Source organism: Heteronotia binoei, chromosome 2 (assembly GCF_032191835.1).
Source record: "Heteronotia binoei isolate CCM8104 ecotype False Entrance Well chromosome 2, APGP_CSIRO_Hbin_v1, whole genome shotgun sequence".
Taxonomy (NCBI): Eukaryota; Metazoa; Chordata; class Lepidosauria; order Squamata; family Gekkonidae; genus Heteronotia; species Heteronotia binoei.
The window spans coordinates 188,126,737-188,196,920 of NC_083224.1; the positions used below are offsets into that span (position 1 = coordinate 188,126,737).

At 47.0% G+C, this 70,184-nt stretch overlaps 4 protein-coding genes across 5 annotated transcripts; 2 read left to right on the plus strand and 2 right to left on the minus strand.

The window, feature by feature from the left end:
- The first annotated feature begins 3,618 nt into the window (after nt 1–3,618).
- On the plus strand, nt 3,619–14,175 carry TMEM221 (transmembrane protein 221). The gene is given in 5 exon segments (XM_060233089.1): nt 3,619–3,678; nt 3,680–3,824; nt 3,827–3,902; nt 12,561–12,646; nt 13,595–14,175. Coding segments are annotated over 5 exon segments (888 nt in total). The 3' UTR covers nt 14,116–14,175.
- Nucleotides 14,176–20,270: 6,095 nt separating this feature from the next.
- Nucleotides 20,271–27,487, minus strand: BORCS8 (BLOC-1 related complex subunit 8). Its single transcript, XM_060232689.1, has 4 exons — nt 27,359–27,487; nt 25,680–25,792; nt 22,656–22,720; nt 20,271–20,526 (listed from the first exon to the last, which is right to left on the minus strand). The coding sequence occupies exons 1-4, from the start codon at nt 27,393–27,395 to the stop codon at nt 20,421–20,423; spliced, it is 321 nt and encodes a 106-aa protein (XP_060088672.1). The 5' UTR covers nt 27,396–27,487; the 3' UTR covers nt 20,271–20,420.
- RFXANK (regulatory factor X associated ankyrin containing protein) lies at nt 27,383–39,821 on the plus strand. 2 transcript variants are annotated; one of them, XM_060232688.1, is made up of 9 exons: nt 27,383–27,521; nt 29,944–30,201; nt 31,623–31,706; nt 33,058–33,123; nt 34,386–34,486; nt 34,834–34,959; nt 35,336–35,402; nt 38,550–38,630; nt 39,023–39,821. In XM_060232688.1, exons 2-9 carry the CDS (start codon nt 29,985–29,987, stop codon nt 39,079–39,081), a joined length of 801 nt encoding a protein of 266 aa, XP_060088671.1. In that variant the 5' UTR covers nt 27,383–27,521; nt 29,944–29,984; the 3' UTR covers nt 39,082–39,821. The 2 variants fall into 2 exon arrangements, with proteins under 2 accessions (XP_060088671.1, XP_060088669.1); XM_060232686.1 differs by lacking the exon at nt 27,383–27,521 and adding an exon at nt 28,417–28,586.
- An 806-nt stretch (nt 39,822–40,627) lies between these two features.
- Nucleotides 40,628–53,845, minus strand: NR2C2AP (nuclear receptor 2C2 associated protein). The gene is made up of 5 exons (XM_060233407.1): nt 53,729–53,845; nt 47,250–47,340; nt 46,570–46,675; nt 43,596–43,663; nt 40,628–40,752 (listed from the first exon to the last, which is right to left on the minus strand). The coding sequence occupies exons 1-5, from the start codon at nt 53,767–53,769 to the stop codon at nt 40,636–40,638; spliced, it is 423 nt and encodes a 140-aa protein (XP_060089390.1). The 5' UTR covers nt 53,770–53,845; the 3' UTR covers nt 40,628–40,635.
- Between the last annotated feature and the right edge of the window lie 16,339 nt (nt 53,846–70,184).

Here is a 70,184-nt window from a genome sequence, read left to right on the forward strand (position 1 = left end):
TCCATCCACAGTGGCTGCAGGGAAAAGTCTGATTTGGGGTTGGTGCTGTAGCAGTGCGATTCTTCCTCAATCTCCTTTTGTCCTCAAGACCAGCTATGCGTGCGTTCTCAAAGGAAGAGACAGCCTGGTGGATGGTGTGCCTCCATGCTTTGCGATCTGAGGCTAGATCAGACCACTGGTGATGGTTGATGCGACAGGTGCCAAGGGATTTCTTCAAGGAGTCCTTGTACCTCTTCTTTGGTGCCCCTCTATTTCGATGGCCGGTGGAAAGTTCGCCATACAGAGCAATCTTGGGAAGGCGGTGGTTTTCCATCCTAGAAATATGCCCTGCCCAGCGCAGCTGCGTCTTCAACAGCAGTGCTTCGATGCTTGTAACCTCCGCCCGCTTGAGGACTTGAGTGTTGGTCACAAAGTCACTCCAGTGGATGCTGAGGATGGTGCGAAGGCAGCGCTGATGAAAACGCTCAAGGAGTCGCAGGTGATGACGGTATAAAACCCACAATTCGGAGCCGTAGATGAGGGTTGTCATCACAACCGCTTTGTAAACATTGATCTTTGTGCCTTTTTTCAGATGCTTGTTGCTCCACACTCTTTTGTGCAGTCGGCCAAATGCACGATTTGCCTTTGCCAGCCTGTTGTCAATCTCCTTGTCAATCTTGGCATCTGAGGAGATGATGCACCCCAGGTAGCTGAACTGCTGGACTGTCTTCAGAACTGATTCACCCACAGTGATGCAGGGAGGGTGATAATCTTCCTGGGGTGCAGGCTGGTGGAGAACTTCTGTCTTCTTCAGACTAACTTCTAGGCCGAATAGCTTGGCAGCCTCTGCAAAGCAGGACATCATATGCTGCAGAACTGATACCGAGTGGGAGACGAGTGCAGCATCATCAGCAACAGTAACCCTATAAGGACTCAAATTTAGATCTTGCCATATCCCAGCAGATTGGGGGTGGTGGTGGTGCAGTCCCATCCCCCAGGCCCTTTTAGGGTTGCCAAGTCCAATTCAAGAAATATCTGGGGACTTTGGGGGTAGAGTCGGGAGACACTGGGGGTGGAGCCAGGAGCAAGGGTGTGACAAGTATAATTGAACTCTGAAGGGAATTCTGGCCATCACATTTAAAGGGACCACACACCTTTGAAATGCCTTCCCTCCATTGGAAATAATGAAGGATAGGGTCACATTCTTTTGGGGCTCATAGAATTGGACCCCCTGATTCAGTCCTTTTGAAACTTGGAGCGAGGGTGGCCAGACTGTGGTTCAAGAGCCCCATGTGGCTCTCTCACACATATTGTGTGGCTCTCAAAGCCCACCCGCCCCCTTGGTCAGGCAGCTTGCAGAAGGCAGCTGTCTCTTTAAATCATTTCTCCAAGCCAAGTCAGCCAGCAGCTTAGAGAAGGCATTTAAAGTTAAAGTTGCTTTCTTTCTACCTTCCTCTCCCCCATCTATTTGCCTGCCTTCCTTTGTCTTGTGCCTCTCAAACATCTGGCATTCTTGTCTTGTGGCTTTCAAACATCTGACATTTATTCTATGTAGCTCTTACCTTAAGCAAGTTTGGCCAGCCCTGACTTGGAGGGTGTTTGCTATGCTGCAAATGTGGTGTCTCTGCCTCCAAAAACAGCCTTCCCAGAGCTCCAGATAACTGTGGAGCAATTCTCCATTGTCCCCTATGGGAATCGTTCTCCATAGGAAATAACGGAGTGCCCAGCAGACATTTCCCTTCCCCCCTTCTGTTGACCCTGAAGCGGGGGGAGGGGGCTCCACACACCCCACCTGGAGATTAGCAACCCTGGGAGGGGGCTCAGTCCAGTGGCGGACTGAGTCTAAAAATATTGGTTGCCCACCCACAACTATAAGGCTATCATTTAATTTTTACAAGAAAGAAATAAAATTTTCAAAAAATGCATAAGTGGAAAAGGTACAATTAAAACTTTTGCAAAATAAATGTATACATATGTTTAGTAATTACAGTGTACACATATTGTACATATTACTGGCAGTATGCAGTAGATACTACTAAATGTAAATACAGATTGCATTTCCTCCAGGGGAGCTGAACTCTGCCAGCTGGAGATCCGTTGTGAAAGCAGGAGATCCCCAGGCGCCACCTGGAGGCTGGCAACCCTAAATACAATGTAAATTTTAGTTGCATTATAGTAATAATATTGGAACTTCTATTATATTTTCAAGCTACTAAAAGGACATTAACATTTTTAACATATTGCCTAATCACCCTGCCAACAAAAGTCCGTATAGTCAAAGCGATGGTATTCCCAGTAGTAATGAATGGCTTTGAGAGTTGGACCATAAGGAAGGCCGAGCGCAGAAGAACAGATGCTTTAGAGATGTGGTGCTGGAGAAGACTCTTGAGAGTTTTAGACTGCAAGAAGATCAAATCAGTCAGTCCTAAGGGAAATCAATCCTGACTGTTCCCTGGAAGGTCAGATGCTGAAGCTGAAGCTCAAATACTTTGGCCACCAAATGAGAAGGGAGCACTCCCTGGAGAAGACCCTGATGCTGGGAAAGACTCCCTAGGTGAACCTAGGTAGTATAATAAAAAGTAGAGACATCACCCTGCCAACAGAAGTCCATATAGTCAAAGCTATGGTATTCCCAGTAGTAATGAATGGCTGTGAGAGTTGGACCATAAGGAAGGCCGAGCGCAGAAGAACAGATGCTTTAGAGATGTGGTGCTGGAGAAGACTCTTGAGAGTTTTGGACTGCAAGATCAAATCAGTCAGTCCTAAGGGAAATCAACCCTGACTGTTCCCTGGAAGGTCAGATGCTGAAGCTGAAGCTCAAATACTTCGGCCACCAAATGAGAAGGGAGCACTCCCTGGAGAAGACCCTGATGCTGGGAAAGACTCCCTAGGTGAACCTAGGTAGTATATTAAAAAGTAGAGACATCACCCTGCCACTTAAGTCCGTATAGTCAAAGCTATGGTATTCCCAGTAGTAATGTATGGCTGTGAAAGTTGGACCACAAGGAAGGACGAGCGCAGAAGATAGATGCCTTTGAGCTGTGGTGCTGGAGAAGAATTTTGAGAGTCCCTTGGACTTGAAGAGATCAGATCAGTCAGTCCTAAGGGAAATCAACCTGACTGTTCCTTGGAAGGTGCTGAAGCTCAGATACTTGGCTACCAAATGAGAAGGAGAAGACCCGGATGCTGGCGAAGCCAGAAGGCAAAAGAAGAAGGGGATGGCAACAGATGAGATGGCTGGACAGCATTACTGATTGTAACCAACACGAATTTGAGCAGCCTTCGGTGCAAGACAGGAGGGGCTGGGCGTGACTCGGTCCAGGGGGTCGCAAAGGCTCGGACTCGACTGTGCGACTGAACAACAACCACGAAGGTTTAAGGGGGCCGATGGGAGCAAGCTGACACCCTGGCCAGACCCCTCCCCAGCCACGCCCTTTGGTCAAAGCCAGGCTTGAGACTAGCCTCGCAAACACCGCCCCCCCCTCCCCGGGCGTGTTGCCTGGAGGGGGAGGAGGGGCCGGGGGGCGAGCGAGGGCGGAGCGGCTGCAGGGCCGGCCCGCAGAGCTCGGCGCAGCTCTCCCCTCCCCTCCTTCGGGAGAAAACTTTGCGTGGAGTTTCCCGCCGGCCCCGATCCCCGCCATGCCCTCCTCTTACGGCCAGCGCGCCCTGGGCGCCCTGCTGCTCTTGGGCACGGTGGCGGGGCTTGATGGCGGTGCTGGCCTCTATGCTCATCTTCCAGATCGAGTCCGGGAGCCACTGGGGCGGCCTGCCGAGTTGGGCCAACCGGGCGCTGCTGCGTGCCTCGGCCGTGCTGGCTTCTCTCTGCTTGGTGCTCAGCCTCAGCTGCTCCTGCTCAGTCTCCTGCACGGCTACTGCGGCGCGGAGCGAGGCGCTTCGCCAGGGGGCGCCCTGGAGCCGGGCAAGTGCGTACTTGGGGGGGGGGCGGTTGCCAGGTCTGGGCTGGAAAAGACCGGAGACTTTGGGGGTGGGTCTGGGAGAGGGTGGGATTTGGGGAGGGGAGGGGTCTCCGCATAGTGCAATGCCCTCGAGTCCACCTTTCAAAGCAGCCGTTTTCTCCAGGGGAGCTGATCTCTGCCAGCTGGGAGTCAGCTCTAAAAGCAGGAGATCTCCAGGTCCACCTGGAGGCTGGCAACCCTAGTACTTGGGAGCAGCAAGGCACAAAGCGGGGAGACCCCCCCCCCCCGCAAAGCCTCTTGTCTAAGGCTGGGAGGGAGGGGGGAAGGAAAATCTTATTTGTTGCCATTTTGCCCTTAAATTTGTCTTAATTTGGTTTGTAGCCCACCCTTCCCTTTGCTGCAAAGCTCCTGGTGGATTGCAACAGCATGATAAACTATATAATAGATCCAGGTGGGCAGCCAGGTTGGTCAGAAGCAGGGGTGCCAAACTGCAGCTCGGGAGCCACATGTGGCTCTCCCCGCTCTGCTGCCCCCGTCAGCTGACTTGGAAAAGGCATTTCTCTCTTTAAATCAGCTTGGAGAATGCATTTAAAATTGCTTTCTTTCCACCTCTCCCTCCCTTCCTCTCCCATCTGTTTTCCTCTCTCCCTTCTCTCAAACATGTGATGTTCACGTCTCGCAGTTCTCAAACAGCCGAGGATTATTTTATGTGGCTCTTACATTAAGCAAGTTTGGCCACCCCCACACTATAGGGGAGCTTCGTGTCATGTAGGTGTCATGCAGATGTGCAACCAGGCCGCGGTCACACTCACCATTAACTCCATCCCTAACCCGTCGCTATTATACCCCGCAGCTTTTTTACAACGAATTTCCTGATCAGACATCCCTCCATCCTTCAGTTCTAAGCAGTGTTGGTCCAGTTGTTGGTTGATCAGCCGGACCTCATTTTTGAGATGGCATTCCACACTCGTGCATTCCACACAATGGCATTCCACACAATGGCATTCCACACTCACGCAAGCGCAGTACGTGGGATATTGTGCTTGGCTTTTTTTTTTTTAAAGGTGCCATAAAAGGTGGGTAATCTGCTCCCCCCCATTTCAACACCCGGAAAGGAAGGGGAAGCCCAGGAGTTCTCTTTGCTGTCTCTCCGCCTGGCGGGGAAACAGCAAAGGTGGGGGATCTTCCTCCCCCCCCATTTAAACACCCCGCCGTGGTGTTTAAATGGGGGGGGCACGGCAACTCTCTTTGCTGTCTCTCCGCCTGGCGGGGAGACGGCAAAGGTGGGTCATCCTCCTCCCCTGGCAGGGAGACAGCAAAGGTGGGCGATCTGCCTCCCCCCCCCCCCCATTTAGGAAAGGTCCCCTGTGCAAGCACCAGTCGTTTTCGACTCTGGGGTGACGCTGCTTTCACGGCAGACCTTTTACGGGGTGGTTTGCCATTGCCTTCCCCGGTCATTACACTTTCCCCCCCAGCAAGCTTCTCGCAGGGAAGCGGATGTGCGTTCAATGGAGCATTCAAACATAGAAAGTACGCACGGGAGTCGTCGGAAGCATTCTTATTCCGGATTTAATGTACTATCAAAAAAGTCCGCGCCTCAGTCGTAGCAGTTCGGGACACGAACGAGCCAACGACCGTTGCCAGATGCTGATGTTTGGACAACCGCATAAAACCCGACATGTATCTGGCTTTCATCCATGCCCATCTCGTCAGTTTATGTGCGTCTGACCAGTTGACTTGTCTGTGTGCCAACATGTGCCAGGGTGTCATCCGAAGTACAGCAGGTTCTGACCTCCCAGGAACGTGGCGGGGAGGGCAGCTTGGTACGCAAGCTTCGGCTTAGCACTGCTCTCTGCCTTTATTGTGCAATGCATTCTATTTTATTCCTTCTCCCCTGGACTTCACTGAGTATTTCTATTGGCCAAGGACACTTAGAGTACAGATTTGTGTTACAACATCCTTGAGAGGTTGGTTGGGCTGAGGGAAGAAGATGATATTGGATTTATATCCCGCCCTCCACTCTGAATCTCAGAGTGGCTCACAATCTCCTTTACCTTCCTCCCCCACGACCTGTGAGGCAGGTGGGGCTGAGGGAGCTCTCCCAGAAGCTGCCCTTTCAAGGACAACTCTGTGAGAGCTATGGCTGACCCAAGGCCATCCCAGCAGCTGCAAGTGGAGGAGTGGGGAATCAAACCCGGTTCTCCCAGATAAGAGTCCGCGCACTTAACCCCTACACCAAACTGGCTCTGAGGGAGACTGGCCTAAGAGCTGCCTTGTAAGGAAGTGTCAATGTGAACCCTGCTCTCCCTCTCAAGTTCTAACCCTTTGTTCCCTAAACCCTATTGGGCATCTCCAGAAGAAGAAGAGTTGGTGTTTATGCCCCACTTTTCACTACCTGAAGGCATCTCAGAGAGGCTTACAGTTGTCTTCCCTTCCTCTCCCCACAACAGGTATCCTGTGAGATAATTGGGGCGGAGAGAGCTGTGACTGACCCAAGGTCACCTGGTTGGCTGCATGTGGAGGAACAAGGAATCAAATCTGGTTCTCCAGATTAGACTCCGCTGCTTTTAACTACTGTGCCATGCTGCTTTGAGTTGTGTGTAACAGGTGGACTAGCAAACTCCAGAAGTTACATTGTTGTCTTAACAATGCTAATACTACTATTGTCTGCTCATTCGGATAGCCCAGGCTAGCCAGATCTTGTCAGCTCTTGGAAGCTAAGCTGGGTTGTCTCTGGTTCGTGTTTGGACTGGGAGACCACCAAGGAAGTGTCCAGGGTTGCTGCACTGCGCAGAGGCAGGCAATCACAAATCACCTCTGAATGTCTCTTCCCTTGAAATCCCCATGCCGTAAGCTGGCTGCAGCTTGGTTCTGCAGACTTGATAGCTGTGAGGGATCCCCTGGGCTTGTGGAAAAATACAATTTTGTCCATTAACCCAAGGAATGTTTTTAAAAAAACTCAAGGGGAATGGTCTGATGAGGACTGAGCAGACTCCAGAAGGCACAGCCTGTTAAAAGCAGCTGAGAATCAATACAGGGGTGGGGGGGGAAATGAGAGAGAAATCAGTTAGCACATGTCACTGAGATAATACGGAATTGGGTCTGGGGTCTCCAACTCGTTGCCTCCGCCAATTTTTTTCTGTGCTTCTAGCTTTTAATTGCAGTAATAACAATATGAATGTCTGCTGGCCAGTTTGACTTTCCCACTTGTGACCTAGAAGAGAACCACTCGCCTCTGGTGAGCAAAATTACCTCCAGGTAACCAGCCAGGGAAACTTTATATAACCTCTGCTGTTTTTTGCTTCTGAGCCTTGTCTGGAGATAAGCAGGTGGGCTGTTGACATTTCTGTGGACTTGCACAAAACCAGCAGTTGTCCTTTTTGTCCTTGTTTCGTTTCAGATGCTCTCCAGGTTGGGTGTCCAGCAATGACTTTGACAAATCATTAACAAAAGCGCATTTGTCCCTAACAGAAAAGACACCCATTACATGCAGAGACACGACCTGAGAATGCTACATTTGCACACCAAGGTCAGGGTTAACATGTTTGAGGAATGGATGGTTAAGGCCACAATCCTGTGTAGACTTACCCAGGAATAAGGGGAACAAAGTAGAACTCACTTCCTAGTAGATTTGCATAGAAAGCCAGTGAGGTATAGTGGATAACGTAGGTCTGAGACCTGGGTTCAGATCCCTCTCTCAGCAAAGAAGTTCACTGGCTGATCTTGGGCTTCTCTCTTTTGCTCAGCTTAACCCACCTCAAAGGATTCTTGTGAGGATAACTTGAAGGAGAAGAGAATCCTGTGTGCTTCCCTTTGCTCCTTAGAGCAGGGGTATCAAACATGTGGCCTGGGAGCCAAATCAGGCCCCCAGAAGGCTCCTGTCAGCCCCCTGAGCAACTGGCTGTCATCTGCTTCCTTCTTCCTCTCTCTTGTTTCCTTCTGCATAACAGCTTGTTTGCAAGGCTTGCTCAATCGCACAGGAGCTACAGAGCAAGGTCCCTATTTTCTCCATTAGCTGAGGCTCCTCCATTGGGGAGAAAGGGAGGAGGAATAGCTTGCTTTGCCATGCTCTCTCAATCGCACAGCAGAACTACTGAGCCAACCCTTCTATTGGCTGAGGCTCCTCCCCTTCCTGGTCCCCCGAGGAAGGAAGGAAAGAAAGAACCAGGGCTTCCTTTCCGCAGTTCCCTGGATCGCATGGGAAAGATACATAGAAAACACCTTTAAGACCAACGAGTGCTAATGTTTTAAGCATGTTTTATTTTAAGCTTTTAAAAAATCTTTGTGTTTGTGTCTTTTATAAAGTTTACATCTCAGCTACCTGATATTACATTTTATGGCACACCTGGCCTGGCCCGACAAGGTCTCATTTATGTCAGATCTGGTCCCCATAACAAGTGAGTTTGACACCCCTGCCTTAGAGAAAGGGTGGAGTGAAAATGTAACCAAAATTCCCCTATAAGTGTCTTTGGATCGTCTAAAAAAGAACATGTTGTGGTCATCTATACTTATGATGCTTCCTTCTTTTCAGTTCAATATGTCTGAAATAGGAACCACCTCAATTATAAAATAAAGAGGATTTTTTTAAAAAAAATACAAAAAACCCCCCAAACCACAATAAAAAGAGGCCACAGCAACTTTAGAAGTGAGATGCAAACCGGTCCAGAGAGCAGGACAAAGCAAAATCAATCACTAAATCTATGAGGAATAAAAACATCCCAAGAGCCAGTTTGGTGAAGTGGTTAAGTGTGCAGACTCTTATCTGGGAAAACAGAGTTTGATTCCCCACTCCTCCACTTGTACCTGTTAGAATGGCCTTGGGTCAGTAATCGCTCTCTCAGAGCTGTCCTTGAAAGGGCAGCTTCTGGGAGGGCTCTCTCAGCCCCACCTACCTCACTGGGTGTCTCACTGTGTCTGTTGTGGGGAAGGAAGGTAAAGGAGATTGCAAGCCACTCTTGAGATTCAGAGGGAAGGGTGGGGTATAAATCCAATATCTCCTTCAGTCGGGGCACCTAAAAGACAGTAACATGGTAGTAAAGTCGTGGGACATCACCACAGAAAAGACCCTGTCTCTAGTTTTGATGCTTCACTAGATCCACTTTGCACAGAGAAGCCTTTCAACAACTATCAACCGTGACATTTAACAGAACCTCCCATTTTCGGTAACAGGATGCCTCTGAACAAAAAACTGTGGATTGCAGACAACACAAGGGCTTCCTACCTAATTTGCCTTCCTACCTGGACTAGACCAGAGAAATCCAGGTCCAGTCCTACAAAGAGTGAAGTCTGTAGTGGAATGATTATTCATCCATGCACTCTCAACGGTTTGCCAGCTAATTCTTTATGGGATTGATTTCCTGGGATTAAAAATGGACTCTTGAATATTTTGAATACTTTGGACTGTGACCCTTCAAGGAACTGCTATTTGGAATGGTGACTGTTCACTTATCTGGTATTGTGAGATTCATTTGGAATCCTCTGGTTTTCACCCAGTGATTTTTCTGTTTTTGTTACCATTTGCTACAATACAGCAATTATAGTTGTTATAATTAGGGCAGGAGTTCACAGGAGCAGAGCTCTGGAACCTCTAAATTTTATTGTGCTCTTTCTTACCCCCCCCCCCCCCCTAAATTCTTGCTTCTGGGCTCCATTGTTCAACCGTCCCTGTGAGAATTCTGCTGAACTCTTTAAGATTGGACACCTTTCCAATATTTACCCTCACAAAAAAATGGGGAAACAACCGAAACATATCAAGCAGGCAGATGGAAATCTTCCTCATGCCGCTGTGGCCACAGAGGAGAAAGTCATTTAAAAAGTATGATGGGAGTAAGGTTTTGTGATGACAGTTACAATTCAAGAAGCATTTGAAGGTAGCTGCTGAGCTGATCTAATTTAGTCCACCTTCCGGTGATGTCAGGGGTATGTGGCATATGCAAATGAGTTGTGCTGATGAGCTCCAACACCTTTATCCACCAAAGGACCCCTGGTTCTAATATAGGAATTATTTTTATGTACACAGTAGATTGTTTTGTCTGTGCCTTATACTGTGTTTCTGTCGTTGTTTTGGATTTCCAGCTTGTTTTGGCATCCCTGCCACACTCCCCAAAGGTGACTTTTTAGCATTATGAATACTTTAGCATTATGAGTACTTGAATCAAAAATGTTTGTACAGTGACGACTACTGGACTCCATCTTATTGGGGGGCTGAGACAAGCAAGGGCTCATTAAGGCCTCCGCTCACGTTCGGCATCTTTCCCACACTGCTGTTGTTATAGCAAATTACGACTTCAAATTTTCTACCCCTCTCTCTCCCCGGCCACTAGACACTTGGGACTTTTGCGAACAAAGTCTGTGCTCACCCACTTTAATCCCCCTCCCCCTTTATGCAACTGCCCAAACAAAGTCCCTTCTATTCTCGGAGAGAATGAATTGTGTGTGTGTGTGGGGGGGGGGATCAGGCAGCGTCGCCAAATTTTTCTGTATGGCTCCCTGAAAAGATGAAATTTCAAAACATGGTTAAGCCAGAAACCAGCTGCTTCCCCTCCACTCCCTCCCCGCAAGGCCTCGTACCCCCAGCTGGCCACTTTCCGACTGAGATGCAGCATTAGCTTGTTTGTTTGAAATGTCAAAGCGGAGGGGATCTATTTTCGGAGGAGGGGATTACAGTTGTGTAACAATGCTGTTAGTTTAACAACAAACTGACAGGATCTATCAGTCCCCTTTTAACAGCCTGCAGTTTGTAAGTATAATGCTTTATGGAGTTAACTTTCTTTCACAGCAACTACTTCTGCATCATGTAGAATACATAAAGAAATGGAGGGAAATAGAAAATGTCTATTTTACTATGGGGGACATTTGGCATGAAGAAATGGGAAATGGGGCCACTGCAAGGAGGGCTTTCAGAGAATAGTCGTGTAGGTCTGCGGTAGAGCTAGATTCAAGTCCAGAAGCACCTTAGACACCAAGAAGATTTTTTTTTGGGGGGGGGGGGATAAGTTTTCAAGAGGCAAAGCTCCGTTCATCAGTTACAAGTCATAGACCATACACTGAACATGAGTCAGAAGTGTGATGCAGCAGCTAAAAAAGCAAATGTGATTTTGGGCAATATCAACAGAAGTATAGTGTCCAGATCATGTGAAGTGATGGTATCACTTTTCTCAGACTGACAGCAGCTCTCTAGGGTCTCAGGCCAAGGTCTTTCACATCACCTCCTACCTGATCCTTTTAATTGGAAATGCCAGGGATTTAACCTGGGACCTTCTGCACGCAAAACAGTTCTACTGTTAAGCCCCACCAGCTCCTGTTCAAATCCACAACTCTGCCATGGAAGCTGTTGGGTGTCTTTGAGTCAGTTGCTCTCAGCCTAACCTACCTCACAGGGACGTTGTGGCGATAAAAAGGAGGTGAGGAGAACAATGTAAGCTTTGGGCCGCCGACGGAGAGAAGCGCAGGGGATAAATGAAGTAAATTATAAGGAATAATAATATCCGCCTATCAGGTTCTCAGAATCCTAAAAAAAAAAAAAAAGTCTGTAGCTCTTTTCGTTGCTGAGATATAAGGGGAATTGGCAGAGCTCTTTTTTGAGCAGGAATGCCGTTCCAGCTGACTTGGCATCAGGGTGTGTGGCCTAATATGCAAATGAGTTCCTGCTGGGCTTTTTCTACAAAAAAAAAGCCCCGGGGAAAGGAATATCTGCAAAGAAAGAGGCTAGCAATGTAGGATTTTTTTTAAAAAAATTAAATGACGCTGGGATATATAGCAATGTGTTGGTTGCCAGTTTTTTAAAAAAGTGGTCCTGGGTGTGTGTGTGTGTGTGTTTGTGTGTTGCTGCAGTGGGCACTAGGGCATGGAATATGGCACTGGTGCGGACAGGCTCCCCCACCCGCAGCAGGAATAGGATGATCCAGACTTTCTCATCCAGTCAGGATTTCTGCAGTCACTTCCAAAGTATTGCAGCAAAGCAGGCTTAGGGAAGATTGCCGGGTGGAGGTGAGGGGAATAGGGTTGCCAATCCCCAGGTGGGGGCAGGGGATCCCCCGGGTTGGAGGCCCTCCCCCCGCTTCAGGGTCGTCAGAAAGCGGGGGGAGGGGAGGGAAATGTCTGCTGGGAACTCTGTTATTCCCTATGGAGATTTATTCCCATAGAAAATCATGGAGAATTGATCCGCGGGTATCTGGGGCTCTGGGGGGGGGGCTGTTTTTTTAGGTAGAGGCACCAAATTTTCAGAAAGCATCTAGTGCCTCTCCCCAAAATATCCACCATGTTTCAAAACGATTGGACCAGGGGGTCCAATTCTATGAGCCCCCAAAGAAGGTGCCCCTATCCTTCATTATTTCCTATGGAAGGGAGGCATTGAAAAGGTGTGCTGTCCCTTTAAATGTGATGGCCAGAACTCCCTTTGGAGTTCAGTTATGCTTGCCACAGCCTTGATCTTGGCTCCACCCCTAATGTCTCCTGGCTCCACCCCCAAAGTCCCCAGATATTTCTTAAATTGGACTTGGCAACCCTAGAGGGGAACCCAGGAAAGTACACTGAAGCGCCCCTGCCATTTCTCAAAAACATTCATGCCAGGGCACGCTCATGAGTAAGTGGCCACAGCCAACCAAATTCAGCAACAGAAAAAGAAACGGATCATCCTAATTTCTGTTCTTGGCCATCCCACAGGGCTGACTGGTTCCTGCTGGACACTCGCAAGGTCCGCCATGTTGCCGTGGGTCTGTTCTGCTGTGGAGTCTCTGCCTACCTCGCAGGCAAGTTGGGTTTCTCTTTGCCTGTCAGAGCCAACCGTATCACCCAAGAGCCAAGCTAGAGCATTTTCCTCACGGGTCAAACCAGATGAGACGCTAGGGATGTGAGACACAGATATATTAAATATTTAATACACTTAAACCGCTTCAGACATATTGGGCCAGCAGTGTGTAGTTTCTAGCGATCTGGCACGGTGCTTCAGTACCTCATATGCAGAGGAACACTGCCTTTGGGCACAAAGCTTTCATTATGCTATTCTGTAAGAACCACTGATGGAAGCGTCCAGAGCCGGCGCTGGGCCTTTTGCCACCCCTGGCAAGGCCTCGCCCTCACCCTCCGGTGGGGGAGCACCCCAAACATCCACCCAAATGCTGGCCCCGTTTCTACAATGGGCTCCTCTTGAGGAGCCCACTGGGCAAACACCCCCCCCCCTTGACCTTCCCGCAGTGCGGGAAAGCTGAGTGGGGCTGAATGGCTCTGTTTGCACATTGGGCTGCTCTTGAGGAGCCTGCCATGCAACCTGCCCCCCCCTCGACTTTCTCACATTGTGGGAAAGCTGAGTGGAGCCAGTTGGCCCCGTTTGCGCAATGTGCAAATGCCGCCCCCGCTCTACTTCCCTGTGTCGCTAGAAAGTCTCAGGTGGGGGAAAGAGGTGGCACCTCTGCCTCTCTGGGACTGAGGCCAAGCCGCCTCTTTCCTCTGCCCACCTGGTGTGTGGGGAGGGTGTACCTAGTGGCGCCCGGTAGACCTATATAGCCTACTCCCACCTGCCGGGCATGGAAGCATCCCTCCATAAATTTGCCTGAAGCCATTTAAAAACCACATAGACTAGCGGCCACCATCACATCCTGTGGCAGTGAGTTCCACAAGCGAACGGCTGCATTAGCGTTAAGCCACCAGAACAGCAAATTCCCCTCAGGGCCTTATAATCTTTTTACTCTTCCTCCCAGCTCTCTCCCTATACATGCTCGTCTCCTTCAAGGCCGAAACTGGGATCACTTGCGCCTGCATCTTTTCCTCGGGCATTCTTGTGCTGCTTATCACGGCGACCCACGTGCTGGTCCGCGTGTCCAGAGCCTCATGGCGCAGTCAAGGGGAGGGATCCCACAGCCTCTACGAAAATGACTCAGCCCAAGGTGGTGAGACCCCTGCTGCTCATCTCAACAATGCCAAGAATGTGGTCCCGTCAAGGCTAAGGCCAGAGATTCACCGTGAGTTTTCATACCCACTGTACGCAGAGCAGAAGTCCCACCTTACCACCCCAGTGAGCAGCAATATTACCTCTTCAGGGAGTCCCGGGGCAACACCTGAGAAGGAGAGCTACACGGTCCCTAGAATGCACCGGACGCTGTCGGCTGAGTCCGGTCTCCTGCAGCCACATGAGAAGCCATGGAACGGAGTCACACAAGAAATGAGAAATGTCTTATCCCGAAAGCTGGCCGGATCTGGAAAAGATTCGACTCTGGTGTAGACCTCTGAGCAGGGAGTGTGCATTGCAGGAGAGGTCTTCACAAAGTAGACGACCCCTTGTAGGACTACCAAGGATCATGCTTTGAGATCCTTGCCTCACTAGATGAGACCAAACGTCTCTTTCTGTAGCCAGTCACATGATTCCTGGGCATTTCCAAATAGGAAAGAAGAGACCATGCAGCACAGGCCCCCCAGCCTTTTTCAGCCTGTGGGCACTTTTGGAATTCTAGCGCAGAGTAGCAGGCGCAACCACAAAATGGTTGCCATGGGAGATGGAACCAGCCACAAAATGGCTGCTGCAAGAGGCGGAGCCAACCACACATAGTGTAGCGGGCACAACCACAAAATGGCTGCCACAGGAGGCAGAACCAGCCACAAAATGGCTGCCGCAGGGGGCGGAGCCAGCCACACAGATAAGGACCTGGAGATCCCCTAGAATTATAGCTCACCTTCACAGTACAGGGATCAGTTCTCCTGGAGAAAGCAGATGCTTGGAAGGATGGACTTTATGCCATTGTACCCCAGTGAGGTCCCTGACCTTCCCAGCCTATACTCCCAAATCTTTAGGAGTTTCCCAACATGGAACTAGCAATCTTACCCAGACCCACCATTGGGGACCTGGCAATCCTACACATAGAGAATGCTTCAGTGCAGAGAACTAATTTTTACAAAATCACTGGGGGAAAAGAGTGAGAGAGGGAAAAAACCCAACCGCCACTGAAGCAATGTTATTTTAATGTGCCTAGCCAATCAGATCTCCGGTAGCTAATCGCAAACCTTGCAGGGCAGGAGCCCCACCTGCTTTCTAAAAACACTTGATGGGCACCAGAAAAGGTGTTGGCAGGTGCCACAGTGCCCATGGGCACCACGTTGGGAGACCCCTGGTCTACACATTTATGTCCCGTCCTTCTAAGAAGCTCATGGCAGTGTACAGGGTTGTCTCCTCATTCAGGCAGCAATCTTATATCCTCAGGGAAACACCCGAGAAGGTGTTCCCTTCCTCTGAGGGAAGGGAAGGCTGAAAGTCTGGCCTAAGGTCACCCAGAAAGTTTCATGTCTGAGTGGGAATGTGAATCTATCTGAAAGCTAATGACCTCCCTGGCTTGCCTAGGGTCGTCCAAGTGGAAGGGGTCCCCCTCCAGTATATTTTCTAAATAAATAAATAATCCTGGGTTACGGAAGCTCTCTTTTTTAGCCTTTGCTGCTAATGGCCCCAAACATAAACAGCTCTCCTGCAAGAACACCTCTTGCCCCTCCTTCTACACTTCAGCCAGATTTGGAAATTTTTTTTTTAAAAAGTCCTTTAAAAAAAATAAGTGCACCAAATTCTTAGCACCGGGATTTTCTTTTTAAGCAGAGAGAAAGGAATATTTCAATCAGGGTCAAGAAGGCCTTGCCTTGCATGAGGATCTTTCTCTGAGAGGAATTCTTTTGGAATTCTAGCACAGGGTAGTGGGTGCAACCACAAAAATGGCTGCCACAAAAGGAAGAGTCAACCACAAAATGGCTGCCACAAGAAGAGGCAGAACCAGCCACAAGATGTCAGGGAGTGAGGTCACACATAACTCTCTTGTTATTTCTCAGGCAGACGCTCTGTTTAACAGGATGCCTTTGCTGGGACAGAAGAAACGAGGGAGCCACAAGACAGAAATGTTTTGTTCACATCTTTGACGCCACCCATAAAGCTGACTTCAGCAAAGTCAGACCGTCAGCCCTGGCTTGCTTCCTTTGACTGGGGGCAGCTCTGTGGAGTCTCCAGCAGAGAATAGTCTTTGCCAGCATCAAACCCCAGACTTTGTGCATCATTAAAATTCATTCAGTGCTCAGTTACATGCCACTGATTCAACGCCAGTGTATTTTCCTCGCATGCAGTACTGTCTGTACCCCCACATCTCTGAGGAAACAAAATCCCAAGCAAAACTACTTGCCAGGGTTGAGAACCTAAGAAGAGTTCTGCTAGATCAGAGCAAAGGTCCATCTTCTCGAGCACCGAATTCCAGCAGGATTCCCTTGCTGTCCTCCCCGCCATCATCTAGTCACTGGATTCAGAGGTAAACTGCCTCTGAATGCAGAGGTTCTATTTCATCCACATGGCTAGCAGCCATTCTCTTTCAGTCAGGAACTCCCTAAACTCCTTTAAAACAAGGATATTAACTTTTGGGGTTCATTCAATGCTAGTGTGAGTTCACCATCCATTGATGGTGAACTAGATGCATTTGTTTCCTCAATGCAGGACTTTTTTGACCTTGGAACTTTCAGAATTCTAACACAGGGTGGTGGGCGCAACCACAAAACGGCTGCCACAAAAGGAAGAGCCAATCACATAATGGTTGCCAAAAGAGAGAGCCAACCACAAACTGTCAGGGAGTGTGTCAAGCATGCTATTTCTGATTATTGGATTACTGTGTCTCCTATATTCACCCTTCCTCCATCTCCTCCATTTCTCACCCTCCGAAAGAAGTTGCTTTTCTCTCCCCCCCCCCCACTTTACCTAGCAACTCTCAATAATTCAGGATATGCAAGTAACCTTGTAATTATAAAGCGAAATACCTCTCCACCGGGTTCCCATCCACAAGCCTTATCAGCAAGCTGGAATGTGTGAGAACCAGGAGATGTTATTATTATATAGTGACCAAATGGATAGTTGATAGTACTCTTTGAACCTTCAATGCAGTTTTCATCCTTATGTTATGCTTTTGAAGTTATCTACAACTCTGCCTTTGAAGTAGCCTTTAAGACTCTATGCTATGGGAAACTCTGTATCACTTCCAAGGTTTCAGTCCTTGGAGCAAGTATTGGAATATCAATAAAACAAATCTTTGATTCAAATAACAAAAGCTTAATTATTTCGAAATACCGATGCTTGACAGAGTAAGGTTACACATATCTCTCTAGTTAAACACTGGTATTTCTCAGGGAGATGCTATTGAACAGGATGCCTTTTACAATGATCGGTATTGTTTGAAAATCTGCATAGCCAATGAGATCTCCACTGACCAATCAGAAGGCCCACTGGGCAAAAGTGCTGCCTGGTCCCACCCACTTTCTAAAAATGGGGAGGGTGCCAGGAAGATGTCAGTGCCATGCTGAGGACTCCTGCCTTAATGTCACATACGGAAAACAGCATTCCAAATAGCTTTTAACAAGAAATAACTGGCACAAGACAACAGGTAGAATAAAGATTTCGTTTTGATTTGTGCAAAGGAAACACAACAGCCAAATGGATCCCACGGCATTCTGACTTTTAAGGCCTCAGATAGTGGCAGTTTGGGGGGATTTGTGCACCAAACACTACAGAATGCATGCTTCTTCTTTCACATATGTGGAAGCTGGTGCTGTCTCCCAGGTTTCTGGGCCCTGTCCCCCTACACTGGGGGTGGCCAAACTTGCTTAATGTAAGAGTCACATAGAATAGATGTTTGAGAGCCGCAAGACATGAGCACCAGATTTTTGAGGGAGGGAGGGAAGGGAGGAAGGTAGGTGAATAGATAGGGGGGAGGTGGAAAGCAACTTTAAATGCATAAGAACATAAGAGAAGCCCTGTTGGATCAGGCCAATGGTCCATCCAGTCCAACACTCTATGTCACATAAGAACATAAGAGAAGCCCTGTTGGATCAGGCCAATGGTCCATCCAGTCCATCACTCTGTGTCACAGAAGAACATAAGAGAAGCCATGTTGGATCAGGCCAATGGTCCATCCAGTCCATCACTCTGTGTCACAGTGGCCTATATATGTATATATATACACACACACACGCACATATATATATATATATATATATATATATATATATATATATATATATATATATATATATATATATATATATATATACACACACACACACACATATACATATACACACACACTGTGGCTAACAGCCACTGATGGACCTCTGCTCCATATTTTTATCTAACCCCCTCTTGAAGCTGGCTATGCTTGTAGCCGCCACCACCTCCTGTGGCAGTGAATTCCACATGTTAATCACCCTTTGGGTGAAGTACTTCCTTTTATCTGTTCTAACTCGCCTACTCAGCAATTTCATCGAATGCCCACGAGTTCTTGTATTGTGAGAAAGGGAGAAAAGTACTTCTTTCTCTACTTTCTCCATCTCATGGATAATCTTGTAAACCTCTATCATGTCACCCTGCAGTCGACATTTCTCCAAGCTAAAGAGCCCCAAGCGTTTCAACCTTTCTTCATAGGGAAAGTGTTCCAACCCTTTAATCATTTTAGTTGCCCTTTTCTGGACTTTTTCCAATGCTATAATATCCTTTTTGAGGTGCAGTGACCAGAATTGTACACAGTATTCCAAATGAGACCGCACCATCGATTTATACAGGTGCATTATGATACTGGCTGATTTGTTTTCAATTCCCTTCCTAATAATTCCCAGCATGGCGTTGGCCTTTTTTATTGCAATCGCACACTGTCTTGACGTTTTTAGTGGGTTATCTACCACGACCCCAAGATCTCTCTCTTGGTCAGTCTCTGCCAGTTCACACCTCATCAACTTGTATTTGTAGCTGGGATTTTTGGCCCCAATGTGCATTACTTTGCACTTGGCCACACTGAACCTCATCTGCCACGTGGATGCCCACTCACCCAGCCTCAACAGATCCCTTTGGAGTTCCTCACAATCCTCTCTGGTTCTCACCACCCTGAACAATTCAGTGTCATCTGCAAACTCGGCCACTTCACTGCTTACTCCCAACTCTAAATGATTTATGAACAAGTTAAAGAGCATGGGACCCAGTACTGAGCCCTGCGGCACCCCACTGCTTACCGTCCTCCACTGCAAAGACTGCCCATTTATACTCACTCTCTGCTTCCTATTAATTAGCCAGTTTTTGATCCACAAGAGGACCTGTCCTTTTACTCCATGACTCTCGAGCTTACTAAGGAGCCTTTGATGAGGAACTTTATCAAAAGCTTTCTGGAAGTCAAGGTAAACAATATCTATCAGGTCTCCTTTGTCCACATGTTTGTTCACCCCTTCAAAGAAATGTAACAGGTTAGTGAGGCAAGATCTTCCCTTACAGAACCCCTGCTGAGTCTTCCTCAATAACTCGTGTTCATCAATGGGCCTACTCATTCTGTCCTTGATAATGGTTTCTACCAACTTTCCCTGTACTGAAGTCAGACTGACTGACCAAATCCAAGCGGTGCAATTGCTTTTACATCTCTCACCAAGTCTTGGGCATTACTTAGGACCAAATCCAGGATCGCCCCACCCCTGATAGGTTCTGTTACCATCTGCTCCATAGCACAGTCATTGAAAGCATCTAGAAACTCAATCTTTTTCTCTTGACCTGAACACATATTGACCCAATCAATCTGCGGGTAGTTAAAAATCGCCTTTTACGACATAGTTGTTACGTTTAGCCGCTATCTTTAATCCTTCCATCATATTATAATCGTCCTCTCTCTTTTGATTTGGTGGGCGATAACAAACTCCCATAGTTAAATTTACTTTTGGGCCCTCTATTTCGACCCAAAGCATTTCTAGAAGGGAATCTAATTCTTTGACCTCGGTCTTACTGGACTGTATACCATCTTTCAGCGCCACAAGACATGAGCACCAGATATTTGAGGGAGGAAAGGGAGGAAGGGAGGTGAATAGATGGGGGGAGGTGGAAAGCAGCTTTAAATGCATTCTCCAAGCTGCTGGCTGGCTTGGTTTGGAGAAATGATTTAAAGAAAGAACTGCCTTCTCCAAGCTTGCTGATAGGGTAGTGAGGACTACTAGACCCACACAATATGTGTGAAAGAGTCACATGTGGCTCTTGAGCTGCAGTTTGGCCACCCCTGCTCTGCACCAACCTTTTTAAAAAAAATGGTTCTAATAAGTAAACAGCAAAAAAGGAAAACAAAAGAAAAGACAGGTATGGGGAGAAGAAAAGGGGAAGGAAGCAGGGGAGGAAAGAAAAAGCGGAGGGGAGGGAGGGGAGGGGAGAGGAGAGGAGAGGAGAGGGGAAGGAAGGAAGGAAGGAAGAAAGAAAGGAAGGAAGGAAGGAAGGAAGGAAGGAAGGAAGGAAGGAAGGAAGGAAGGAAGGAAGGAAGGAAGGAAGGAAGGAAGGAAGGAAGGAAGGAAGACCATATGGTAATCCTGGCCCAGAAGTAGGTAGCATCAGTCATTTGGGAATCAGCAATATCAGTTCTTTCAAATGTTTAATAATTTAGCGAAACAAAAACAGAATGTTTACAACAGTGGCACAGCTGCTCCTCTTGCACCGACTGAAGGGGGCTCCTGTACATGGGAGGTGGGTGGTTCAAGAGACTTCCCTGCAGCTTTCTGTCTGGACTACCTCCGGCTGGAATTCAGTTGCTCTTTTACAGCAATGGCACTCCGGAGTAACCCGTCAATGCTTTTGAAATAAACGCAGCTGTCCTTCATGTTCTTGATGGCGCTGGAGCGGGAGAAAAGATAGGCCAGAGTGTACAGCAGTGTAGAGCAGTGTACAGTGTACAGCAGCAAGGACCCCCAACCCCACTCTTCCTGGCCTCTTTCACAGAGGTTCCATGAACACTCCTCCCCTCCCTCCAATCCTAGACCCTCTCTCATCTAAGAACTCTCTTTTGCATCATCTTTTAAAATGGGTCTGCCAACTGTGCTGTTCATTACAGCCTCAATGAAAAAACAGGGATGGGGAGAAAAACTAATCAACCAGAAAACACCAGATATCTCCCTTGTTTAATGAAAACTGTGTACTGACTTACACAAACACATGAAAAATACACAACACACTAAAAATACATTTGGCAAAAAAAGTCAAAATGTAACACACACACTGTTGCTAATAAATACAATGGTCAGAATTATATAAACCAAACCACCACGTTCCATGTAGAGAATATTCAACGCTTAAGAGTAGTATGAATATAAATTCTCCAAATGTGCGTAAAGTAGGTTCTCAACAGGATTTTGATCATTATCGAAGCTGTGCCTGAATAAAATTTTCCAGGAGTCAGGTGAGGGGTAGCTTCGGTATCCAATTCCTTTCCCGTGACTACGAGAGGGAACACAAATCAGCCCCTCCCTAGCCTTCCATCCATCCAGAAGCTCAAGTCCTGGAAGCAAGTGTGTGCATGTGCAGATGAGAAAAAGAATGAATTTTTACTTAAGGTTTTAGAAGCCGCAGAATTGGACATGCTAACTATGAGATTAAGGGGGGGGGGGTAACCTTCAGGATTGTAAAAAGACTTGGGATCCACTGTATTTATGGATAAATAGTATGGGAATCGATATGAGAAATCTGAAACGGTGTTGTGTACCTACACCTCTAACTCAGGGGGATGGGTGAAAGGTGTTGAATGTATACGATTGATGATTGTATTTTTTTTTTGTATTTTTGTATTTATGTGTTGTACAATAAAAGTATATTATTCGGGAGGGGGGGGGAAAGGGGGGGAAAAAAGCAGGAGCAAGGTGAAAATATTTATTAGAGCTTTACAAATCCCTATGCGTTTCACTGTTAAGTTTTTCAGACTTATTTGCTTCTTTCTTTTCATCATTCTAATTTGAGTTATGTAGAGAAATGTTCACATGTTCCTTCCACTTTGGGAACAAGAACTGTGGCAGTCTTGGAAGCTGCTATAAAAATTTCTGAAGGAGGATCTGTGTGGATATGTAGCTCATTTTAATTCTGCATAAAATTACCAAACTTTTAAAGGGAGAATCTGGATGGTTGTGCATTTCATTTTAAGAAGAAGAAGAAGAAGATATTGGATTTATATCCTGCCCTCCACTCCGAAGAGTCTCAGAGCGGCTCACAATCTCCTTTACCTTCCTCCCCCACAACAGACACCCTGTGAGGTGGGTGGGGCTGGAGAGGGCTCTCACAGCAGCTGCCCTTTCAAGGACAACCTCTGCCAGAGCTCTGGCTGACCCAAGGCCATGCTAGCAGGTGCAAGTGGAGGAGTGGGGAATCAAACCCGGTTCTCCCAGATAAGAGTCCACACACTTAACCACTACACCAAACTGGCTCTCCTGTTAATTCTGTTGAAAGTTTTATCTTCTGGTTGGTCATATTTTAATGATTTTTTTTAATATTGTATTTTGAATGAGCCCCATGGTGCAGAGTAGTATGCTACAGTACTGCAGTCTAAGCTCTGCTCACAACCTGAGTTTGATCGCAGTGGAAGCTGGGTTCAGGTAGCCGGCTCAAGGTTGACTCAATCTTCCATCCTTCCGAGGCCAGTAAAATGAGCACCCAGCTTGCTGGAGAGTAAAGTGTAGATGACTGGGGAGGCAGTGGCAAACCACCCCATAAAAAGTTTGCCAAAAAAACATAATGCTGTGATGTCACCCCATGGGGCGGTAACAACTCAGTGCTTGCACAGGGGGCTACCTTTACCTTTATATTGTATTTTATAATGGATCCCCTGAAGAAGCTTAACAGCAAAATGAACCAGGATCTATAAAGCTCCAATAAATATTTTCATCTCGCATCTGCTTTTTTCTTTTTCCTGCCTAATGGTGCGGCCAACTGTTTCTCTGGCATTGGGTGCAGTTGAGGACAGACTTCCGCCACACTACCTGCAGGCATACTCCACCGTGTAGATGGCTCCTTGGCTCTGCTCCTCCCAGCTCTGCATGTCAGCCTGAAAGAGAGATGGCAGGGGGATCCCACTCATTTGGGAGAAGTGGGATGTTTCCCCCAGGGACATCATAGAGTTGGAAGGGATCTCTAGGGTCATCTAGTCCAGCCCCCTGCACAATGCAGGAAACTCACAAATACCTCCCCCTAAATTCACAGGATCTTCATTGCTGTCAGATGGCCATCTAGCCTCTGTTTAAAAACCTCCAAGGAAGGAGAGCCACCACCTCCTGAGGAAGCCCATTCCACTGAGGAACCGCTCTAACGGTCAGGATGTTCTTCCTAATGTTGAGCCGGAAATTCTTTTGATTTAATTTCAACCCACTGGTTCTGGTCCTGCCTTCTGGGGCCACAGAAAACAATTCCACACCATCCTCTATATGACAGCCCTTCCAGTACTTGAAGATGGTGATCATATCACCTCTCAGCTGCCTCCTCTCTAGGCGAAACATGCCCAGCTCCTTCAGCCTTTCTTCATAGGACTTGGTCTCCAGACCCCTCACCATCTTCGTTGCCCTCCTCTGGACCCGTTCCAGCTTGTCCATATCCTTCTACATCGTTACCTAAGTGGGTCTTCCTCTCTCATATTTCTGATGCCCCTTTGAGAAATCCCTGCACTGGCTTCTATGCCCACCACAGACCAAGCACAGACTCCCTGATCATGCTTGGCCTTTGTTGCCCTCCTATTCTCATATCCAGATTGCCCATGATGCTCAGGCTTTTTCCTGAATTAAAACTGGTGAGATACAGCTCACCTTTAGTCTTCAACTTCTCCGATCTGAACTGAGATTCAAGGAGCGGCTCTCCATCAATACAGGATTTTTAACTGCATTCTACATTCATTTTGGTTAAGCCCTCCATTAAGAACATAAGAGAAGCCATGTTGGATCAGGCCAATGGCCCATCCAGTCCAACACCCTGTGTCACACAATGGCCAAAAAAACCCATCAGGAGGTTCATCAGTGGGGCCAGGACACTAGAAGCCCTCCCAGTTGCCCCTCCCAAGCACCAAGAATACAGAGCATCACTACCCCAGACAGAGAGTTCCATCAGCACCCTGTGGCTAATAGCCACTGATGGACCTCTGCTCCAGATGTTTATCCAAACCCCTCTTGAAGCTGTCTATGCTTGTAGCTGCCACCACCTCCTTTCATATCAGTGGGCCCATAAACAAACTACCCACTAACAGTGTGGGCACAGCATAGGGTTGTCAACTCCAGGTTGGGAGATTCCTGGAGATTTGGGGGTAGAGCCTGAGGAGGGCAGAATTTTGGAAGGGGAGAGACCTCAGAGGGGTCTGATGCTATATTGTCCACCCTGCAAAGCAGCCATTTTCTTCAGAGAAACTGTTCTCTGAAGACTGCACATCAATCATAATTCTGAAAGATCATAGAAGGGGCTATACAGGCCACCAAGTCCAACCCCAATCTCCAGGTCCCACCTAGAGGTTGGCAACCCAAGCACAGCAGAAGTTTTCAAGAGGAACACAGCCAGTAGAACAGTAAATGCATCTCTTGGCTGACAAAGTATGCCCACTAAAATACTCTTATTTTGGCTACTGAATGGCCAATACTGAAAAAAATAAAAGTATTAAAAATACATTGAATAATGCTGAAAATATAAAGTTCTCTGCTTATTGGGAAATACTTTCCTTTCACCCTTTCTCCCTGATGATTTCCCAGATCTCACCTTGAAAGTCTCCGGTTGCCTCTTCCAACAGCTTTTTAATAGCTAAAGCCCGCTAATACTTAAAACAATAGAATTAACAGCATATTACCATAGCAGTGAAGTCACAAGGTGGGAAGCATTCCATAGAAGACAGTAAAAAAAAAGGGGGGGGCTGCTTTCTGGACTGTGGTCCCCTCTGTCCCTTGCTTCCCTGCATCTTATCAAGGATATGTGATGTGCACAGATAGATAAAGATAATTAGGGATTAGGAATAAATCTTTAATGAAGATCACAGTCGCTCAGAGGATGTTGGGGTGACCTTCCCCATTTGCTAGCTTTCAAACCAACTTCCCCACAGCACATTGCTGTTTAATACTAAAAGGGTGCATTCACACTACACTAAATAATGTGTTTTGCCAAGTGGATTTTTGCTATTCTCACACAGGCAGAATCCAGTCACAAAACGCATTATTCAGTGTAGTGTGAATGCACCCAAAGATAATTAAACAAGAGACTAATGACTGGGATAGCATCTTCCTGTGCATGACTGGCAGTATAGTTTCACTGCCGTCATCGCCAAAGAGATGCAGGATCCGAAAGAACATCTAACGCAACTTCTGAACATCCACCGGGCATGCTTCCCCTGTTGATTCACCAACAGAATTGCCTGCCATGCTGCACTAGGGTTGCCAATCCCCAGGTGGGGGCAGGAGATCCCCTTGTTTGGGGGCCCTCCCTCCACTTCAGGGTCATCAGAAAGCGGGTGGGGGGGGATGTCTGCTGGACACTCCATTATTCCCTATGGAGACCGATTCCCATAAGGTAAAATGGAAAATTGATTCATGAGTATTTGGGGCTCTGGGGAAGCTGAGGTAGAGGCACCATATTTGCATAGCATCCAGTGCCTCTCCTCAAAACACTCTCCAAGTTTCAAAAAGATTGGACCAGGGGGTCCAATTCTATGAGCCCCCCCCCAAAAGTACCCCCATCCTTCATTATTTCCAATGAAGGGAAGGCATTTTAAAGGTGTGTGTGCAGTCACTTTAAATGTGATGGCCAGAACGCCCTTTGGAGTTCAATTATGCTTTTCACAACCTTGCTCCTGGCTCCACCCTAATATCTCCTGGCTCCACCCCAAAGTCTCTTGGCTCCACCCCCAAAGTCCCCTCCCCAGTTATTTATTGAATTGGACATGGCAACCCCCATTGTTCCTGGTTGCCCAATTTATCAGCTTTGTGTGCAAATTGCTCCCCACTTCTTCCAGCCTTGACCTTTAGATTTGGAACAGAACTTGCCTTATGCTGGGCCAGTTCCGGGAGGGACCGTCTGACATGCTCCTGAAGTCGATACAAAGCCACAGAGGGTTCATTGGCCAAGACGTACATGCTCTCTGTAAACTTGTCTGTTACTAAAAACAAGGAACAAGACTTCCCTTTAGGTCCATACCAAGAAACAGTGCACCCGCAATAATTCTGGTGCTACTGGACTCCAACTTAGATCTACTGCTTCAGACCAACACGGCTGGAACAATTCTGCCAGTTAGGCAGCTGTTTACCACCACTGGTATATCTAATAAATTTCAATTTCAGCTAGACCTCTCATTGTTAGGGGAATTAGAAGTGCAGGAACCTTTCCTAGGACTCCCAACCTCACCAGGCTTCAAAAGTGAGTAGGGGGAAGAGACTAGCAGGGACTTCAATATCACAGAGAGAGACAGAAAAACAAACTGTTCCAAAGTAACTGTTATTTACTGAAGTACAAAACCATAATACAGAAACTTTCAAATATATAACATTCAACTGTGCAGCATACAGAATTAAGCAAAGTAATCAAATACCTAAATAGATTGCACCAGGATTTTTTTTTTAGCAGGAACGCAGAGGAATGCAGTTCCGGCCGGCTTGGTGTCAGGGGGTGTGGCCTAATAGGCAAATGAGTTCCTGCTGGGCTTTTCCTACAAAAATAGCCCTGGATCATACTGTAATTCTATAAGGAAAGGAAAGATCCCCTGTGCAAGCACCAGTTGTTTCCGACTCTGGGGTGATATTGCTTTCACAACATTTTCAGAACAGACTTTTTTACAGGGTGGTTTGCCATTGCCTTCCCTAGTCTTTTACACTTTCCCCCCAGCAAGCTGGGTACTCATTTTACCAACCTCGGAAGGATGTCAACCTTGGGCCGGCTACCTGAATCCAGCTTCCGCCAGAATTGAACTCAGGTCATGAGCAGAGTTCAGACCACAGTACTGCTGCTTTACCACTCTGTGCTACACGGGGCCACTAATAATTTATAAAACACAGTGTAATTCTACATCCAGTAAGAGCCCCGTGGCACAGAGTGGTAAAGCTGCAGTACTGCAGTCCTAAGCTCTGCTCACGACCTGAGTTCAATCCCAGCGGAAGCTGGGTTCAGGTAGCCAGCTCAAGGTTGACTCAGCCTTCCATCCTTATGAGGTCGGTAAAATGAGTACCCAGCTTGCTGGGGGGAAAGTGCAGATGACTGGGGAAGGCAATGGCAAACCACTCCGTCTGCCATGAAAACGACTGGTGCTTGCACAGGGGACTTACCTTTTTAAAATTCTATATCCTAGTTGTTTGTCAAGACCCATAAAAAGCCTTATCAAGCCTGGTGGGGGATGGGAATCCTAGGAAAGATTCCCGCACTCCTAATTCCCCTAACAGTTCCCACCTCCATCAAGAGCTGAGTGCGGTGCCTTGCAGTTTCCACCTGGAAAAAACCAGCAGCTTTGGAGGGCAGACTCCAAATTTTAATCATACCTTGAGGCGCCTCCCTTCCCCATTCCAAATTCCACCTCCCCTCAGGCCCTGCCCCCAAATCTTCACGAATTCCCCAATTGAACGTTGGCAACCCTAGCCTCTCCCCCAGCGATACCCACCCCATAACTAGTTGCCCGGAAGCCATTTGGAGTGACACAACCCGGAAGTAGCCCTCTCGCCATTATTGCTACCGTTACCTTTCTTTACTTTCAGCTGCATCTCAGGCTCCTCCATGGTGCCCAATGAGTCTGAATTGGACTGAGAGACGACCGGGCCGGAAAGCCAAATGCGTGGTAGTTTCCGGGGATCGCGTGCAGTGCCATTAAAATACCGGCTGGGAAACAGAGACTGGCAGCAAAGGTTCTTATCCTCTCGCGTCTCCTTTCTTTATAGAATCAAATCCATGATCTCGGACTGGGGAAAATACTCTCCCTTGCAGACTCCATCCCCTCACTCTGTTTCGTTCTTGCCGAGGGCTTTATGGAAAGCAGTGATGAGTGTCTATTGCAAGCCCTCCATTTTTCTCAGGGCCGGGTTAAGTGTTGGAAACAAGCCCAGTGCCCCTGAGCGCGTGCAGAGTGCATTTCCTTCCCTGACCCGATCCTGATGCCCATGAAAGGGCCAGGACATTTCCCCCCCCCCCTCCTGATATGAAAATCGAGGGGCATTCAGTGTGTGTGTGTGTGGGGGGGGGAGAATTGTATTTCTTAGGGGAGGGGGTAATACGCAGTTTAACCAGATGTTTGATGCTGTTGGTTTAAAACTAGTTTTTCCAGTCTTTTAAGTAAACTGCAAAATCAAAACCCGGAAGAACACAGTCTAATGCCATTCACCCTAGAAGCTCTCTGTATTGGCATTATTCTGGATTATTTTTGATATTATAGAAGCTCCCTCTTGTTATCCTGTAGAATCGTAGAACTGGAAGCTCCTTGATTTTTCACTTACTGAAGCTACATTAAAAACCTATAATTCAAAACGAAGCACTGGCAGGGAAATAGTTTCTATGAGGTCAGGGGTATAAACTGGGGAGAGCTGCACCTGATGACTTTCGGCCTGCCCTGCAATTGCATGGCTTCTGTCTGATAAAGGTATCATTTGTGGCTCTGCACAAAGACATCTCTTGCAGCACCTCAAAGATGTAAATAACTAAGAGGTGGCGTTTTAAGGCCGTGCTGCCAAACGAAGGCACTGCCTACCCCGGGGTGGGGGGGCAGCTGATAGGTGGAGCGAGGGGGGCACACCCAGGTTTCTCAAGCTCCCCCATTCATAAACTAAGTCTCCCCCTCTGCCCCTTTGTACCTCTTAAAGGGCCAGACCCCAGGCAGCAGGAGGAGCTGCCCCCAAAGTTCAGATGCATTGTGGGAAGAGAGAGTTGCTTTCAGTTTTGCACCAAAGGAAGAGGAGAAGCAAGGAGGAAGAGCTGCAGTGAGTAAAAGCTCATGGACCAAGGGCTCATGCTCTGGGAGCTATCACCCCTTAGAGGAGAGAAGGCTGAAATTCATGTCAGAAGGTGGGCTTAACAAAACGGGGCCAGTTGCAAGAGCTGATCTGGGGTGGGAAATGATCCCGTCGAAATGGGACTTTCAGAGGAGGGGGAGGTGTTGGATGGGATCTGTAATGAATTCTTGATAACTCAGATATACTGCTCCTTACAGGAAGCTGCTGTACAAAAACATCCTCATTTGATCTATTTCTCATGCCTTCATCCCACCAGCAGTTTTAACTTTGCAAAAGTTACTTACGTCTTCGCCTGGGTATAGAGAGCGAACAAGAAATAGAATAAAGTTGGAGTCCAGTGGCACCTATAAGACCAACAAAGTTTTGTTCAAAGTGTGAACTCTTGTGCATACAAAGCTCACACTTTGAACAAAACTTCGTTGGACTCCATTGCTTCAGAGTGGCTCTTGTACACATCACCCCGTCCGCCAGTTTGAAGAAGGCATTAGTGTCTTTAAATCACTTCTTCAAACCAAGCCAGTCAGCAACTTGCAGACTGCATTTAAAGTTAAAGTTGCTTTCTTTCCACCTCTCTCTCATCTATTTTCCTTTCTGCCTGCCTTCCTACTCTCAAACATCTGACATTCAGGTCCTGTGACTCCAAAGTTTATTCTGTGTGGTTCTTATGTTAAGCGAGTTTGACCACCCCTGCTTCAGACCAACACGGCTGCCCACCTAGAGCCAACAAGAAGCAGCAGCCATCCCCCTCTGTCTGACTGCTGCTTTCCCACCAAGTCTCGGCACAAACAACTAACTTGCTTCTCTCCCCCCCACACCCATTTCCAAAGCATACTTAATTATTCCATAGCCAAAACATGAAATTATGCCATGTTTTCCTATTTGAATGCCAATATAATTGTTCAGATTGCCTTTCCAGATGGCATCTTCTATGTACACTGCTAATGCCAAATGTCATCAGGCCAGGCATAGCAAAGGATCTATACTGCCCTTCTTTTTTAAAAGTCTAGTTTTCATCTTGAGCGCCTTTTAATGATACTGCAAATGTCAAGTGTCTTACTATAATGGGAGCCAATTTGTAGCAGCAATCCATTTATAAACATTTGATACCAGTCAATTCTTCCTCTAAGCGGTGGAGTCTTGTGAGCAAAAATTCTACTTTGTGAACTAACTGGCTTTAAAGTTGTGAGCTACTGCATGTGCTCTGGGGCCATTTTTCCTGAGCTAAGATAAAAATGTGTGAGCTGGAGGCTATAAAACTGTAAGCTAGCTCACGCTAACTCAGCTTAGAGGGACCACTGATACCTGCATGCTTTTGTCTTTCAAGGCACTCTGGAGGTCACAGATTCACTAAGGACAGCATCACCCATGGGAGAATGTGGGGCATCTGGAATTTTGGCCAGGGGCGTTGAGAGTTCCGAAGGAATTCCTATTGCTGAAATGACGCGAACCGCCTTAGTGAGAGACCTGGAGGTGTCTGTGAGTGATGTGGACGAGGCAGACACCTCGATAATCCTGCATTTGCAGCCCTACTTGGAGGACACAGATGACCTGCAGCCGGGTCAGGACCAGACGGCTTCGAATGGTAAGTTAGCAAAAAGTGGGACTGAAACTGATAAGAGGTAAACTGTGCCTGTTTTCCCACCAGGCATCCTTACAATTAGAACAATTCTTATCAGGTCTACTCAGAATCCAGCTGAAGTCTACTTAGTGGAGCTTACTTCCAGGAAAGTGTTCTAAGGATTGTGCTATAAATCTCTGAATGTTGGCCAGTGTTAGCAGAGCCACTTGTAGGCTGTGAGTCTATTACAAGGGCAAAGGGTTGTCTACATTAATATCTTTTCTTTCATAACACTCAAGTTTCTTTGGGATGCAGGATTCTGTGAGAGCCATTGCAGTGTGTCTGACTAGGACTGGGGAGACCCAGGTTCGAATTCCCCACCCTGCCCTGGAAGCTCGCTGGGTGACCTTGAGCCAGTCACATGCTCTCAACCTAATCTGCCTCGTTGTGAGGATAAAATGGAAGAAGACAAAATGATATAAGCGGCTTTGTGTCGCAGCGGGGAGAAGGGTGTAAAGTAGAAATGAAGCAAGTTAATATACTCTGGGTAGGCTTTTGGTCTTACATCTTCTCACATCTGATATTAGTTGCACATCCCCCCCCCCCCCCCCCCAAAAAAAATTAAAATGCCAGCATTTAGGGCAAATTGTGACTTGGGAGCTACATGTGGCTCTTTCACACATATTATGTGGCTCTTGAAGCTCCCAACACAGGCCTATAGCCACCAGGGGGCCCGGCCCCTCCACCCAACTCCCACCTGTATGGCCCCTCCTTTCCTCACTGCTCTACCTGCAGCCCCGTTTTTGCTGCCGTCGCCGGTCTCCTTGGGCTCTTCCCACCCTTTTCCTGCCTCCCCCGCTCTCCCCACAGCCCCGTTTTCACTGCCACTGCTCTCCCCAGACTCTTCCCTGCCTCTCCCACTCTCCCCACAGCCTCATTTTCGCCACTGCCGCTCTCCCTGGGCTCTTCTTCCCACCCCCAAGAACATGAGAGAGAGAGAGCTGGGGCCCGGAGGCTGGCTGCTGGAAGAAGCAGCCAAGACTCCACGTCCCGCCCCCCCCCCCAATTTTATGTCCTGGGCCCTCCCACCCAAAGATTTCTGACTATGGGGCTGCCCCAACACCATGTCAGCTGGCTAGGAGAAGGCATCTCTCTCTTTAAATCACTTCTCCAAGCCAAGCCAGCCAGCAGCTTGGAGAATACATTTAAAGTTAAAGTTGCTTTCTTTCAGTCTCTCCTCCATCTTCCTTCCTTCCTTCCCTCAAACATCTAATGTTCATGTCTTGTGGCTCTCAAACATCTGGCATTTATCCTCTGTGGCTTTTATATTAAGGAAAATTGGCTGCCCCTAATTTAGGGCATGTTGAGGTATTGTTGTAAATAAAGACAGAATCTCTTTTTGGGGGAGCAGTTAAATAATTATTTTTTTTTTGCCACAAATACAGACGGTGGGCTCCTGAAGCATTCGACCACTTTGACCAACCGCCAAAGGGGCAACATAGTTTCTGCCTTGCCAGCTACTCTGGACAGTAAGTATCTGTTCAGCCGCCAGATGACCTACTCAAGTACCCTGTTCGTGAAACTAAAGCAAACCCGGAGTGCATGTTTGTGTGTGTGAGAGAGACAGACTCTGGGCACTTTCACATGTGCTAAATAATGCAGTTTCAATCCACTGATTTTGTCATTTCACAGAGTAAAATCCAGTTGCCAAGTGCATTGGCAGCGTGTTATTTAGTGTGTGTGTGAAAGTTCCCAGAGAGAGAGAAGAGGAAGAGTGGGGCTGTGTGTGGGGGGGAGAGAAATGTGAGGCTCAGGAGCATTTAAAGAGCTTCCTGTGTATATGAATCCTATTTGTGAAATCTTCCCTATAGTTTTCCCCAGAATTAATTCCAATCCAGGGAGCTTTACTATTCTAAGGCAGGTTCTAGTCATTTGAACAAAACTGAGGTCCTGTCATGTTTTAATCAAGATACAAATACCACTGTTCTGCTGCTATAAAAGCGCTGCTTGTAGCTTTAAAAAAGAGAGAGAGAGAGAGATTTTCATGATTAGATTACAAAAATAATGAAAGTTGCAAAAAAAAGAGGCACCTCTATGCCCTTTTGTTGGCCCTCCAGAGTTACTGATTGGCTGTGGTGCGGAAAGAACCTCTCACCTGATCCAGCAGGGCTCATCTGATGTACTTGTGATCGCAAAGATATCTACGGCTGACTGAAATCATTGACACCAAAAAGGGAGAAGGGATTCAGTGCAGGATGGGGTTCAGTGGTTTGACTAAGTTTGCTTACAGCTCGCTAAACAAATTTTGTACATTGTTAAGCCAGGGGTGTCAAACTAATTTATTATGAGGGCCAAATCTGACATAAATGAGACACTGTCAGGCTAAGCCATGTTGGACTGGGCCACATCAGATCAGGCTATGCGGGTACCTATTTAAGATTAGGTAGCAGAGATATAAACTTTATAAAGGACACAGACAAGCACAATTACATATTTTTTTAAAAAAACCCTTAAAACATTAGCTGTTGGTTTTAAAGGTGCTTTCTTTGTATTTCTCCCATGGGACCCAGGGAACTAGGCAAAGGAAGCTCTGCCTCTTTTCTTACTTCCCCAGGGGATGAGGAAGGGGAGGAGCCTCAGCCAACAGAATGAAGAGAGGCTTGGCTCAGTAGTTTTGTTGTGCGATTGAGAGAGCCTGGCAAGGCAAGCTTTCCCTTCCCTTGTTCCTCCCCAAGGGAGAAGCCTCAGCCAGTGGAGAAAATGAGATTTCAATGCCTTGGTTCATTTTTGCATAACACCAAAGGAGTTTTTGAAGTACGCATCAGAGTGAAAATCACAGGCTGAAGGTTCAACTGCTCTTCTTCCTTCTGATCCTCACAGCACTGTCCATTTACCAGCTAGCAGCTCAGGGCGAGCTTACCCTGCTGATGGAAAATCTGCAGAAAGGTGAGAAACAAAAAAGTTGGTTTGTTCAGAAAACATTCCGGCCCGGCTTGATCCTGAGGCTCAGCTAATGACATGTGTGGAGACCTCCCCTGTAGTTTCACGCAAGCTGACACTGGAGCTTAGAAGACCCTGATACAGCCCAAGTACAGCTGTCAAATGAAGGCTGGGAAATTCCTGGAGTGTTGGAGGTGGAGTTTGGGGAGGGGCAGGACCTCAGTGGGGGAGCCTTCATGTTCAGAGGCCTCTGAATCCTAGTGCCAGGAAGCAACATCAGGGAAGGCCTCGGTCTCTATGCCCTGTTGCTGGCCCTCCAGAGGAGCTGGTTGGCCACTGTGAGAGGCAGGATGCTGGACTAGATGGACCACTGGTCTGATCCAGCAGGGCTCTTCTGATGTTCTTAATGCCATAAAGTATCCGACAAAACAGCCATTTCTTCCAGGTGAACTGATCTCTTTCATCCAGCGATCATTTGTAGTTCTGGGAGAACTCCAGGTTGCCACTGGAGGGTGGCAACCCTCAGCCCAAGCAGTATGCAACTGAAAAGAAAGGCATGGAACTATTAATAGTGCTTTCAACTGGACCAGTTCCCATGTAATTGTGCACAGGATTGCAGCCATAGTTACTACTAGTTGGATTGGGGGGGGTCTTTATATCAGGCGGGTGACAGTATGGGGAGATAGTGGAGGGGAGGGATTTCACGGCCATTGGACCCCATAATATTAGCCGTTTCCAGTTAGATGATCTGGAGTTACATAATCTGGAGCAGTTTCTCTCTGCTTCCCCTTTCTATAGACGCCTGCCAGTTGGTTTAGAGGTTTGACTGCTATTAACCATTTCGCTCTTTCTTGAAGCATAAGTCATCTGGGGGCACAGAAGCTAGCATAGAGGGGGGCTGGGCATGCCACTTCCCATGCAATCTCAGCCCTGTTGCCTTCCCCGCCCCCCCCCCCCCCGGCCCTGACTAAATCTCTGTTCCAGCAACAAACTTTTGAGGCAGCATACCACAGCAGATAACAAAACAGTTCTGCTGAAATAGGGGTGGAAACCTCCAAAATGGCCACCACAGACAGACAGCTTCTTCAGGCAACAGGAAGCTGAGGTGGGACAGGATTCAAAGCCAGCTTGATCCGGTTTTGAAGCTCAAATTTTCACTTTTCACTCACTAGTACATATGAGCATGGATTTGTTTTGGGCCTGTTTAGCACTCAACCACTTTCCTCTTCTCTTGTTCTTCACGGCAAAATGTCTACTTCCGTTTACAGATGAGAATCTGGTGAACAAACCAGACAAGCGAGGCTTCACTCCGCTGATGTGGGCCTCGGCTTTTGGAGAGATGGAAAGCGTCCGCTGTCTCCTGGAACTGGTAAGGGGGGGGGGGAGGGCTTGGTGATGCTGGGGTGTGGCTTCACCTGCCCATTTCTGGCCTGCCTCCTCTCCAGTTTGGTGTAATAGCTAGGAGTGGCAGATTCTAACTTGGAAGAACCAGGTTGAATTCCCCACTCTTCCACATGCAGCTGCTGGGTGACCTTGGGTCAGCCACAAGTTCTCTCAGAACTGTTTTCTCAAGAGCAGTTTCTGTCAGAGCTCTTTCAGCCCCACCTACCTTGCAGGGTGTTTGTTGTGGGGAGAGGAAGGGAAGGAGATTGTAAGTCGCTCTAAGACTTTGAGTGAAGGGCAGGGTATAAATCCAGTCTCTTCTTCTTCCTGCAGGGCGCTGACCCCCACGCCCTCGCACACCAGCGGGAAAGTGCCCTATCACTCGCCAGTACTGGAGGATACACCGGCATTGTCATCCTACTGCTGGAAAAGAATGTCGACATCAACAGCTATGACTGGGTAACAATTTGAGTGGCCAAACAACTACTGAAACAGTTCACAGGGCTTTTTTTGTAGCAGGAACTCCTTTGCATATTAGGCCCACGCACACCCCTGATGTAGCCGATCTTCCAGGAGTTTACAGTTGGCCCTGTAATAAGAGCCCTCTGAGCTCTCGAAGGATTGGCTACAAAAGAGGGGTGTGGCCTATTATGCAAAGGAGCTCCTGCAACAAAAAAAGCCGTGACAACCGCAATACAGAGTTCCATTAACATGATGAACTGCTTGCTGGTGGGCCTGTGGTTGTCTGCACTTAGCAACAGTGCCTCGCTGCAGGCCTTGTGCCGCACACATACCTGTTTGCGTGCCTCTGACCTTCTTTTGTTTGCTTCCATAGAACGGCGGGACCCCACTCTTGTATGCTGTGCGGGGCAATCACGTGAAATGCGTCGAGACGTTGTTAGGTAAATCTTCCCGGAAGGGCAGCAGCGAGAGTTTAGTCTGTGACCGGCAGTGCTGTATTGCTAAGATCGCACGTGAAAAGTTACAGGTACCTTATGCCATCTGGTCCCTGTTGAGCCAGAAGCTGCAATACCACGTCTGGCCACCTCCAGTGGTGGCACTGAAGTGCAGCCAAGAGCAGACCAGCGGTTCCCTCTCCCAAGTTCTAGTAACACAGAAAGCCGATGCGCTGAGGTCCCACTTTCAAAGTGTCCAGTGTCCTAACACTGCAAAACATCCTTGAGGTGTTATCAAAGATTTCAGGTTTTCACGGCTGGTAACATCATTAGGGTTTGTAGAATCTTTCGGGCTCAAGTGCCGTGTTCTACTGGAGAAGAAAAACTTTCTCCAGTAGAACACGGCACTTGAGCCCGAAAGATTCTACAAACTCTAATGATCCTTGAGATGTGGTCCGGATTCTTATAGATGTGCTGATCCTCAGACTTATTGCAACATCCTGCTTCCTGGGCAGCACCCACTTCAATCCAGGACTTTTTTTTTTTTTAGCAGGAACGCACAGGAATGCAGTTCCGGCTAGCTTGGCATCGGGGGTGTGGCCTGATATGCAAATAAGTTTCTACTGAGCTTTTTCTACAAAAAAGCCCTGTGTGAAACAATGGTGATATCAGGGGGTGTGGCCCAGGGCTTTTTTTGTAGCAGGAACTCCTTTACATATTAGGCCACACACCCTTGATGTTGCCAATCCTCCAAGAGCTTAAAGGGCTGTTATTACAGGGCTTACTGTAAGCTCTTAGAGTATTGGCTACATCAGGGGTTCCACAGGGCATACAAGGCTGCTTTTTGGAGAGGTGGCCTTTGGGTGAATGTGATCCACACCCGGTAGCTGGTGTGCTTCAACTGTGTCTTCATCATCCACACATCCTACCCTGCTTGATAGTAAATAGATTCTTATGGGGACAGATTTTTTGGGGGGGGGGGGTTTGGTATTTTTGTGTGTGTGCATGCACCTGAATGTCATGCCGACTTCTGGTGACTGACCCCTACTGGGGGCCTGGAGCAGGGGTGGAATTCTAGGAGGAGCTCTTTTGTATTAGGCCACACACTCCTGATGTAGCTACTCCTCCAAGAGCTTATAAGGCTCTTTTTTGTAAGCTCCAGGAAGACTGGCTACATCAGGGATGTGTGGCCTAATATGCAAAGGAGCTCCTGCTGGAATTCCACCCCTGGCCTGTAGGATATTCAGAGAGGTGGCTGAATAAACATAAGAGAAGCCATGTTGGATCAGGCCAATGGCCCATCCAGTCCAACACTCTGTGTCACACAGTGGCCAAAAAAGAAAGGAGGTTCACAAGTGGGGCTAGAAGCCCTTCCACTTTACGCCCCCCCCCCCCCCCCCGCAGCACCAAGAATACAGAGCATCACTGCCCCAGACAGTTCCAATATGCTGTGGCTCATAGCCACTGCTGGACATTTGCTCCATATTTTTATCCAATCCCCTCTTGAAGCTGGCTATGCTTGTAGCCGCCACCACCTCCTCTGGCAGTAAATTCCACATGTTAACCACCCTTTGGGTGAAGAAGTACTTCCTTTTATCCGTTCTAACCCGACTGCTCAGCAATTTCATCGAATGCCCACAAGTTCTTGTATTGTGAGAAAGGGAGAAAAGTACTTCTCTACTTTCTCCATCCCATGCATAATCTTGTAAACCTCTATGTCACCCCGCAGTCAACGTTTCTCCAAGCTAAAGAGCCCCAAGCATTTAACCTTTCTTCATAGGGAAAGTGTTCCAAACCTTTAATCATTCTAGCTGCCCTTTTCTGGACTTTTAACAATGCTATAATATCCTTTTTGAGGTGCGGTGACCAGAATTGCACACAGTATTCCAAATGAGACTGCACCATCGATTTATACAGGGGCATTATGATACTGGCTGGTTTGTTTTCAGTTCCCTTCCTAATAATTCCCAGCATGGCGTTGGCCTTTTTTATTGCAATCGCACTGTCTTGACATTTTCAGTGAGTTATCTACCACGACCCCAAGATCTCTCTCGGTCAGTCTCTGCCAGTTCACACCCCTGCCCCTGCCTCCCGACTGCTCGTATTCCCTGGAGGTCTCCCATCCAAGTACTTGCCAGGGTCAGCCCCACTTAGCTTCCAAGATCTGACAAGATTGGGCTTGCTTTGGCTATCCAGGTCAGGGCAGATTTTTAATTGTTTCGTATTTTCTAAGTTTATTGTATCTTTTGTATTGTTTTTATTGGGTGTATGTTATATGGTGTTAGCTGCCCAGAGTTTGATAAATAAATATCTGGCAGGGAGGGCGGCATATAAATCCAATAAAATAAATAAATAAAAAATAAACATTTGCAAACGGAAAAAACCAAAAAACAAGAACTTACACATGAGGAAAATGAGAATGCGGAAAGCCCTTTGTTTGTTTGGGTGACTGTAGGAGAAACCCTGCCTTTCTGGAATCTCTAGTAATAATGGGGGGGTTTCTTTTTGAAGCAGGAACTCCTTTGCATATTAGGCCACACCCCCCGATGTAGCCAATCCTCCGAGAGCTTACAGGGCCTACTGTAAGCTCCAGGATTGGCTACATCAGGGGTGTGTGGCCTAATATGCAAAGGAGTTCCTACTACAAAAAAAAGTCCTGAGTAATAACATTTACCGTTGCTAAAGCAGACTCTTACATATATTTTGAGTATTTTCAGGCCTCATTTTGGGCAGAAGCTCACAGGAGCAGAGCTCTGGAACCTCTAAATTTTAGTGTTCTTTCTCTTCCCCGCCCCCCGCAATACTTGCTTCTGGGCTCCATTGCTCAAGCCCTCTGTAAGAATTTTGCTGAACTCTGACAAACTTTCTAATACCCCCCTCCCCCAAAAATGGGAAAATAACCCAAACCTATAAAGCAGACAGATGGAAATCTTTATCATGCCACTGTGACCACAAAGGAGAAAGTAATTTAAAAAGTATGGTGGGAGTAAGGTTTTATGATGACAATTATAATTCAAGAAGCATTTTAAGGTAGATGCTGAGTTGATATAATTTAGTACACCTCATGTCAGGGGTGTGTGGCACATGCAAATGAGCTCTGGCACCTCTTTTTCTACAAAATGATCCCTGATTATTTCCCTTGTATGGTTTTAGCACGAGGTGCCGATCTTACCACTGAAGCAGATTCTGGGTACACACCAATGGACCTGGCTGTGGCACTGGGTCACAAAAAAGGTACATCACGGGAAAAGGAGAGCCGCATTCTGGAACGGCAAGGCCAGAGCCGCTAAGCCTGTGGCCTGATCTAGAGATGTGAAGGCCTGGTGGGAAAAAAACTGGAAAAAAATGTGTGGTGGAGGGGGAAAGGAATCACATTTTTTTCGTTTTCCCAAGAAAACACCTAAGACATTTTGAGGAGCGTAGAAGGGGGGAAAAACTCCCTATTGTAAATGCCACATGTTCCTATATAACAGAACTATTCTTTTTCTTATGGGACATTTTTCTAACCCATGATATTTTGGGTTGGGCCAGTTCCTCCCCCCCTTCCCCCCCGAATATGGATTCAGGATTCAGTAACTAAATAAGCGATGTTTTTCTATGCTCTCTCCCTCCCCACCCCCCTTTAGTCCAGCAGGTGATTGAAAATCATATTCTGAAATTATTCCGGAACAGAGAGACTGACTGAAGGATCCCCTTTCTTGGTCCAGGGGAATAACCTGCCATGAAGAATAAAGCAAGAACTGAATCACACAATTGCTGCGGCACCTGGGCAAGGGCGGTGGTTGGAAATTCCAGGAACTGGAACTCTAGACTGTACTTCTTGCCAAGAGGGTAGGAGCCTTTGGAGTTCAGCCTCCTCTCTCTGGCCTGAAAACAATGAGTAGGATGTATGGTGCTACTCCTCCTGGGTAAAACGTTTCCTCTTCCCTACAGCTGTGCCATGTAGATGGCAGACGGGGGGACACAGACCTCCAGATTGCTCATGTAAGTGAGTCGAGCCACAAACTGCTATAAAAAAAAGAACTTGTTTGTTTCCCCATGACTACAAGCCGGTCATGTGCGTGTATGTGTTTCCGGACTGTTTCCTAGTCACATTTAAAAGAAAGAAAAACTTTATGTAAGCATTTAAAAATTCAAATGACTTCCTAATATGAAATTTTGAGGGTTTCCAGGAAAAAAAAAGCTGCAAAGGGAATGAAATGTGCCTTTTCATGCTGGCTTGCAAATTGCCGCTTGGCTTGGCTGCCTGGGGTGATTCGGGATGACTTCTCCAGCTGAGTAAGAATGAGAACATTTGTAAAACGTGAAAACAGTTTGTGGAGGTTTTTGTTGTATGCTGCAGTTGGATCCCACGGCCTCAAAGGGCAAGCCAAATGCTGTGGGCAGAGAGGGCTAATAAAACCACTTTGTGGACTTTGATCAAAACGTATGGCTTCACATTTGTTAGAAAGTTATTTGGCACCCCATGGTTTCTCTTCTGTGTCCAACCAAATTTGGAAAGGCACCATACATACCCATGTGTCCCCCCATATACCCAAAGGTGAAATGCAATCTGACTCTAATCTATTTCTTTTTGCATTCTGGAGTGCAGATGAACTTTCGAGGTATGTATTAGAAAGCAGTCCATTTTCCAGACTTAATCCAGCAAAGATTACCTTTCTTCCCACCAAGAAACAAGTAGCTGTCTTATTTAACTATAAGGTATCTTACTCTTACTGGTGATGGGGAAAAGAGCTGTGAAGTCACAACTGACTTCCAGAGACCCCAGGTGGGGTTTTCAAGGCAAGAGACATTCAGAAATGCTTTGTATTGCCTGCCTCTGCGTCACGACCCTCGGCATTCCTTGGAGGTTGTCCATCCAAATAATAGCCAGGTCTGATCCTGCTTACCTTCTTAGATCTGGCTAGTCCAGAAAGTAGGCTTAAAAGGTAAAGGTAGTCCCCTGCGCAAGCACCAGTCATTTCTGACTCTGGAGTGATGTTGCATCATGACGTTTTCACGGCAGACTTTTTACAGGGTGGTTTGCCATTCTTTCCTTCAAAATCCTCAAATAAAAGGACTGTGGGGGGGGGGGGGGGATGTTTCCAGAAAGCTTAAAACCACATGGCCTCTCTTAAGGAGACATTTTCCTGAAGAATCCTGGTAGGCAACTCGCCCTTTGAAAATGGAGCATGGAACCCCTTAAGTTCTCCAAAGGGAGGAGAATAAAGAAACACTCCCCAACTGGCTGCCTTTCGCGTTACAGCTTTTCCCCAAGAACATCCAGGTGGTAGACGACAATTCGTCCAAAGAAATCTGTGCTGTCTTCAAAGGTGATTTTCAGTTTATCCATAAGCGCCCCTGAGAGAGAAAAGCTGTATGAAGAGTGATTAAGGAAATTTTTTTAAAAAACTTGATAACCAGCACAGAAGAAACCCCCTCCTCCAAAATAGAAAGGCAAATAACAGCCTGGCCAGCTACCCTTGTGCCTGCAAATGTGAAACTGGACAGTAAACACGCCTTCACTTAAGAGCTGCCAACTGTGGGTGGGGAAATTCCTCGGGTTGGGGGTGGATTTAGGCCGGGGAGGTATCCCTGCAGGGCACAATGCACCCTCAGAAGCTGCCACTTTGTCCACTGGAACTGATCTCTGTAGTGGGGATGAGTAGGAATTCCAGATTTGAAGCCCCGCCTGGAAGTTGCAATACTACAAGAAAAACGGTGAACAAATTTACGAATAAGATATAATCAGTATTTCAAATATGACTTCCCACTATTACAAAGAATTGCACGTTTATAATACATTAATTAAAACATTAATACTTAATTACACTTAAACTGATGAACGTGATACACTGTAATTCAATCCAAACCAATCGCTCCTAAAGCTCGCTCTTAACAGTCCCAATATGACTGTCATTCCTTATAGTCAGGGATTTTTTTTTTGTAGCAGGAACTCCTTTGCATATTAGGCCACACACCCCTGATGTAGCCGATCCCCCAAGAGCTTACAGGGCTCTTAGTACAGGGCTTATTGTCAGCTCCAGGAGGATTGGATACAGAAGGGGTGCGTGACCTAATGTACAAAGGAGTTCCTGCTACACAAAAAGCCCTGCTTATAGTCCCAACGCAGCTTTTTGGTCACATCGCAAGTACTTCTCAATAACAGCAGCAAGAAGTAAACTGCTTGTGTAGGAAAACTGCTCTTGCAATCTGCTCTTCATAGGGTTGCCAAGTCCAATTCAAGAAATATCTGGGGACTTTGGGGGTGGAGCCAGGAGACTTTGGAGGTGGAGCCAGGAGACACTGGGGTGGAGCCATAAGCAAAGTTGTGACATGCACAACTGAACTCCAAAGGGAGTTCTGGCCATCACATTTAAAGGAACCGCACACCTTTTAAATGCCTTCCCTACATTAGAAATAAGGATAGGGGCACCTTCTTTTGGGGCTCATAGAATTGAACCCCTATTTGAAACTTGGAGCGCATTTTGAGGAGCGTCATTAGAGGCTATGTGGAAAATTTGGTGCCTCTACTTCAAAAACAGCCCCTCCAGAGCCCCAGATCAATTCTCCAATATTCCCTATGGAAATTGATCTCCATAGGGAATAAAGTGCCGAGCAGACATTTCCCTCCTCTCCCAATCCCTGTTTCTGACGACTCTGAATCGGCCTGCTCTCACCTGGGGATTGGCATCTCTACTCACGCGTTGCTGAGCTTCCAACTTCTTCAAAGTAACACAGAGCAACCGACCTCTGAAAAGATTATGTGACCAAGGAAGGGTCTGAGCTGCAAACGACCTCTGCAAAGATTGTGCAACCAACAGAGAGTCTGGGCTCCTTTCACAGCCATGTTATTCTGCCTACTCCCCTGCCGCCCTTCAGCCTTAAAGACGCAGACGCACTATCCCAACTCCACTTTCTAGTGGAGTCTGAAAGCCTCCAGAGGTGGAAAGGTACATAGGGGCTGTGGGGGCGGGGCTTCCCCCCACCGGCCAGCTGACTGGGAGCGGGAAGGAGACTGGGAAAGCGGGAGAACCCTCGCTGGGACCTGGAAATTGGCAAGCCTAACTCTTCATGTAATTTTTAAAGGACTTCTTAAAGCTACCTCTGACGGAGCCTGTTGCTGGCGTTTTTTGACACGCCATTTCTGACACTTTCTCAAAGAGGGGTTCCGGAAGTCTATCACATCTTGAGCCGAATGAACTTTAAACTAGACACATAAATACATGAATATGACCATCCAGATGACGTTAAGGTGGCTTCATATTGGGACTCTTATGAGCAAGTTTTATGAGTGATTGGATTGGATTGAATTACAGTGTGCATCAGGTTGCGCCAATTTTCAAGAGTAATTAAGTATTAATGTTGTAATTAATTATTGTTGCATTATAAATGTGAAATTCTTTGTAATGTCGGAAAGTCGTTTTTGAAATACCGATTATAGCTTATTTGCAAATTTGTTCACGGTTTTTCTTGTAGTGTTGCTGTCTCTCCAGTGAACCACCCTTTTTGCATCGTTGTCCCCTCCTGGAGGTTGGCAATCCACCTCCAGTACATCTACTGTGTATTGCTTTTGGGACTATAAAGTCTTTGTTGCCAACTGACTGGGATACCGTGACTTCATGAAAGGTTTACAAACTATTCCAGACACTTGGAATGTTTGCAGTCTGGTGGGGGTTTTGGGGAGGGAGAGTGTGTTTTGTCAGTTTGGATGAGATTGTCTCTCCTCGGAGTCAGGGGAAAACAGGAACAGAGGTACTAAAAGGCCTCCAAATAGGCCTGTAGGGAAGGCTTTCCTAAACTCTGGAGGGGGGAGGAGAGAATAAGAACATAAGAGAAGCCATGTTAGATCAGGCCAATGGCCCATCCAGTCCAACACTCTGTGTCACACAGTGGCCAAAAAAATTATATATACACACACACACACACGCACACACACACACACACACACTGTGGCTAATAGCCACTGATGGACCTCTGCTCCATATTTTTATCTAAACCCCTCTTGAAGGTGGCTATGCTTGTGGCCGCCACCACCATTCACACATTACTTTGTAATCACCTCCCATCTCCCTCAAGTGATTACAAAGTAATGTGTGAACTGGATTTTGGAGCACAGGTTGCTAAGGAATCCTGAGTTTTGCTGCTGAAATGCTGTTTTCCTGGTGAGTAGGGCTTCCAGAACCTTCTAGCCCCAGTGAGTCAGAAGAAAAAGGATATTTGGAGAGAGTTTGTATCTTCAGGGTACACTTCAGCGATCTGGGAAAGTTCTTCTCCTTTGCTGCAGCCTTAAGAAATGAAAAAGAGGACAAGGGAAGGGAGAAAGGAATGAATAGTTGCCTGGGACAGGAACCAATACCCCCCCAGACCATCTCACAGGGGTAGCCGGGGTAGTCTCCTGTAGCCAAACAGAATAAAAGCCCAGTGCATTTTAAAGAACTAATGACATTTATGCCATTATGAGGTTTTGTGAGTCATGGCCAACATTGTCAGTTGTACAAAAGAAAACTGTACAGGGAAATTTTATGGCAAGGGAGGGGGAGGGAGGTTTGGTGCGAATTCCCCCATCAGTCTTTCAAATGCAAAATCTCAATGTGAGGAGAAAAGGGAGGAGCTGATATAGAAAGGGAAGAGAGCTGACACAACTGTCTGTCAAAAACCAATAGAATTAGCAGTTAAACTGGTGAGGGAGGCACACATAAAGCTGCTTTATGCTGAATCAGACCCTTGGTCCATCAAGGGCAAGGAGAGAGCAGCTCTCCGGGGTTTCAGGCACAGGTTTTTCACTTCACCTGCTACCTGATCCTTTTCGATGGAGATGCTGAAGATTGAACCTGGGGCCTTCTGCCTGCCAAGCAGACGCTCTGCCACTGAGCCACAGCCCCTCCCTCAAACAGACACTAGTTTAGATGAAAATTAACTGATATTGGGATGAGGTTGTTGTCTGATAAAACGTATCACAAACTCCCCAAGATAAGCATCAACCACAGTACAAGGGTGGGAGAGCACTTAGGAGTTTTCTTGGAAAATTCGCAACCATCTTGCAAGGAGATTCCTGACTCTCTTGTTAGAATGGCTTGCTTCTTTGGCAGGACACAGGACTTTTTTTGTAGCAGGGACTCCTTTGCATATTAGGGCATACACCCCTGATGTAGCCAATCCTCCTGGAGCTTACAGTAGGCCCTGTATTAAGAGCCCTGTAAGCTCCAGGAGGATTGGCTACATCAGGGGTGTGTGGCCTAATATGCAAAGGAGTTCCTGTTACCAAAAAAGCCCTGGAAGGACAAATCATTATGGTGGAAGCTTGGTCTTTGACAGTACAAGAACAGCGGGCTGGATCACACCAGGGGTTTAATTTAATACAACATTCTGTTTCCAGCTGCTCCCATGAAGGTAGAGGAGTTACCCAGTTTTTGCTCCCCAGTATCTAGTACTCGAGCATCAGATGCTCCTTTCAGCCTTTGTAATCCATTTTTAGTAGCTTCTAATGGATTTGTGTCATTTCAGACACACCCATTTTAGCAACTGGCTGCTAACAGATTTACCTTTTCATACAAAGCCACTTGTGTTTGGTTAGCAAAGTGGGGTTGAGCTGTTTTTGAGGTGAACTGCTTTCTTCTGTTGTCACCTCTTCTTTGTGCTTCTGAAGCACTGTTGTCTGCTGTCCAAAATGTCTGCAGTGCTTCCAATAGTGCCACTTCCACCCCCACTCCCCCGCCCTTATTCACTACGTGGCCTTTCTTGTGGTTTAAAAAATTGTTCTAAGTTAAGCGTCATAGCACTAGACCAAAATAGCACTTCAGTGCTGTAGCTGAGATGCCTTACTGCCAGGGGTGCTGAACTTGCTTAACGTTTGACCCCAAAGAATAAACATTCAAGGAGCCCCATAGGATAAACGTTCAGTGTTTGAGAGCCACAATACATGAATGCCAGGGGAGGGAGGGAGGGAGGGAGGGAGGGAGGAAGGAAGGAAGGAAGGAAGGAAGGAAGGAAGGAAGGAAGGAAGGAAGGAAGGAAGGAAGGAAGGAAGGAAGGAAGGAAGGAAGGAAGGAAGGAAGGAAGGAAGGAAGGAAGGAAGGAAGGAAGGAAGGAAGGAAGGAAGGAAGGAAGGAAAATAGATGGAAGGGGAGAGAGAGATGGAAAGAAAGCAACTTTAACTTTAAATGTATTCTCCAAGCTGCTAGCTGACTCAGCTTGGAGAAGTGATTTAAAGAGACAAATGCCTTCACCATGCTGGCCAATGGGGCAGTGGAGGCTTCAAGAGCCAGATAATATGTGTGAAAGAGCCACAAGTGGCTCTTGAGCCACAGTTTGGCCACCCCATCTTACTGCTACAACAACAACAACAACAACAAAATTTTATTTGTATCCTGCCCTCCCCGCCAAAGCAGGCTCAGGGCGGCTAACAGCATAATTCAGGTTCAATTATACAAATAGATAAAATTACGTTTAAACATTATGAACATTTTAATTAAAAATCTGCTTAAGTTTTAAAATTAAATTAAATTAGTAAAAGTGCTAATGCTATATTTGCTTTTGTCTGATGGCGGTTTCCTTAGCAATTTCCATGTTCATCAGCGAAAGCCAGTCGGAAAAGAAAGGTCTTGCAGGCCCTGCGGAACTGTTCAAGGTCCCGCAGGGCCCGCATTTCCTCTGGAAGTTGGTTCCATAGGCTCGGAGCTATAGAGGAGAAGGCCTGGTTACGGTCTAGTGCCATATTGCTCAATGTAAGAATGATTTCGAAAAAAAACCTGCAAGAATGACTGCATGGCGAAAAAGCAGCACTGTTTGAGATGCTTTGGAAACAATTAATTAACAGAATGAAACGCTGTATGAAACCCCCATCCTTGTGTCGCTCTACTCAAAATTGGGCCAACAATAGCTAATATCCGGTTTAGAACAGTAATATCAAAAGGGCCAGACTGTTCCTAGACATGGAGGATTAAAGACCTATACAGTGGAATTCAATTGGCACATTTGATGTAACTGGTAAAACAAATAAACCTCTTAACCCCTTTGCACTTATATCACAGGAACCCCCAGACACAGGTGGATACAACCTGTTATGTTTACCAGATATTTAAAGCGGCAGTTCTAGACTGCAATATTTGCACCACCAGCTTGAAAAATAAGCAAGGCTGGATTAAGGATCCCCAGTTCCCTCATATCATGCCAATTAACTCTCAACTCTTACCATGCAGTATGCATTTCCGGCTTGCAAATCCACCTTGGAACTGTATTTGAACTTGGGAAACCTTGATGGGGTGTGGAAACTCCAATGTCAGCCACTGGATGGAGCCCTAACACCAAGAAAAACAAGCAAAAGGGGGGAGAAACCCTGGCAATAAATTCTCGCTTGGAACCCATTTTTTGGAAAACCAAGGATTTTTGCTTGCCAATAAAAAAAAAAAAACCACCCAAAAAATTCAGTTTTTCTTGCAACCTGTGCTCAAGCCAATAAGTAACTGGGTTTTAAAAAAAAAAAAACTGTTGCCAAAAGAAGCAGAGATTCCTGAGAAGGGAGAATGTTGGTGATGTCATGGATGGTAGCCAATAGGCACTATCCACAGGCAGCTTTTCCTCAGTTGAAACCAACCCATGCTGAACTCCTCCCCCGCCCCCCATAAGTGATTCTTCCAAAACCTGTGCTGGGATGGAGAAAGGTGTGTTTTTATATGAAGTAATGAGGGTGCTTATAAAGCCTCTACACTCTGAAACTTGCATGCCAAAGAACTCATAAGGTAGCTTCAGGTATTATAATAAAAACTGGCCTACCTGAACACAATGTTGTAACTAGACTTCTGAGCTTAAATACGTGAAAAAGTTTGAACATTCCAGAATTATCTTCTGCCCTGGCTAAGCATTTCATCTCACCTGGTCAGAATTCCAGCATGTTTCTGCGTTCCCATCAAACATGTATTTCTTTCCAAATTGCTTCACCTCTCGATTGAGGACTGAACTTACCCTGTGGATGCATAAAAGGGCTGGCTCAGCAACTGAGATGCTCCCAGGGGGCACACGGGGAAAGAATGGAGGACAGAGGAGAGAGCACTGGAGCTGGGTAAGGAATTCTAGGTGCAAATCCTTCCTCAGTCACAAAGGCTGAGGGGGCCAATAATTTCTCTATCAGCCTATCCTGCTTTGCAGGATTGTTGTGAGATGAAAATGGGGGAAGGGCTCAGTGCCTCAGAGGAAAGGCAGGACACCATTACTGACATGTCACTGATGGGATGGGAAAAGGATTTAAAATATAATTTCAGAGTACATTAAGAAAGAAGAAGAAGGGGTCATCTTGTCTCTGAACAGGATATCCCTAAGAAGAATTGTAAGTTCTGAAGAAGTGAGCAGTGACTCACAAAAGTTCACACCCTGCCACAAATTTTGTTAGTCTTTAAGGTGCTCGTGGACTCTTGCTTTTTTCTACTGCCACACAGAGGTCTACCATAGCTTCCCATCTTGATCGATCTTAAAAATTACAACTGACATGCAGAATGAACATTTGGGGAAATACAGCTTTGTTAGAAAAAATAACTCATCACAGGTAACTAGCAAAAAAAATCAAATCAGAACACCTTGCATACTATTGTGAATCCATTTATATATTTTATACTATTAGGAATCCACTTATATCTTTTTGCCAGGCTGTACCTGACAACTTTTCTTCCTTCATCCATGCATCAACAGCTGATATCACTGCAAACGCATCTTGGAAAACTGTCTAACAAACAATCCTATCATAATCATAATCATTTCCATTGTTTTCATTTAATTTTAAATTTTTTGTTATGACTGGTGTTTCTTTTGTTGCCTATTGTTAGAGGATGGTTACGTCCAGAGCTTTTCTTTGTAGCAGGAACTCCTTCACATATTAGGCCACACACCACTGATGTAGCCAATCCTCCAGAAGCTTACAGTAGGCCCTGTAAGAAAGGCAGTGTAGCCTAATATGCAAAGGAGTTCCTGCTACAAAAAAAGCCCTGGTTATGTCTATAGTTTGGTGTAGTGGTTAAATGTGCAGACTGTTATCTGGGAGAAGCGGGTTTGATTCCCCACTCCTTCACACGCACCTGCTGATGTGACCTTGTGCAGGTCACAAGCTATCACAAAACTGTTCCTCTCAAGAGCAGTTTCTCATAAGAACATAAGAGAAGCCTTGTTAGATCAGGCAATGGCCCATCCAGTCCAACACTCTGTGTCACACAGTGTCAAAAAATTTTATATCTCAACTCCACCTACCTCACAGGGTGTCTGTTGTGGGAAGGAGAAGAGAAAGGAGATTGTAAGCCTCTCTGAGACTCTTTTGGGTAGTGAAGGGCGGGGTATAAATCCAATCTCTTCTTCTTCTATTTGTTACATGACTGAATAATATATTTAATTTTTTAAAAAAAAATAGGAAAAGGTAAAAGGTGCAAGCACCAGTCATTTTTGACTCTGGGATGACGTTGCTTTCACAACGTTTTCACAGCAGACTATTTACGGGGTGGTTTGCCATTGTCTTCCCCAGTCATCTGCACTTTCTCCCCAGCAAGCTGCGGACACATTTTACCGACCTCGGAAGGATGGAAGGCTGAGTCAACCTCGCGCTGGCTACCTGAGCCAGCGCTGGGATCGAACTCAGGTCGTGAGCAGAGGGCTCCGACTGCAGTACTGCAGCTTTACCACTCTGCACCATGGGGCTCTTAAAAAAATACAGAAACAACCTATCAAAACGCAAAAATTTTTGTATGCATCTATGTTTTTGAAGAGAATGCCCCGTGCAGGACTCATTCCATATTCCATGGAGAAAACCTGTTCAATTAAAGCTCTAATTTTACACTCTTGAGATTACTCAGTTTAACCCAGGGGTCTTCAACATGGTGCATCCACTTTCACCTTTCTTGGCACCATTTTAGAAAGTGGGTTAGGTCAGGTAGGCTAGACTTTGCCTAGAAAGTCATTGGAATGGCTACTGGAGATCTGGTTGACTAAAGAGCTTAAAATGTTTCAGTAGCAGCTGCCACCACAGTGCTGATTTCATTCTCCCTTGTTCTCTTTCCCAATGTACTTTGAAATTACTCCTCTTTTCTGCACTTGGGCTTCCTCTGTGTGTGGCTCTGTCCCTGTGGCAGCCATTTTACAGCTAAGCCCATCACCATGTTTCAAAATTCCAACGATGTGCACAGGCTCAAAAAGGCTGGAGACTCTCATTCTAACCAGAAACTGGCAGGCCTCGCTGTTGTGATCAATATCAGTATCACAGTGGGACCACCTCGGCAATGTTAGACTATCTTACCCTCTCAGGGGAATCTCCACGCATGAAGAAAAAACATGAGAGCCAGTTTGGTGTAGTGGTTAAGTGTGCGGACTCTTATCTGGGAGAACCGGGTTTGATTCCCCACTCCTCCACTTGCACCTGCTGGAATGGCCTTGGGTCAGCCATAGCTCTGGCAGAGGTTGTCCTTGAAAGGGCAGCTGCTGTGAGAGCCCTCTCCAGCCCCACCCACCTCACAGGGGGTCTGTTGTGGGGGAGGAAGGTAAAGGAGATTGTGAGCCGCTCTGAGACTCTTCGGAGTGGAGGGCGGGATATAAATCCTATATCTTCTTCTACTAACCTTGGCTAACCCTGCTTAGCTCCCAAGCTCAGTCAACATTGGGCGAAGCCTGGCTGATACAAAAGGAAATTAAAACCTTCTTCCCTGCTGGTTTTTTTGCCTGTTTCTAGCCTCAGGCTGTTTTAGGAATCCCAATTTAAATGGCTGTATATTGTTTTTATCTCCCCAATGGGCTCTAGGCTTGTTTATTGCGTTGTTCTCTAATTCTTTAATCCAACTTTGATTACATTATTCCGTATATGTAATAAAGTGTTTCATGGTATTGCTCTCCAATCTTGTAATTTCTGGTTTTTCTGTCATTATTATTATTATTATTATAGACGCTGTCACAGCTGACTTCTGGCAAACCCTGTCGGGTTTCCAAGGCAAGAGACGTTCAGAGGTGACTTGCCGTTGTCTGCCTCTGTGTAGTGACCCTCAGCTTCCAGTGTGGCGTAGTGATTAAGAGCAGTGGACTCTTATCTGGAGAACTGGGTTTGATTCCCCACTCCTCCACACGCAGCAGCTGGGTGACCTTGGGTCTGTCACCGTTCTCTCAGAGCTCTCTCAACCCCACTTACCTCACAGAGTGTCTGTTGTGGGGAGAGGAAAGAGATTGTAGGGCGTTTTCCCACAGAGCTTACCTCGGAGCGACGTCCCTCTTCACCACGCAGCGTCTGCGCGGATTTCCCACCAACTGCTCCACATAACCAGGAAGAGCCGTGGCTTTTGCGTCACTAATGTAAACTGGTTTTTAGCGGTTTACATCTGCAAAAGGTCCAGCACTTCCTGGTTATGCAGAGCAGTTGGTGGGAAATCCGCGCAGACGCTGCGCAGTGAAGAGGGACATCGCTCCGAGGTAAGCTCTGTGGGAAAATGCCCAGATTGTAAGTTGCTCTGAGACTCCAAGTGAAGGTGAGGAACAAACCCAACTCTGCTTCTTCTTCATGATATGGCTATTTAAAAAAATAATAAAACTATAAGGTTCACCACAAAATTAAGTTCCAGTCCACATTTTTTTTCCTGACAGCTATAGGGACCAGGAACATTTTTGTAGAGAATTGTCTAATTCTATTCTTTAAAAAATAATTAAGATCATTTACTTAGTCCTCACGGATCTGAATCAATACCCATGAGGACAAGTAATTGTAAAAAGATAGTCCCCTGTGCAAGCACCAGTCGTTTCTGACTCTGGGGTAACATCACATCATGTTTTCATGGCAAACATTTGTTACAGGGTGGTTTGCCATTGCCTTCCCCAGTCATCTACACTTTCCTCCCAGGAAGCTGGGTACTCATTTTACCAGTCTTGGAAGAATGGAAGGCTGAGTCATCCTTGAGCTGGCTACCTGAACCCAGCTTCCGCTGGGATCGAATTCAGGTCATGAGCAGAGCTTGGATTGCAGTAATGCAGCTTACCACTATGTGCAATGGGGCGCTTTTTCAAATAACTGTATTTACCCTTTATTTTTTATTTTATAACATACTAGTTTATTTGCTTACTGATTTTTGCTTTATTTCTACCTTGCCTTTCTCTCCTGTCGGGACCTAAAGCAGCTTACATCATTCTCTTCTCCTCCATTTTCTCCCTCACAACAACAACCCTGTGAGGTAGGTTAGGTTGAGTGTGTGTGATTGGCCAAAGGTTGCCCAAGTGAGATTCCATGGCACAAGTGGGGAATTCGAACCCAAGTCTCCCAGATCCTAGTCCAACGCTTTAACCACTACACGATGCTGGGTCTCATCTCACTCAAAAGGGTGAATTAGAACATTCTCTCTCTCGGCTTGGCTTCGCGAACGAAGATTTAAGAAGGGTGCAATAGTCCACGTTTGCTGCAGGCTCGCTGGTGGCTGACAAGACCAATGTGGGACAGGCAGGTCCGGCCACAGCGGCTGCAGGGAAAAGTCTGATTTAGGGTTGGTCCTGTAGCAGTGCGATTCTTCCTCAATCTCCTTTTGTCCTCAAGACCAGCTATGCGTGTGTTCTCAAAGGAAGAGACAGCCTGGTGGATGGTGTGCCTCCATGCTTTGCGATCTGAGGCTAGGTCAGACCACTGGTGATGGTTGATGTGACAGGTGCTAAGGGATTTCTTCAAGGAGTCCTTGTACCTCTTCTTTGGTGCCCCTCTATTTCGATTGCCGGTGGAGAGTTCGCCATACAGGGCAATCTTGGGCAGGCGGTGGTTTTCCATCCTAGAAATATGCCCTGCCCAGCGCAGCTGCGTCTTCAACAGCAGTGCCTCGATGCTGGTAACCTCTGCCCGTTTGAGGACTTCAGTGTTGGTCACAAAGTCACTCCAGTGGATGTTGAGGATGGTGCGAAGGCAGCGCTGATGAAAGCGCTCAAGGAGTCGCAGGTGATGACGGTATAAAACCCACGATTCGGAGCCATAGATGAGGGTTGTCATCACAACCGCTTTGTAAACATTGATCTTTGTGCCTTTTTTCAGATGCTTGTTGCTCCACACTCTTTTGTGCAGTCGGCCAAATGCACGGTTTGCCTTTGCCAGCCTGTTGTCAATCTCCTTGTCGATCTTGGCATCTGAGGAGATGATGCACCCCAGGTAGCTGAACTGCTGGACTGTCTTCAGAACTGATTCACCCACAGTGATGCAGGGAGGGTGATAATCTTCCTGGGGTGCAGGCTGGTGGAGAACTTCTGTCTTCTTCAGACTAACTTCTAGGCCGAATAGCTCTCGGATGAGTTTTTCCATTAGAACATTAGGACAAAGAAAAAAGAAACTAACACATACAAAACAAGAATCTCCTACGTCAAAACCTATAATATCCTAAATGCAATTCTTCTAAATAATAAAGTTAGATATTGGATTTATATCCTGCCCTCCACGCCGATTCTCAGAGTGGCTCATAATCTCCTTTATCTTCCTCCCCCACAACAGATACCCTGTGAGGTGGGCGAGGTGGGTGGAGCTGAAAGAGCTCTCACAGAAGCTGCCCTTTCAAGGACAGAGAGTGCCCTACAAGCTCCTTTACTTACCTCCCAAGAACAGACACCCTGTGAGGTGGGTGGGCTTGAGAGAGCTCTCCCAGAAGCTGCGCTTTCAAGGACAGAGTCCCAGAGTGGCTTACAATCTCCTTCCCTCCCCCCCCCCCCACAACAGACACCCTGTGAGGTGGGTGGGGCTGAGAGCTCTCCCAGAAGCTGCCCTTTCAAGGACAGAGTCTCAGAGCTGCCTACAATCTCCTTTACCTTCCTCCCCCACAACAGACACCCTGTGAGGTAGGTGGGGCTGAGAGAGCTCTCCTGTAAGCTGCTCTTTCAAGGACAATTCTACAAAAGCTATGGCTGACCCAATACCATTCCAGCAGCTGCAAGTGGAGGAGTGGGGAATCAAACCTGGTTCTCCCACTGTACCAAACTGGCTCTCAGATGTTTGGACTATCACACCACTCCAAATAGTTTCAAATTGTTCTGAGGACTGCCCCTTCAATAAAAGCGTAAGTGTCATTATGATCTAGGTATCCTTGATTTTGCCAACCCATTTATGAACCCTGGGGACTGAATTGTATTCCCAATATCTCACGTAAACAAGTCTAGTCGCCATTATTAGATTTAGAAGAACAGGCTGAAGCTCCCTCAGACACATAGCTGCATAATTAAGCAGAAATAATTCTGGAATCACAGAAATTACCCTACTAAGGCAGAAACTGATCAATTCACAAGTAATTGTAGTGGCTTTACTTGCAAGCCTGAAATAAATCACTTCTGTTTTTAAGGACTCACTTCCATTTTCCTCCTCTGAAGGCAGCTGGAACACTCACCTGCTCACCGTCTGGGGGCAAATCACAGAAGAGGCTGCCATTTTGACAACAGGGCACTGGCAATCTGCTGGCACGACCGCATGAATGGCGAAGCAGTGAGAAGCAGCGCAAGGATGGAGCAGAGTTCTGATGACTGATGTGCTAGAGATTGCCTGGAATGAAAACCAAACCCCTTTAGAGACAAAACTCCTCTCCATTTTGGATTCTGAAGCACAAGAGGCAGCCAGCAAGGGGTGAGGGTGGGGCAGTAATCAGGACCAGGGTACCCAACCCTGTGCCCTTGGGCGCCATAGTACCCAGCTAGCACTTTTCCTGGGACCCACTTAGAAAGGGGTGGAACCAGGTGCAGCTTCTGCCCAGCAAAGCTTCTGATTGGCCAGTGGAGATTTGGCTGTGCAGATTTTTAAAAATTTTGTGTTGGCAGCAGCTGCCACCACACCACAAGGAGATTCAATGTGGGACTGATGGTCTGCTGTGGCAGCCATTTTGTGGCAGGCTGTGCCTCTGGTGGCAGCCATTTTGTGGCTATGCCCAACATGCTGCGTCAGAATTCCCAAGGTGCCCACGGGCTCACCCCTGAGTTAGCATGTCCAAGTAGGCCTGGTTCCAAAGCCCAAAGCTGTTTGGATCAGCCGCTCTCCCACCCTGACGTATCTTGCAGGGCTGTTGTGAGGATAAAAAATATGGAGGGGATAACAAAAGAACAGCAGGGTAAAAAGGAAGTTAAAAAGCAAGCTGTCCTCCCTCAATGTAACTGGAGAAGGGCTGTTAACTTTGAGAACCACAGAGCTGGAAGGGACCTCCACAGCCTTCTAGTCCAGGAGTGTCAAACTCATTTGTTACGAGGGCCAGATCTGACATAAATGAGACCTTGTCAGGCTGGGTCATGGATGTCATAAAATGCAAAGCCAGGTAATGCAGATATAAACTTTATAAAGGACACAGACAAACACAAGGTTGGGTTTTTTTAAAACTTAAAATAAAACATGCTTAAAACATTAGCACTCATTGGTTTTAATGGTGCTTTCTTTGTATCTCTCCCATGCAATCCAGGGAACCAGGCAAAGGAAGCTCTGGCTCTTTCCTTCCTTCCCCAGGGGACCAGGAGGGGGAGGAGCCTCAGCCAATAGAAGGAAGAGAGGCTTGGCTCAGTAGCTCTGCTGTGTGATTGAGCAAAACTGGCAAAGCAAGCTGTGATGCAGAAGGAAGCAGATGCTCGATGGCCTGATAGGAGCCCCCCGGGGGTCTGATTCGGCTCCTGGGCTGCATGTTTGACACTCCTGAACTAGTCCAACCCCTTGCACAATGCAGGAAATTCCAGGATCCTTCATTTGCATTTCCTGGAAGAAATGCCTCACATCCCAATTGGCATTACCTCCCCCCCTACACACACACCCCAGTGACCCCTGCTCCAAGACCAAAAGATGGCAAAAACTCTCCAGGATCCATCCAGATTTAGCAATCAACAATATGATAAAGCAGCTAAGAGGAAAGAATTGCCTTATTTGAAAGTGGGGAGGGGGCAAGGAGATTGCTTGAAAATTAACGATTTTGTAAAGGTGGAGAGAGGATCCATTCTGAACTGGAGCTGTCTTTGCTTTGGAATCCATAGTGTTATGTATTATAGTTCTCACTAGGGTACTAGGCTCGAGCTTGAAGCATGCTTCCATTGCTCTCCTGGGTCCTGACGCCTACGTTCCAATTGGCTGCTCTCTCAGAACCAGCCAATTGGGATGTGAGGCATTTCTTCCAGGAAATGCAAATGAAGGATCCTGGAAAGTCCAATAGCAGGGCTTGCTGCCCACTAAAGGGGGCGTGTATATCTTGAGCGGAGTTGCCTGTGTTGTGTTTTTATGTTTTATTTTTATTTATTTGATTTGATTTATATCCTTCCCTCCCCACCAAAGCAGGCTCAGGGCGGCTCACAGTACAAAACTACAACAGACAATTAAAATCCATACATATTATAAAATTACACATTCCATAGTTAAAACAATCAGAGTAGTTTGGTGCTAATCTCTTTGAGATTATATCATTTCAGTGGCGACGATCATTCTTCCATTACCCTATGATACAGGCTCGGCGTCGGTTGAAAGCCAGCCAGAAGAGAGTGGGTCTTACAGGCCTTGCGGAACTAAGCAAGGTTCCGCAATGCCCTCGCTTCCTCTGGTAGTTGATTCCACCAGTAGAAGAAGAAGATGATGATATTGGATTTATATCCCGCCCTCCACTTCGAAGAGTCTCAGAGTGGCTCACAATCTCCTTTACCTTCCTCCCCCACAACAGACACCCTGTGAGGTAGGTGGGGCTGGAGAGGGCTCTCACAGCAGCTGCAATCAGGCAATCTGAGCAAGAGGGTGCCTGTATATGTTGAACAACATTGGGGAGAACGCTGCCCCGAGGCACCCCACAATTAAGCACGTGCCTCTGGGACGACTCTCCCCCAATTGCCACCCTTTGTCCCCGACCATCTAGGAAAGAGGAAAGCCACTACAAGACCAACCCCTGAATCCCTGCATCGGCGAAGCAGCGGGTCAGCAACCAATGGTCGACCGTATTGAACGCAGCCGATAGGTCTAACAACATCAGTACCGCTGAGCCGCCTGGATCCAGATGCCACTGGAGGTCATCCACCAGGACGGCCAGCACTGTCTCCGTCCCATGACCTGGGCGGAAGCCGGACTGGTGGGGGTCTAGGACAGAAGCGTCATCCAGAAAACTCTGTAACTGTAGCACTACTGCACTCTCAATAATTTTACCCAAAAAGGGTAAGTTCGAGACCGGCCAGTAGTGTGCCAATTCGGCCGGGTCTAATGTACATAAGAACATAAGAACATAAGAGAAGCTATGTTAGATCAGGCCAATGGCCCATCCAGTCCAACATTCTGTGTCACACAGCGGCCAAATATATATATATATATATATATATATATATATATATATATATATATATATATATATATATATATATATATACACACACACACACACACACACACACACACACTGTGGCTAATAGCCACTGATGGACCTCTGCTCCATATTTTTATCTAACCCCTTCTTGAAGGTGGCTATGCTTGTGGACGCCACCACCTCCTGTGGCAGTGAATTCCACATGTTAATCACCCTTTGGGTGAAGAAGTACTTCCTTTTATCCATTTTAACCTGTCTGCTCAGCAATTTCATCGAATGCCCACGAGTTCTTGTATTGTGAGAAAGGGAGAAAAGTACTTCTTTCTCTACTTTCTCCATCCCATGCATTATCTTGTAAACTTCTATCATGTCACCCCTCAGTCGACGTTTCTCCAAGCTAAAGAGCCCTAAGCGTTTCAACCTTTCTTCATAGGGAAGGTGTTCCAGCCCTTTAATCATTTTAGTTGCCCTTTTCTGAACTTTCTCCAATGCTATAATATCCTTTTTGAGGTGCGGCGACCAGAACTGCACACAGTACTCCAAATGAGACCGCACCATCGATTTATACAGAGGCATTATGATACTGGCTGATTTGTTTTCAATTCCCTTCCTAATAATTCCCAGCATGGCGTTGGCCTTTTTTATTGCAAACGCACACTGTCTTGACATTTTCAGTGAATTATCAACCACGACCCCAAGATCTCTCTCTTGGTCTGTCTCTGCCAGTTCACACCCCATCAACTTGTATTTGTAGCTGGGATTCTTGGCCCCAATGTGCATTACTTTGCACTTGGCCACATTGAACCGCATCTGCCACGTTGACGCCCACTCACCCAGCCTCAACAGATCCCTTTGGAGTTCCTCACAATCCTCTCTGGTTCTCACCACCCTGAACAATTTAGTGTCATCCGCAAATTTGGCCACTTCACTGCTCACTCCCAACTCTAAATCATTTATGAACAAGTTAAAGAGGATGGGACCCAGTACCGAGCCCTGCGGCACCCCACTGCTTACCGTCCTCCACTGCGAAGACTGCCCATTTATACTCACTCTCTGCTTCCTATTACTCAGCCAGTTTTTGATCCACAAGAGGACCTGTCCTTTTACTCCATGACTCTCAAGCTTTCTAAGGAGCCTTTGATGAGGAACTTTATCAAAAGCTTTCTGGAAGTCAAGGTAAACAACATCTATCGGGTCTCCTTTGTCCACATGTTTGTTCACCCCCTCAAAGAAATGTAACAGGTTAGTGAGGCAAGATCTTCCCTTGCAGAACCCATGCTGAGTCTTTCTCAATAACCCGTGTTCATCAATGTGCCTACTCATTCTGTCCTTGATAATGGTTTCTACCAACTTTCCCGGTATTGAAGTCAGACTGACTGGCCTGTAATTTCCCGGATCTCCTCTGGAACCCTTTTTAAAGATGGGGGTGACATTTGCTACCTTCCAGTCCTCAGGAACGGAGGCAGATTTCAATGAAAGATTACAGATTTTTGTTAGAAGATCCACAAGTTCAACTTTGAGTTCTTTCAGAACTCTCGGATGTATGCCATCCGGACCCGGTGACTTATTAGTTTTTAATTTGTCTATCAGTTGTAGGACCTCCTCTTTTGTCACCTCAATCTGACTCAGGTCTTTCAACACCCCTTCCAATATTAGTGGTTCTGGGGCGGGCAAACACTTCTCATCTTCCACGGTGAAGACGGAGGCAAAAAATGCATTCAGCTTCTCAGCCATTTCCCCATCCTCCTTCAGTAATCCTTTTACCCCATGGTCATCCAAGGGCCCCACTGCTTCCCTGGCTGGTTTCCTACTTCTAATATATTTGAAGAAATTTTTATTGTTGGTCTTTATGTTTTTTGCAATATGCTCCTCATAGTCCCTTTTTGCCTGCCTGATCACAGTCTTGCATTTGATTTGCCACTGCCTGTGTTCCCTTTTATTAATCTCACTTGGACTGGTTTTCCACCGCTTAAAGGAGTCCTTCTTACCTTTTACAGCTTCCATTACTTTGTTTGTTAACCATGCTGGCCTCTTCTTATACCTGTTTGTGCCTTTCCTAACTTGTGGTATGTATTTTATCTGAGCTTCTAGGATTATAGTTTTAAATAGTCTCCAAGCTTCCCCAAGGGTTTTGACCATATTTACCTTTCCTTTCAGTTTCCTCCTCACATGCCTCCTCATCTCAGAGAATTTACCCCTTTTAAAGTTAAATGTGGTTGTGGCGGTCTTTTTGGGCAACTCCCTATTTATACAAATGGTGAAATCAATAACATTATGGTCACTGTTCCCAAGCGGCGCAATCACTTTTACGTCTCTCACCAAGTCTTGGGCATTACTTAGGACCAGATCCAGGATCGCCCCACCCCTGGTAGGTTCTGAGACCATCTGCTCCATAGCACAGTCATTGAGAGCATCAAGAAACTCAATCTCTTTCTCTCGACCAGAACACATATTGACCCAATCAATCTGCGGGTAGTTAAAATCACCTATTACGACACAGTTTTTACGTTTAGCCGCTATCTTTAATCCCTCCATCATATTATAATCGTCCTCTCTCTTTTGATTTGGTGGGCGATAACAAACTCCCATAGTTAAATTTCCTTTTGGGCCCTCTATTTCAACCCAAAGCATTTCTAAAAGGGAATCTAATTCTCTGACCTCAGTCTTACTGGACCGTATATCCTCTCTGACATACAGAGCCACCCCACCTCCAACCCTTCCCTCCCTATCCTTCCGATATAACTTATATCCAGGAATCACCGTGTCCCACTGATTCTCCTCATTCCACCAAGTTTCTGAAATTCCCACAATGTCTATGTTTTCTCCCAATACTAAACATTCCAATTCACCAATTTTACTTCGGACACTTCTAGCATTTGCATACAAACATTTATAATTTCCCAAGCAAGCTAGGCCCGCCACCTCTCTCCTGCCGCCTCGAGACTCTAGCAGACAGTCCATACTGTTTGTCACCATCACAGTGGACAACTCTGATCCGTTACTCGGTAGAAAAATAGAAGCCAACCCTTCATCTCTTTGAGACGAGTCCTCCCGAACCAGAGACATTCCATCTCCTGTCGGCTTTCCCCCAAGATTTAGTTTAAAAACTGCTCTGCCACCTTTTTGATTTTAAGCGCCAGCAGCCTGGTTCCATCCGGAGACAAGTGGAGACCGTCTCTTTTGTACAGCTCCGGCTTGTTCCAGAAAGCATCCCAGTGCCTAACAAACTTAAACCCTTCCTCCTTACACCATCGTCTCATCCACACATTGAGACTTCTAATTTGCGCCTGTCTCTCCTGCCCTGCACGTGGAACAGGTAGCACTTCCGAGAAGGCCACCTTGGAGGTCCTGGCCTTAAGTCTCCCACCTAGCAGCCTAAATTTCTCCTCCAGGACCTCACGACTGCATTTCCCCACATCGTTGGTGCCAACATGCACCATGACCACAGGCTCCTCCCCAGCACTGTCTATCAGCCTATCTACTACACGCGTAATGTCCGCTACCTTCGCACCAGGCAGGCAAGTCACCATACGGTCAATACGCGGTTTCGCCACCCAGCTGTCTACTTGCCTAAGGATCGAATCACCAACTACCAAGACCCCCCCTCTCCTTGGCGCGAAAGGATACCCGCTCACCAACCGAAGAAGAGGTCCCTTCTGACGGCGCATTCCCCTTATCCTCAGCAAGGTGCCCTGTTCCCTCTAGACCCTCACACTCTCTGGCAGCAACGGGGCTGCCACATTCAGAGTGGGGCTCATCTAATACGCCCCCAAGAGTCTTACCCAATTGCCTAACTGACCGTCTCTGCTTCTCCAGGGCAGTCACCTCGGCCTCAAGGGTACGAACTCGTTCCCTGAGGACCAGGAGCTCCTTGCATCGAGCACACACCCAAGACTTCTGTCCTGTGGGCAGATAGTCATACATGTGACACTCAGTGCAAAACACTGGAAAGCCCCCACCCCCATGCTGGCATTCTACCTTCATGATATATATATTAAATATACAGTCCTCTTTAAATGCTGTTGTTTACGTGGCTCCCCTTCTGGAAGGTCAACTTACCTTATTGGGAGAACAAGGAAATCAGGGATCTGGGTTCCTGGTCCTTAGGAAGCCCCCAGGCAAAGAGCCACAGGCCAAGAGCCCTTTAGCTCTCGCAGCTTAAAATGCAAAGAGGGTGGAGCAGACCACTCCTAAGCAATCATCAACAATTACTCTCAATCAATCAATCAATCACTTTCACCTTTAGCCCACTCACCCAAACGTACAGCAGTTCCCCAGCTATCACAACTCAGCCTTTTCAGCAGTCACCCAAGCCTCAGAATGAAGTCTTTCAAAACGCAGAAATTCTTCGCAACTTCTCCAGCTGTCTCAGCTTATCAGAGCTGCTCTGCTCTGTTCTGTTCCTCTCAGGCCTCTCTGAGATGTGCTCAGCCTTAAAATGCAAAGAGGGTGGAGCAGACCACTCCTAAGCAATCATCAACAATTACTCTCAATCAATCAATCAATCACTTTCACCTTTAGCCCACTCACCCAAACGTACAGCAGTTCCCCAGCTATCACAACTCAGCCTTTTCAGCAGTCACCCAAGCCTCAGAATGAAGTCTTTCAAAACGCAGAAATTCTTAGCAACTTCTCCAGCTGTCTCAGCTTATCAGAGCTGCTCTGCTCTGTTCTGTTCCTCTCAGGCCTCTCTGAGATGTAGGTTTTTCAAGAGGGGGCAGACCACAGCCTCTTTGAGAGGCATTGGAAAAAGCCCTTCAGAGAGGGATCTATTTATGATATCCCGTACAGGATATCTAAGCTCCCTCTAGCAAGCTTTAATTAACCAGGAGGGGCAAAGGTCCAAATCACAAGTTGTTGGGCGCACAGTGGAGAGGATTCTGTCAACTTCCTCCAGGCTTGAGACTGTTTGTGACTGTTTCTCCTTGAATAACCTGTTGCTACTTAAGAGCTGACTGAATTCACTTTACAACACTTAGGAGGAGAAAAAATTATTGTTAGATCATTCTGAATAGAATTTGAGAGCTTGGGTCGGAAGCTACATCCAAACCCAAGCAGTTAACGCATTAATGTGGAGAAAAACAAATGAGAAAAAGAAATCAGGAACCTAGGGCAATTCTAACCCCAGCCCCCCATCCTTCCCTCCCCCAGTTGGGGCAAAGGATCCTAGACAGGCAGATTGAAGAAGAAGAAGATATTGGATTTATATCCCGCCCTTCACTCCGAAGAGTCTCAGAGCGGCTCACAATCTCCTTTACCTTCCTCCCCCACAACAGACACCCTGTGAGGTAGATGAAGATATTGGATTTATATCCCGCCCTCCACTCCAAAGAGTCTCAGAGCGGCTCACAATCTCCTTTACCTTCCTCCCCCACAACAGACACCCTGAGAGGTGGGTGGGGCTGGAGAGGGCTCTCACAGCAGCTGCCCTTTCAAGGACAACCTCTGCCAGAGCTATGGCTGACCCAAGGCCATGCTAGCAGGTGCAAGTGGAGGACTGGTGAATCAAACCCGGTTCTCCCAGATAAGAGTCCGCACACTTAACCACTACACCAAACCAGCTCTCCGGTTTGAGCCCCTGATTCAAAAGTATTCAACACTGAAGGTGCAAAAGGCCCCCATCCCTCCAGTGTGAACCAAGAAAAAGGGTGGGGGTTTACAAACAGACAAGCCTCCTGCCTCTATTAGCCAAAGGAAGGATTCAGTGTGATACGTTAAGCTGAGAGCAGGCAACTGGCCCAAGATCATCCAGCAAGCGAACAGGTCAGAGTGGAGATTTGAATCCGGGTCCTACATCCTTTTTGTCCTTGATAACCCCAGGTCGGCCCGCTCATCAGATCCCAGAAGCTAAGCCGGGCTGGCCCTAGTTAAGCACTTGAGTGGGGGACCTCTAAAGAAGGCCAGAGTCACTATGTAGAGGCAGGCAATGGCCAACCACCTCTAACGTTTCTTGCTTTTAAACCCCTATAAGGCAGGAGTGTCAAACATGCAGCTCGGGGGCCGAATGAGGCCCCCGGAGGGCTCCTATCAGGCCTGCAAGAAACTGTCTGTCATCTGCTTCCTTCTCCCTCTCTCTTGCTTCTTTCTGCATCACAACTTGCTCTGCCAGGCTTGCTCGATCGCACAGGAACTACAGAGCAAAACCTCTATCTTCTCCATTGGCTGAGGCTCCTCCCCTGGGGAGGAAGGAGGGAAGGCTGAGCTTGCTGTGCCAGGCTCTCTCAATCGCACAGCAGAGCTACTGAGGCAAGCCTCTCTTCCGCCCCCTCTTGGTTCCTTGGGGAAGGAAGGAAAGAGCCAGAGCTTCCTTTGCCCAGTTCCCTGGATCCTACGGATGACATTTTCCTGCACCACCACCCCACCTTGATCTTGGTCTGGAACTCTAACCACTCCACCACCCTGCAAGCTGACCTGCAGAGATCAGCACAAAAGCTTTCCACAGGCTGTCGTTTAAGAACATAAGAACATAAGAGAAGCCATGTTGGATCAGGCCAACGGCCCATCAAGTCCAACACTCTGTGTCACACAGTGGCAAAAAATTTTATATACACACATACACTGTGGCTAATAGCCACTGATGGACCTGTGCTCCATATTTTTATCTAAACCCCTCTTGAAGGTGGCTATACTTGTGGCCGCCACCACCTCCTGTGGCAGTGAATTCCACATGTTAATCACCCTTTGGGTGAAGAAGTACTTCCTTTTATCCGTTTTAACCTTTCTGCTCAGCAATTTCATCGAATGCCCACGAGTTCTTGTATTGTGAGAAAGGGAGAAAAGTACTTCTTTCTCTACTTTCTCCATCCCATGCATTAAATAATATGAAACTGAGGAATTCCCTCCCCATGACATTTTCTTTGCTCCCGTATTTAGTCAGTCCTGAACATCTGAGATCATTTTTTATACTCAGAACAGATCTCTTTTTGGAGTCCTGAGAACCCAGCCTTTTAACTTCCGGGCGGTGGTTTTTCTATTTTGCTGCTCAGTTTCATTACGGCCGCAGTTCTAGGATTCGGAGACAGCGTGGCTCAGTGTTTGGAGCAGCAGGGCAGGCAGACCTGAGTTCTGATCTATCCTCTGTTGTGAAACTTGCTCAGCCGCCTTAGATGAGTTACTACCGGCAGAGAAGCCTGCCTTACAAGGTCGGCGTGAGGTTAAACAGGGACAAAAGGAGACTCGCATGGGTTTCCCTAGATTCTAGGGAAACCCATGCGCCCCTTGGGATTGTCGCAAACCAGCCTATTTAAAGTTTTGCAAGCGAATAAGCATGCAAAGGGAAGAAAAAAACCGAACAAATCACCTAACGCCACCAGGAGATCAAGCACCAGGACACAGAAGCTATTTCACAATGTAGCGTTCATTTAAAACACCGGTCTGGAGGTATTACTCGTGTAGTTGCATGCATATCCTCACGTGTCTTTCTCCTCCTCCTCCCAGGAAGCAAACGACAAAGGCAGAAAGGAGGAGTTTGCAATCGGCAACATGGCTTCCTGTTTCCTGGCCGCGTAGCTCTTCTTAAAGAGACATTATCCAAAAAGTTTGAAAGCTTTCTTTTTTCTTTTTTAAAATGCATCTCATCTGGACCTATACTATTCCGGGCCACCAGATGGCGCAGGCGGAGCGCAGTGAAAACAAATCGAAAAACTATCCCAGAAATGGGGAACGGAGCTTCTGGTTTGTTTGTTTTTATTTATATATATAAATAATATATATATATAAATAAAATAAATACATATATAGCAAATGGGACTCATGAAAACTCATATAGAAATAAAAGTGGTTATTCTTGAAAGGGCCATTGGACTGCGGACATTTTTACCCCACCACCCCATGGGAACTGTGGCCTGGAGAGCGCCATTATCCTGTTAACTGACTGAAGCCTCTTTGTTAGGGTTGAGAAGTCCAAATCAAGAAATATCTGGAGACACTGGGGGTGGAGCCATTAGCAAGGTTGTGACAAGCATAATTGAACTCCAAAGGGAGTTCTGGCCATCACATTTAAAAGCCAGCACACCTTTTAAATGCCTTCTTTCCATTGGAAATAATGGAGGATAGGGGCACCTTCTTTGGGGGCTCATAGAATTGTAATTCCTGGTCCCATCCATTTGAAACTTGGAGGGTATTTTGGGGAGAGGCACAGGATGCCTTGCTGCAAATGTTGTGCCCCTACCTCAAAAAACAGCCCTCCCAGAGCCCCAGATACCCACGGATCAATTCTCCATTATACCTTATGTGTCATTTTCTGTAACGTGATTTTCTTTCAGACAAAGAGCAGGTCACCAGCTCTCTTCTGCTCCCCCCTTATTTGCAACTATTGGGCAAGTAATAAATCCATCTGGCCCAAGGATGTTTATGCTATAGCCTGGCTGGTAGTGCTTTCAAGTCTCTTCTCCCACAGGTTCACACAGACAACTCTTATCTGCTTCCAGAATAGTGTGAGAATGGGAGATGTTTCCAATAGCCTAAATTCCTTAGTAATAAAATAGATAGTTGTTTAGCAGCCTTTGAACCCGTGATTCAATTATGCATCTGTATGGTAACCTTTGAAGATATCCTAAATAGCAACTGTGTAACGATGTATACGTCATTACTCCCAAGGCTTGTGTCTTATGGAACTCACACTTGGACAGCTTTGCATACAGTTGGTTCTCATAGAGGGTTGCTAAGACTTCCCTCACTAACTTCACATGAGAGGGGAGGTCATTGGAATAAATAATTATATCTTCCAGATACACCATTACCCCTTGGTACAAATACTTTCGCAGTACTTCATTTATAAAGTTCATGAAAACTCCTGGGGCCCCTTGCAACCCGAATGGCATGACTAAGTATTCAAACTGTTCCATTGGCATGTTAAACGCCATCTTCCATTCATCCCCCTCTTTTATGCGTACCCAGAAGTAAGCCTCTCTTAGGTCCAGCTGGGTGAAAATCTTTCCCTCCGACACGGTGCTCAATAAATCCTTTATTAGGGCTATGGGGTACGCATTCGATGTCGAAATCGCGTTGATCCCCCTAAAATCCGTACATAGCCGGAGCCGTCCGTCCGTCTTATTGCTAAACAGCACGGGGGCAGCGTGTGGGGCCATAGCCAGCCTGATGAACCTCCGCTTTAGGTTCTTGTCTAGAAACTTGCGCAGTTCTGCTTTCTCAGCCCACCCCATAGAGTATAGTTTAGCTCGGGGGAGGCTCTGCCCTGGAATCAGTTCTATAGCACAGTCCGTATCTTGATGGGGCGGAAGCTCATTGGCTTCTTCTTCACTGAACACTTGTTTTAAATCTCAGTACTCTTTTGGAATTGATCTCACCTCTTCTGTCGTGAGACATAGTTTTTTATTCAAAGGGGGGGGGGTTCTGGGCCCCACTCCACGTTCCATTGATGAGGCTTGCACCCTCCATCCCTAAAGTCTATAATTTGGTCTCCCCACTTTATGTTGGGTTCATGTTTGGCCAACCATCCCACTCCCAGGACAATGTCAAAGGACGATGAAGGGGCCACAACAAAAATTTCTGTGTCTCAGTGTTCTTCTATTCCCACTGGCGCCCCTTGGGTTTGCTCCGTGTAGGGTTCCCCCTTCATCACCGTCCCATCCATCTGTTCAAATTGTATGGGATGCTGCAGTGGACTCGTAAGGAGTCCAAGAGCCTCCACTAGTTTGGGTGTGATTATGTCTCTGGTGCACCCAGAATCTGGTAGTGCTCGGGCGTGTATAAAACGTTTTTAAGTCTGGGGTTCAGTAAAGTCAGTGGGATAAAAAACAAAGACCCCGTAATTTTCACCCTCAGTGGTGCCATTAGTTCCACGGCCTGCTGCTCAGCACCTCTCAGTGCAGGTCGCTCTTGTTTCCTGTCGGCTCGTCTTCCCAGGCTGCCCTTAGCTGGTTCTTTCGCTCGTCCTTCCGCCTTCTTTGCTTTGGGTGCGCTGGTCTTCAGGGTGAGGGGGGGACCTCGAGGCCACTCCGGGCAATTGGCCGCCACGTGGTTGGGGTCGCCACACCGAAAGCAGCGTCTGGGGGTAGATGGTTTAGCTGTTCCCTCAGACTGACCTGCTTTCTGCCCTTCTGGTTTTGCCCCCCGGCCGAGACTCATGTCCCCCCCTTACCCCCTTGCTGCTGTTGACGCTGGAGAGTCACTCTCTTCATGTTGGTTTCTACCTCTCCTGCCAGTTGCATCCACCTTACTAGCATGGTAGGGCGAGCCTGTTGGAGGGCTCGATCCAGCACACTGGCATTCAGGCCCCTCTGGAACTGCCCAATCTTCATCTGCTTGTACCACCCTCGAACTTTGGCCACGTTGGCCCGAAATTTGGCTGCATACTCTCTCACAGCTTTGGACCCCTGTTGTAGGTCCCTCAGGGTGGTCAGCGCTCAGGTCTCTTGCAAGGGATCTTCGTACTGCATCAGCACTGCTCGTAGGAATACCGTTACCGTGTCTAGTTCGGGGCTCTGGGTTTCGTATAGGCTTACGTACCATCTCTTGGCAGCCCCCTTCAGTTTAGAGCCTGAAGTAATCCACTCTGCTGAATTCATCAGGGAAGGTGTGCCTCCAGTAGAACATAAAGCTATTAGCTTGTATTGAAAAGTACTCCACCTCTTCGGGGTCTCCGTCGAAGGTGGCATCCATCTCGCAGCCTCGCCCGTAATCCCTCGGTGGCGGTGATAGCAGCGGCTGAGGTTGCTGGGACAGCTGTGGCGGTGGTACGGGGGGTTGTGGTGGTTGCCCCCCTCTCTGCGCCAGAGATTGCAGGGCCTGGTCTAAGTGCCTCCTCACCTCTTGGGCCATGAATGCACTGTTTGCTCTCATTTCTTCTCTTAGACCCCTGGCCATTTCTGCCATTTCTAAACTCATTGTTTGGAGGAAGTCCCGTGGGTCGGAGTTTTGTTCTTCCTCCTCGTCTGGGATCGGATCGTGGCCTCGTTCTTCCCGACCATCTCCACCACTAACCTCCGAGGTGCCTTGGTTGCTTTCATCCCCCATCCTTGTGCGTAGGGGGGGGCAGTGCTAAGATCGCCTCTCTCCGAGCGGGCGCTTCCTCCATTTGGCTGGTGGACCTTCTGGGGCCCCAATCCGTTGGGGTAATGGATAGTTGCTGACACAACTATCCTATCCTATATCGATATCCTATATAGCAACTGTGTAACGGTGTATACGTCATTACTCTCAAGGTTTGTGTCCTTGGTATAGCTCCTGAGTTTCCACCAATAAAACAGCTTTGATTTAAAACAAAAGACTGCTTATTGAGAAATATCGGCGCTTGACACTATGGGAATCGGTCTCCATAGGGAATAATGAAGTGCCCAGCAGACATTTCCCCCCACACACACACTTTCTGATGAAGCAGGGAGAGGCCTTCCAAATCAGGGGATCCCCTGCCCCCACCTGGGGACTGGCAACCCTATTCTTTGTACAGGGCCAATCTACCTTAAGATAAGGGAATACTAATTGATGAACCTTGAACTCTTATGAGAGACCCAAGAAGACTGAAATCAGCCCAGACTAGTAACGGCTATCTCTCAAGTGTTGCCAACTCTGGGTAGGGAAATATCTGGAGATTTGGGGGGTGGAGCCTGGGGAGGGTGGGGTTGGAGAGGGGAGGGGCCTCAGCAGGGTATATTGCCATACAGTCCCTCCATCCTCCAAAGCAGCCCTTTTCTGTAGGGGAACTGATTCCAGTCATCTGGAGACCAGTTGTAATAGTGGGAGGTCTCCAGCTGCCACCTGGAGGTTTGGCATCCCTATTTCCGGGCCCCCACTTGGAGGTGCATAGCCGGAAGTGGGACTCGTGTTTTCTCTCTGCCAAAGTGATTATGACTCATGAAAGTTCATCTAGAGAAATAAATGTGGCTAGTCTTGAAAGGGCCATTGGACTTTGGTCGTCTTCCCCACATTGGACTTTGGTCATTTTTCCTTCTGATGTCTTTGGTTCATAGGATCATAGAGACCTCCAGGATAATCTAGTCCAACCCCCTGCACAATGTAGGAAACTCACAAATAAAGGTAAAGGTAGTCCCCTGTGCAAGCACCAGTCATTTTTGACTCTGGGGTGACGTTGCTTTCGCAACGTTTTCACCTCAGACTTTTTTTTACGGGCTGGTTTGCCATTGCCTTCCCCAGTCATCTACACTTTCCCCCCAGCAAGCTGGGTACTCATTTTACCAACCTCGGAAGGATGGAAGGATGGGTCAACCCTGAGCCGGCTACCTGAACCCAGCGTCCGCCGGGATCGAACTCAGGTCAGGTTGTAAGCAGAAAGTTCGAACTGCAGTACTGCAGCTTTACCACTATGTGCCACGGGGATACCTCCTCCTAAATTCACAGGATCCTCATTGCTGTCAGATGGCCATCTAGTCTCTGTTTAAAAACCTCCAAGGAAGGAGAGCCCACCACCTCCCGAGAAAGCCTGTTCCACTAAGGAATCACTCTAACGGTCAGGAAGTTCTTCCTAATGTTGAGCCAGAAACTCTTTTGATTTAATTTCAACCCATTGGTTCTGGTCCTACCTTCTGGGGCCACAGAAAACAATTCCACACCATCCTCTAGATGACAGCCCTTCAAGTACTTGAAGATGGTGATCATATCACCTCTCAACCGCCTCCTCTCCAGGCTAAACATGCCCAGCTCCTTCAACCTTTCTTCATAGGACTCGCTCTTCATAGATTTGTCATGTGTATATTTACAGCTTTGTCCAGTGTACTGCAGCCTGAAGAATGCAAATGGAATGGATGGCAACCTTGGCAATCCATTGCTCCTGTTGCTGTAATATCAACCTTCTATTGTAATTCTGCTGTTAAATTCTGGCATCTAGTGTTTTTTGTAAATACTACTGAGCTCAAATTGTTTGTTTCAAAATATAGAATAGCAAGCCAAGACTTGAATTAACAATTGTTACTTCTTTACAGTTTTTCCTTTTGCCACAATACCACCTGGAGGCCAGCAACCCTAGGTGCTGGATACTCTCCAGACATAGAAACAACCCCCACCCTACCCCCTGCCTTCTTTCTGCCTCGCATTAGAAAGCTTGTTTTGCAAAAGATTTGGCCATTGGACTCAGAAACCTGAATCTTTCTCAGTGTTATTTGTCCACAGGATTTCCAACGTGGCTTGCCAGCTTGAAAGGAGCCATAGGACAAAAGCAGAACAACACCTGATGGGTGAGTCTTTCCTGAGGGGATCTGGAAGATCGGAGGCAAAGTCATCAAGTATTTGGCAGGTGAGAGGCGGAACCTTACCCAATCTGGTGGGAGATTTTCTGTCCAGGCTCTGCTACAGATACTAAATATAGTTTTATTGGTTGGGCCAAAACTCCACTGGATGTTTGGAAACGTTGCCTCTTTCTTGCCAGAGACCGAAATTGCTAATTGATGTTTCTCAAATCAGCGTTCCTCATTCTTTGCTCTCCCACCCCAGCAGTTTGGGAAAGGGGAGGGATTGTTTTCAAGAGTCTTCACCTCCCACCAGCCACGGTTAATACCATGATAATTGATAGTTTGCCTTTTTTGGTGCGCCCACATGGGTTCCTCTTGTTAACATTTGGGTGTTTCTC

Bases quoted from the DNA above. Each gene is read 5' to 3' on its own strand.
- BORCS8 (XM_060232689.1), bottom strand. From the start codon at position 27,395: ATGGAGGAGCCTGAGATGCAGCTGAAAGTAAAGAAAG. The intron at 25,793-27,358 runs GTAACGGTAGCA...CCTTGTTTTTAG, and splicing joins GCAGCTGAAAGTAAAGAAAG to TAACAGACAAGTTTACAGAG. The intron at 20,527-22,655 runs GTAGTGTGGCGG...CTCCCGCTCCAG, and splicing joins ACGGTGGAGTATGCCTGCAG to CGCCATCAAGAACATGAAGG.
- RFXANK (XM_060232688.1), top strand. From the start codon at position 29,985: ATGGGAGAATGTGGGGCATCTGGAATTTTGGCCAGGGGCGTTGAGAGT. The intron at 30,202-31,622 runs GTAAGTTAGCAA...CCACAAATACAG, and splicing joins GGACCAGACGGCTTCGAATG to ACGGTGGGCTCCTGAAGCAT. The intron at 38,631-39,022 runs GTACATCACGGG...ACCCCCCTTTAG, and splicing joins GGCACTGGGTCACAAAAAAG to TCCAGCAGGTGATTGAAAAT.
- NR2C2AP (XM_060233407.1), bottom strand. From the start codon at position 53,769: ATGGCAGCCTCTTCTGTGATTTGCCCCCAGACGGTGAGCAG. The intron at 43,664-46,569 runs GTAAGAGTTGAG...TCATTTCTTAAG, and splicing joins CCGGAAATGCATACTGCATG to GCTGCAGCAAAGGAGAAGAA. The intron at 40,753-43,595 runs ATATCCTTTTTC...CACTCTTCATAC, and splicing joins AAGATACAAACTCTCTCCAA to AGCTTTTCTCTCTCAGGGGC.